The 72,089-nt window shown below is 45.3% G+C and overlaps 1 protein-coding gene across 1 annotated transcript; it reads right to left on the reverse strand.

Moving 5' to 3' along the window:
* Positions 1-393: 393 nt before the first annotated feature.
* Positions 394-26,513, reverse strand: HRH3 (histamine receptor H3). Its single transcript, XM_082226281.1, has 3 exons — positions 25,587-26,513; positions 10,772-10,938; positions 394-1,577 (listed from the first exon to the last, which is right to left on the reverse strand). The coding sequence occupies exons 1-3, from the start codon at positions 25,831-25,833 to the stop codon at positions 690-692; spliced, it is 1,302 nt and encodes a 433-aa protein (XP_082082407.1). The 5' UTR covers positions 25,834-26,513; the 3' UTR covers positions 394-689.
* Between the last annotated feature and the right edge of the window lie 45,576 nt (positions 26,514-72,089).

Genomic DNA, 72,089 nt, shown 5'->3' on the forward strand with positions numbered 1-72,089 from the left:
GTAGTCAGTAGCAGGAGGGCTAAACCATCACTGCCTTTGTGTATGGGGGTGGAGAAGCTTTCTAACGTGATTTTCCCATGTGCTGTCTGAAGTGGTGTGGTCCAGCAAGTGATGGGTCTGCTTCTTGTTTGGTTCATTCTGCAGTGGCAAATGCTCCTGAAGAGAGGGCCAGCCTAAAATATTCAGCTTGGCCCCTAGGCATTGGCTCCTAGAGCTGCAGAAATCTGCTCATGGTCCGGCTACTGTATGTTTAGTTTATCTTGTGTTGTTTGCTGTTTGCACGATGTCTCTGTAGTAGGAGTATGGCACGGCTGATTTAAATGGTTTTAAATCATGTTTCGCTTGTCGCCCTTCATAAGCCTTTATTATTATTATTACATGTGACTTGGCCAGAGAACTGTCATTTGCAGAAGTGAATTTCAAATGGTGGCTGTGTTTCAGTTCTCCTATTGCTTTGGAAAGTGTGAATTCGGTTTGCCTTTAAATGTAACCGGAATCAAATTTCCTCCCCATCCTTAGGTGCCACAGGTTACGCATCCCTGTCCTACAGGCTATATAACCCTGGTAGGTTCCTAGCCCTGGACAGCAGCTCAACACCTCTCAAAAGCAACACCTCTCAAAAGAAGCAAACTCCTGCAGAGCAATAGGGCAGAAAGTATCCTTTCTAGCCTACAATGAATTGAAACTAGTTACTTCCAGCATTTCTGGAGGGAACTGTGAGGCTGGATCTTGAGTTTCTTGGGGCACAAGAGTTTAACAAAAGCTCTCCGGAAGCTGTGGTGGCAGAGAGGGTAAAGGACAGGGTTGATGGCAGAATTGACCCACAGAAGCCAGAAGGAGGTCTCATACCAGTACTCGGGGACACAGTGACCATGACATGCAGCTCGAATAATCATGAGAAGTGTGTACGGTGCCCAGCAGAGGCCAAAAATCCCCACTATAACGGCCAGAGATTTGGCTACCTTCTTGTCTCTGGTGAGCCTAAAACGTTGGCTCATGTTCTGGGAAGCCACCTTCATCCGTTTCTCTAGAGAGAGAGTAGATGTTGAGTGTTTGTAGTTCTTTTTGATGAAAAGCTTTGCTTTGCTGCCGGTAAACCCAGAGCTCTCTGTGCTCGAATACTTGACATTCGTACTCTCTTTGCTGCTTTCTTCTTGGGTGTCCCATTTTGGGACACTCAGAGTTTCTGCCAGATCTCTCTGCTCCCACTTGCAGCATTTCATGGAGAGCTGGGCTTCAGGGCTCATTTCGATCTCCTCCACAAAGTTCTGGTTCTGAGCCTCATGCACCACATCCAAGCGGGCTTTGGTGCGTCTCTGGATGTTCAGGTAAATGCTCAAGTTGAAAAAGGCCACGCTGATGAATGGGGTGAAAAACTCGATGGTGGAGGCTGTGATGAGGAAATACCAGTTGTAGAAAAACTCAGCGTAGCATTCCCCGTCGGGTATGATGCTTCGGCCGGATATGTACTCCCAGCTGATAATCGCAGGTCCATAGAGCAGGAAGGCTAATACCCACACCATCGCCATCTTGAACACGGCTTGCTTGGTGTCTCCTTGCTGAGCTCTGTAGGACACCTGTAAAGGGAGAACATGCAGTTGTTTTCTTTAGATCACCAACCTTTTCAGGCACATGGGCGCACTTGGATTTTGGAACAAGGCACAGCAAGTGGAAGCAAGCAGGTACACACTTCACTTTCCCAAGTGATCTGTATAAAAGTCAGACCCAGTAGTAGAAGTCTGAACCTTGAAAAGCACATAGAGCCAAAAGAGGAAGTGGGACAGAGTGTCTCTCTCTCCCAATTTCCTCCTTCAGCAATATGTACTTCTCAAGGGAGAAAAGGGTAACTTCTTATAGAATCATAGAATCATAGAATAGAATCATAGAATCATAGAGTTGGAAGAGACCACAAGGGCCATCGAGTCCAACCCCCTGCCAAGCAGGAAACACCATCAGAGCACTCCTGACATATGGTTGTCAAGCCTCTGCTTAAAGACCTCCAAAGTAGGAGACTCCACCACACTCCTTGGCAGCAAATTCCACTGATCAGCAGCCTCACCTGTCCTGGGGACAGTCTATGGGATATCTAACAATCCGGGATAGCAGCGGGAAGCAGCGGGAAACAGTGCTGGAATAAGGGAATTTCCCACAAAAAAGGGGAAGGTTGACAGCTATGCTGTTACTCAGAGGCAGCACCGCATTTATTGTGGTGCAGTAATCTAAGCTAGAGGTTACCAGAGCATAGATGACAGAAGTTAGGCTATCCCTGCCCAGATGGGGGCACATCTGGGCCAGCAGCTGTAGGTGATTGAAGGTACTCTGCACTACTGAGGCCACCTGAACCTCAACCGACAGCAAAGGACCCAGAAGTTCCCTCCAAGCTACATACCCACTCCTTCAGAGGGAGTGTAAACCTATCAAGAGCATCTGGGGCATATTAGCACTGGAGGTTTGCACGATCATCAGGACAGAACAAATGGCTTAAAAGAAGAGCTGTTTTAGTCTGCTTTGCAGTATTCTCAGAATTTCTGGAACATGTTCTGTACTTAAAAAAAGAAAGAAATGTTCAATTCATTTGCATAAAAGCAATGCTAGTTATATCATTAGTGTGAAAAGCATAAAAAGGCTTTTAGTCTCTCAACCTGCTACATATCATGTATTAATATTTGAAGGTGGGTTTTGCTTTTTTTGACGCTCCATCAATTTGTTCATTATCTCATGTGCTGAAATGCATCGTGCTAAATGAAATGAATATTAGTGCTGCCATATGAGTTTATCTTGGGCCATGATGATCCTTACCATCACAGGTCCTCAAAGAGATTTTGCAGTTAAAAATAAGGAAATGCTTGGCTTTTCCTGCCCTGTCTTGCCTCCAGAATGCACCCCTTTTGGGGAACTTATGTGGGTGTAAATTCAATTGGCTTAAATTCTACCAGCATAGCCCAGGTTAAGCCAGGATGAGGGAGTTATGTTGGCATAAACATCTATAGTTAAAAATGTACAATAAAACAATCCCATGAAAATAGAAAAGCAAGTAAAACAGGGGAGTGGCTAGATCAAGGGAACGCCTGTGTAAACAGGTGTGTTTTCAGAAGCCTACAGAATGCCAATACAGATGGCGGTCTCTTGTATTTCAGCAGGGAGTGCATTCCACATATATATCTGCAGCTCAGGAAAACACATTGTGCATCTGATGAAGAGAACTGTAATCCACAAAAGCTTTCACCATAATACATAATACCGTATTTTTCTCTCTATAACACGCACATTTTTTCTCCTAAAAAGTAAGGGGAAATGTCTGTGCGTGTTATTGAGCGAATGTATGGTCCCTGGAGCCTACTGGCCCAAGTGCAGAGGCAAAAATCGGATCGCGTGGAGGAGGGAAGGCTGCAGAGAGGAAGCTGCTCAGGGTCTGCCTCAGGGTCTTACTGCCCACCCTCTTCTGTTTTTGGTTGCTGTGTTTGCTCAAACGCAACAAAGAACAGGGAAATCCCCTGCCCTCCTGGCAAGCAGAGGGGAAAGGAAAGGATCACATCCTTCCTTCTAATTCCTTCCTAGTCACACTGCGCGCAGGCTCCAGCCCACCCGGCTCAGGTTCCGTCGGCTAGGAGCACAACCGACAGCTACCACCTCCTCCTCCTCTCCGTGCTCTGGTGCTGCTGCTGCTGCGTCCAGCATTCTAGGGACTCGCAGGCAGCGGAAAACATGCAGGTGGGAGAGAGAGAGAGAGAGAGAGAGAGAGAGAGAGAGAGCTGGCTTGGGTGAGTGGGGGGAAACCTTTGCCTTCCTTTCCTCCCTCCCGTTAAACCCCTCTCCTGCATTGTTAGCCAGCTGCTTCTCCGCACACCCCTCTCGTGCTCCTTGTCCCTTCTGTGTTTTTCCTTCCCTCCCCACTTAAAATGTGGTTACTAAGCATGGATCCACATGGATCCTCAGGATCTTTGCATTGGGTCACCCCAAATTCACCATCAAATCACATAGCATGTTCATGGCTGCAGCCTGCACCAAAAAAATCATGCACCCACTGTTGCCTGGGGCCGCAATGGTGCAAAAATGTGGTTACAAAGCACAGATCCACATGGATTCTCAGGATTTTTGCATTGGGCTACCCCAAACTCACCGTCAAATCACATGTCTGTGGCCACAGCATGAAGCACAAAAATGATACATCCACTGTTTCATTCAGAATTTCCCCCCCTTGTTTTCCTCCTCTAAAAACTATGTGTGTGTTATGGTCAGGTGCGTGTTATAGAGCAAAAAATACGGTACATATTGTTGGTTTTTAAGGTTCCATAGGACTCTCTGGGTGGTATTAACCTAGTGAGCCCCATCAGCAAAAGCCCTGAGTGGGAACTTCCACTTACACAATGGGACTTTCCCTCTCTCATTTCCTCCCCATGCCCCCTGAAGTTGGCTCGCTGTGTGTGTGTTGGGAGAAGCCCCAGAACACCAGGTGGGACAAGGGACGGGAGGTGAGGAGGGATCCTTTCACCTGGCACCATGTTGAATTCCACCCACCACAATTCTTTTTGCTGCATAAGACTAACACGCAATTTTCACTTGTGTTATGTGATCTAAGGCAAACAAAAGAAACAGGCGAGGACACATTCTTTTCAGTGCATCTGCTGATGTTTCCCCACCAAACTTTCCTATTAAAAGCCTTGTTGTTACGTGCAGATTAGCTACTTATGTTAATGGCCAGCTTTATCTATCTGCTTTTCCCAGACTTACCGCTGTGAGCAGCAATGAAAGGGGATGAGCGAAAGGTAGGAGAGACTTGGGCTAATGGAAGTGATTTCTTTGGCCTTAGACAACCACGCGCTAATGGATTGAGATGGACATTTTAAAAGTGAATGCTTCCTTCCACTAGGCTAGCAACTGAAAAATAGCATATTTTTTGGTTGATAGAACCTGGGCAGGAGAAGGATAGAGTGGATTTTTGTGTGCAGGGAGGCTCTTTAGCCTCGTTTTCATCCCCAAAATTGGTATGCCAGGAGGGGCGCAGCTTCCGGTCTAGTGCTCCAGCAGTCGGCAGCAGGATCGCACCAGAACCCCTTCTTTCTCAGCACTCTGACCTGACCCTGATGACTTGCACCAGAGTGAGCATCTTCTGTTTCACCGGACCCCAAAAATGGGACATTCCAGGATACAATGAGTCTTCTGTGATTCAGCATGTCTCACTTATAACGGGACACTTGTGCGGTATGTGATAGAGCTCCTGTCTTGCATGCAGACGGTCCCAGATTCTATCCTCCACATCTCCAGATAGAAGTATTGAATTTTAGAGTTGTAAGGGTCCATGAGGATCATCTAGTCCAACCCCCTGCAATGCAAGAATCTTTCACCCAACGTGGCATTTGAACCTGCGGCCCTGGGATTAAGAGCCTTGTGTTCTACTGACTGAGCTCTCTAGGGAAATGTCCCTTGCCAGAAACCCTGGAGAGTTTCTCCCAGTCAGTGCCAACAATATTGAACTGGATGGGCCAATGGTTTAACTCACTACAAGGCAACTCCCCAAGCTCCTGAGTGTGCAGGAAAATGATGGCGGGCTCTGCCCTGACTTCGCAGGGATTTCTTCTCACTGCAAATGCTAGCGTGGCATGAATGTTCTTGCCTAGAACCATAAGATGGTTCAATTTCCCCTCTGTGCTTGCTGCAGTCCTGATGCTGCTCAGCTTCCCAATCCCTGGATAAAGCAATTTGCATGTTTAATAAGCTTGCATTCTAGATGCAAAGCTTAATTAAAGTCAGGAGTAGTTTCCCCTAATATAAATACATGTCTGTAAACATGTCATATATAAGTATGCCCTGATTGACTGGGCCTGTTGGGGGGAACACTTGGAGGTTTGCTTCAGCATAATACCTGAACTGGCATTTAGGGGAAGAAGGGTGATAGCTCTGTGGAAGAGCAATTGCTTCGCGAGCAGAAGGTTCCAGGTTCAATCCCCGACGTCTCCAGGTACGACTGGGAAAGATTCCCTGCTTGAGAGCTGCTGAGGGTCAGTGTAGGGACAATAGTGACCTAGATAGACCAATGGTTTGATTTGCCAATGGGGTGCAGTGATTTAAATGCCAGCCTTGGATGGAGGAAACCCAAATCTGAACCACACACGTTTTTGTTCATGGGCTAAAACACACTTTCTCAGGCTAACCAACTGCCTAAAATTTCTAATTAGCCCAGAGAAGCATATCATAAATGAAAAACATGGAATGATGATATGAGTTTGGTGTGTTAAACTATGGTTACTATAGGCAACTGATCTGGGGAGGCTTGGGAGTTGTGGACAGGCTGCCGTTGCCCTTTTTTTTTAAAAGAACTGTGCATTTATGTTTCACAGGGTGCGAAAGAAGGGCTTTGCACCTTGCCTGGGAGAGAAACCGCATGCCTTGCACCCCTCCTGGGCAACAGCTGTCCGCCCGCGACTCCCGAGCCTCCCCTGATCTGTCAAAACAAAGGGGGAAGGGGGCAGGAGATCTGTACTGCCGGACATCCCCGGTTCCCCTTCAGCAGTGGCAGTGGCAGCGAGCAGCTCCTGAAGCCAGCCAGAGCCAACTGCGCTACCAGGCTGGCTCCGGGCTGCTGAGGCTGCCACTGCCACGTTTCCCAGGGACAGATTTGCAAATCTGGGGGCATTCTGGGAACACAATTTGTCCGGGGACAGATTTGCAAATCTGGGGACTGTCCCTAGGAACCGGGGATGTCTGGTAACCCTATGTTAAACTGTATGCCAGACCCCTCTAATCTCTGGATCCAGCAAGACTTCTAATTCCTGGAATAGCCAAGACAGCTTCCTGGTGAGGTGATGGGGGATTAAGGGGTTCAGTGCGAGACGGCAAATGGATGGGGACTCCTCTCCCTCCACAGACAGGGCAGTGAATTGTAGTGATGTGAGCTACGCAGAGGCAAAGCAGCAAACTAGAGAGACATGGAGCAATATCTGATTTCTGTTTGAACCCAAGGCTGCAACTATGGGAGAAACAAAGTGTTCCTAGGGTGTTGACGCTGTGCACCCCTCCGTTGTAGGGTCAGGTTGTATATATGTGTAAATAAACCACATATCTTAAAAAGACCACAGTCTCCGTTCTCCCTCATTCCAAGGAAACCAAAACCTGGGGAAGTGCCTGGAAACCCCTGGGATCTCATGCAGCTCGGAGGTTAATAATAATATATATAATAATAATTTATTATTTATACCCCTCCCATCTGGCTGGGTTTCCCCAGCCACTCTGGGCGGTTTCCAACAAAGTATTAAAATACAGTAGTCTGTTAAACATTAAAAGCTTCCCTAAACAGGGCTGCCTTCAGATGTCTTCCAAAAGTCTCTTTGACATCTGAAGGGAGGGCGTTCCACAGGGCGGGTGCCACTACTGAAAAGGCCCTCTGCCTGGTTCCCTGTAACCTCACGTCTCGTGTAGAGGGAACCGGCAGTAGGCCCTTGGCGCTGGACGATGGGGGTGGAGACGCTCCTTCAGGTTGGGATGGCATGCAACCATAACAATAACAACTAGTGAAAGGCAGGCAACTGATCACATATTTCACTGCTGCATAGCCAGGGACGGAGGAAGGGGGGTGCAGTAGGGGTGGGCCGCCCCGGGTGTCACCACTGAGGGGGGTGACAAAATGCCGGGTGGCACTTACTGCAGGGCCTGCAGCATGCCCGTGCCACGCATCTCTTCTGTCTCAAAGGGTCCGTCCCTGCCTGACCCTCTGCTGTAGGGAGGAGGCAAGCAGACTCCTCGGAGGCCCCACAGAGCATCCTGCCCATAACTGTCAACGTTTCCCTTTTTTAAACGGAAATTCTCTTATTCCGAATAGGATTCCTCGCAAGAAAAGGGAAAAGTTGACAGCTATGGTCCTGCCCCGGCTGGCAGGCACCTGACTGGCTTGCTCTGCTTCTGTGCGCATAGTGCACATAGTTTTATATGTGGTTTATCTCTGCTTGTCACCTGGTGGGAAAATGGAGTTGGCAACATGTACACAGCAATCCTTCGCAAATGCCATTTTTAGTATTTTAAATCTTCCATCCTCTTTCGCTCCATCACAGCTCTGATAACCTATTACAAAGAAATGTTTCAGCTACACCACTCTCCTATTTTCCTCCTTCTTCTTTTTAGTTTTATTTTGACATGCTACCTACCCACTTAGCTATCAGTGCCATTGAAAGGTTTTTCTGCAGCAAAAGGATGAAATCTGGGTTCTTGAGCAAAATCCGGTTCTCTCCCTCTGGTAATACTGCTGTTGCTAGCTTTTGGGAGTTTTAAGAGTAACTTTCTAGTCCTAGTGACTGTGTTGAAAATTTTGAAAACAGGAAGATAGCTTGTAGAGAATGCAACAATGGCTTTCAAACGAAAGGCAGCCATGACGGAAGGTTTGTGATCAGGGGGTAGGACTTTCTCTATGGTTCTATGCATACAAAGTCCAATTTCATTATTTGTCACTCTCAGGTGTGCTCCCCCCCCGCCCCACCACCCAGCTGTCTGCATTTTTGTGTGTGTAAATACATGTACCAAAAAAGAGGGGGAAATACAAACATTTATAATCGGTCACAAAACTTTGCACTTTAAGTACAGAGCTGTATATTGATTGATTGATTGATTGATTGATTGATTGATTGATTGCATTTCCAGAAAGGTAGCTATGCTAGTCTGTTGTAAGAAGATAGCAGAAAGTCTTGCGGCACTTTTAAGATGAACACAGTTTATGGCATTACGTTTCCATGGACTACAGTCCATTTCATCATATCCATGATGTATTGTCCTGAGTTGTAGGTGTATTTAAACATGGGGTTGGGGAGCAGGAATGGTAAGCAGTGAGGTCAGGAGGAAATGAGATGCAGAAAAGTATAGACAGTGATAATTATGCATCATTACCATTGACCAGTCACTTGTTTTGCTGCTGCTAGCTTTAATCAAATGTCGGGTAGCAAGAATTCAGAATTCTGTGCACACAAGTGGGCAGACGACATCAAGCAAATATTTCTGAAAGTGATCTTCCTACAGTCTCGCCCACACCACATATTTAAAGTGCATTTATAGTATCTGAATAGCTATAGCCTCCCCCAAAGAATTTTGGTGACTGTAATTTACTCTTCACAGAGCTACAATTCCCAGCGCACTTAGCAAACTGCAATTCCCAGTTTGCTTTAAATGCATGGTATGCTTGGAATAGGAAAGAAAGTTACAGCATTGATGCGTAGGACACTTTCTGCTCTGTTCCAACAATTGTCCTTTAAACAGATGTCCTCTGACTGCAAGGGGGGGGGAAATAGGTATAAATACAAAGGAGAATTTCTGGGTGCCAAGATCCAAGCCTGGGCCACATTCTCTTTGGTGAGAGAACTCCAGCAGAGATTTACAATCACAAAATATACAGCAAAGCAAAGCATGGAAATATAGGCTATTAGAACCTTCAAATATGCCCTTGTCAGTTCCAAAACTTTCCTCATCTCCCAGAATAGGAAAAACACCACACGTTTGGTAAGATAAAAATAGTTTCCTTACAAATGCTTCAAAGGTCAGTTTCATGTGCTTTTCCACACACCAATCAGAAAAGCTGCATAAGCAGTAAAACTTGACTTTATTACAAAGCAGTGGAAATCCCTAATTATTGCTATAGGAACTCAAGAGTGGCTTGTGAGAGCCATGCGGTCTGAGCTTGGAGCAACCAGTTCAGACGTCCTCATACATTGAGCTTCTCTGGTAGTCTGAGGGGAACGAAGGCTTGATTATCTAGTCCCTCAAGATGAGCTAAGCCTGGCATGACAGCTTATTCTATAGTTTTAACCCCTTTGTGCATTAAGTAAGCTTAAGCATGTTGATTATATGAAGCTGCTTATCCTACAGTCAGAAGGGGCTAGAATCGCAAGGTCCTTTTAAAGGAATTCTAGATGCCTCCAAAAGGCACCAGCTGCTCCTGATATTGGCCCCTACACTCCCTAGCAGTTGCCACCTTCTTTAGCTGTGCCAGTTTCAGACCCTGGCTTGGAATGGCTTCTGGCTTCCTGAATATCTGTCCCTGTGCTCCACCCTGCTGTGGCTCAGGCCTCAACTTTCTTTGTGCTGAGCTGCCTCTGGTCAGCGGCTAGCCGCACCTGTGAGTTTGGTTCTAGCATGATACAGCATTGGGAAGGGCCACAGCTCAGTGGCAGAGCATCTGCTTTGCTCTCCGAAGGTCCCAGGTTCAATCCCTGGCGTCTCCAGGTAACTCTGGGAGACGCCAGGTAACTCTGCCTAAAACTCTGGAGAGCCACTGACTGTCAGTGTAGACAATAATAAAGTAGATGGACCATTGGCCTGATAGCTCAGTTGGTTAGAGTGTGGTGCTGATGAAGCCTAGATCGCAAGTTCGATGCTACATACTCTTCCATTGCAGAGGGTCGGACTAGATCAGGCACAGGCAAACTCGGTCCTCCATATGTTTTGGGACTACAACTTCCATCATCCCTGACCACTGGTCCTGTTAGCTAGGGATGATGGGAGTTGTAGTTCCAAAACATCTGGAGGGCCGAGTTTGCCTATGCCTGGACTAGATGATCCGCAAAGCCCCTTCCAACTCAACAATTCCATGATTCAGTATAAGTCAGCTTCCTGTGTTCCTATGCTGTGAAACCTAAATCTTCCTAGTCTTGCATTTTCTTTTCTTTTACACAGGATTTCAGAGAAGCAGGTGATAAGGCTAGAGGATCAGGGGCAAAATTTAAGAGGGGAATAGGCAAACAAACAGCAGCAATCCATCAGAGACAATCAACTCTTTTGCACAGTCACTACTCACCGCTCTTGTTACCGAGAGGAATCTGTCATAGCTAATCAGCACAATGTTGAAGACCGACGTGGTGCACAGCAGATAATCAACCACCAGCCAGAGCTTGCAAAAGCTTCTTCCGAAAGTCCACCTGCCAGTTAGCACGTAGGGCACATAAAGTGGAATGCAAAAGGCACCTGAAATGAGAGAGTTCATTTTATGTTTCCTTTGGACCACATCAACAAGGCCAAGAAGGGAGTTGTGTCATCTGGGCGGCTCAGGACCTCCATACACACTGCCCGGGCTTGTGCTATTGCACCAGTTTCACTTCACCCCCAGAGGTGCACTCCATTGTCTCTCGAGACAGACGGACACCAACAACAGCTTTGTGTTCCTCTTCTGCATTCTGGCCTCACGAACAGGGCACTGACTGTGTACAGCTCAAAGTGTATGCAGTGTACAACACGAACTTCCACTGCCTGCTGCCTGTCTCACCAATCAGATTCTTAACCCTTCCATGAGTTGCTGCGATATTACAAATGTTGATTGGGATGGATCAGTCACAAACTGTTGACCGTCTCCAAAACTGCTGTCAGGAAAGTGGATGCTCGTTTGCAGCAGAGAGGGAAATGCATAGAGTTTAGAGAACGACGTGCAGTCGTACTATTTGGGGGCAGGAGTTGATGGCTACGGAAGAAAGATAAGACTGTCTCAAGAATTAGGAGGTTACAGAAGATCATCATCCAGGGACTAGGGACCAGAGAGTCTATGTATTTGTGGCAGCATTAAAAATAGCAGCAGCAGCAGGAGGAGGAGGAGGAACAGCTACTACTGATTACAAATTTCCCATTTCACAGAATACCAATACATCTTGCTAAATCTCATTCTAATTATTTCCACAGAGCCAGTGTGGTGTAGTGGTTAAGAGCGGTAGTCTTGCAATCTGGGGAACCGGGTTCGCATCTCCGCTCCTCCACATGCAGCTGCTGGGTGACCTTGGGCCAGTCACACTTCTCTGAAGTCTCTCAGCCCCACTCACCTCACAGAGTGTTTGTTGTGGGGGAGAAAGGGAAAGGAGATTGTGAGCCGTTTTGAGACTCCTTCGGGTAGTGATAAAGCGGGATATCAAATCCAAACTCTTCTTCTTCTTCTCTTCTTCCATACAGACTGAACCACAGAAAGCAAACAGCAGCATGCAGGCACCCATTATTTTGCCTGGCTCACTTGTGGGCAGAACTAATGAATAATTAGCAAACTGAACACAGGAGCAAACTACCTTTTACCAAACCAGACCGTTGGTTCATCTAGCTCACAAATGCCTACTCTGAACAGGCAGCCACTTTCCAGGGTTTCAGGCAGCGGTCTTCACCAGATGCTGTGGATTGAATCTGACTATCTGAATGCAAAGCATGTGCTACACCACTGTGCGATAATCTCTGCTGAAATGTGCCGGTGCAGCGAGAACGAGAAATGAAGGTGAGTGGGGCACAGCTAAAAATACATTTGGAGTCGTCGCTTTGGGGAATAAGCCCAGGATTTTGTAACGGACTGGCGAGAAAAACTGTGTATAGCATTTGCTGGGCTATTCTTTGCACACACCCCACCCCCTGCCACACAAGGTTTTCCCCCACTGCCTTTCTGTCTATTAATAGCCCTGTGCTATGGGACAGAGGGATGCGGGTGGCGCTGTGGGTTAAACCACAGAGCTTGGACTTGCTGATCAGAAGGTTGGCGGTTCGAATCCCCGCGACAGGGCGAGCTCCCGTTGCTCGGTCCCTACTCCTGCCAACCTAGCAGTTCAAAGTCCAAGTGCAAGTAGATAAATAGGTATCGCTCTGGCGGGAAGGTAAACGGTGTTTCCATGTGCTGCTCTGGTTCGCCAGAAGCGGCTTATTCATGCTGGCCACATGGACCGGAAGCTGTACGCCAGCTCCCTCGGCCAATAAAGCGAGATGAGCACCGCAACCCCAGAGTCAGCCACGACTGGACCTAATGGTCAGGGGTCCCTTTACCTTTACCTATGGGACAGGGATGGGACTAGAACAGACTCAGGCTGTGCAAAGCTGGTTATAGACCCAGGCCAGGTGGGAAATGTAGTTGTTTCACCAATCTTGGCCAAAGGGACCCTCTTTGCCTCTACCAGGGAGACTTGCAGTAAAGGCAAAGGTACCCCTGACCATTAGGTCCAGTCGCAGACAACTCTGGGGCTGCGGTGCTCATCTCACTCTATAGGCCAAGGGAGCAGGGGTTTGTCCGCAGACAGCTTCTGGGTCATGTGGCCAGCATGGCTAAGCTGCTTCTGGCAAACCAGAGCAGTGCACGGAAATGCCGTGAATTATGGTGCTGGAGGAGACTCTTGGGAGTCCCATGGACTGCAAGAAGATCAGACCTATCCATTCTGAAGGAAATGAGCCCTGAGTGCTCACTAGAAGGACAGATCCTGAAGCTGAGGCTCCAATACTTTGGCCACCTCATGAGAAGAGGAGACTCCCTAGAAAAGACCCTGATGCTGGGAAAGATGGAGGGCACAAGGAGAAGGGGACGTCAGAGGACGAGATGGTTGGGATGGTTGGACAGTGTTCTCGAAGCTACCAGCATGAGTTTGACCAAACTGCGGGAGGCAGTGGAAGACAGGAGTGCCTGGCGTGCTCTGGTCCATGGGGTCATGGAGAGTCGGACACAACTAAATGACTAAACAGCAACAAAAACAATAGAGCAATGAAGGTGGAACAAAAACGAACCAGAACATTTGTGATATAAAATGTTGCAGGAATTCAGCAGGAAGTTACAGGATAGGCACTGATTGGAAATGAAGCAATGTGACCACTCTAAAACTTTTGCAGGCTATAGCACCATGAGCATTATTTCACGACATGTCTTGAGGCGCCATTACTTTCCCAACCTTGGTACAAATTGGTTTGGGGAATAGGCCTCATCCCAAAAAGCCCTTCTAGACTTTTAAAAAGGGTCAGCAAGACAAACAATATGTACTGTGCCAATCTCACAGTTTATAGTATAAATAATTTGAAAAGTCGCAAGACACACTCATTCCAATGCAACGTTTATAAGCCAATACATAAATAACGAGAGCAATTAATGGGTAGTTATGTACGGTCAGAAGCCTAATTATAACTGAATCAATTAATAAGTCAATCATGTTGTGATCCTAACAACAAAGCAAAAGCCAAACCGCTTTGCCAGGAAAATTGTATCAATTCCCCGTGTTTGTTCCAGTTTTTAATGTTAATTATGTACCGTATTTTTCGCTCTATAACCATAACACGCACGTAGTTTTTAGAGGAGGAAAATCCGTAGGCATGCCACCCATAGGCATTTCCTCCTTAACACGCACAGACATTTCCCCTTACTTTCTAGGAGGGAAAAAGTGAGTGTTATGGTGCAAAAAATACGGTAACTGATGTTTTGGAATGTTATTAATTTCATCTCTTCAAGAGAAATTATTACACTCTTGCTACATGCTGATAAGATTCTATGTATCCTGTGGAGTCCAAAAGGTGTTATGGTATTATTGTCCAACACGGGCAAATACTGCAGTAAAGAGTACTTCAGATTATAGGCTGCAATCCAGATATACCTGAAGGAACGTCTCCACCCCGTTCGTTCAGCCCAGACATTGAGGTCCATTTCTGAGGGCCTTCTGGTGGTTCCCTCACTGCGAGAAGTAAGGTTACAGGGAACCAGGCAGAGGGCCTTCTCGGTAGTGGCGTCTGCCCTGTGGAACGCCCTCCCATCAGAGCTCAAAGAAATAAACAATTATCTGAGTTTTAGAAGACATCTGAAGGCAGCCCATTAATTTAGGGAAGTTTTTAATGTTTGATGTTTTATTGTGCTTTTAATTCTGATGGGAGAGTGGTTGGGGAAACCCAGCCAGATGGGTGGGTTATAAATATTATTATTATTATTATTATTATTATTATTATTATTATTACCCATAACTGGGTGAGGTCCCATTGTTTTCACAGGAACTTACATTGTTCAGTGGGGCTTCTTCCCAGTGAGTGTACATATTGAGAGCATACCCTCAAGTGTACAAATTCAATGGCATGTACTTTTGAGTCAGTTATGCCTAACTTTGGTTGGATTGGAGTCATGCCAATAGTACATATGAACAGAAGCCAGAAGGAAAACTGATAAGACAAGTTCCTAGCTTTTCTTGGGAGCCACCGTTTTAAATATTGTGTGCAGGTCATTCATCTTGCTGACAAAGCAGCCGCAGCCACAGCAAGAATAAGACAAGTTTTCAGCTTTTCTTAGGAGCTACCATTATAAATGGTGTGTGTGCAGATCATTCATATTGCTGATAAGATTAAAGAAGCAGCAGCAATAATTAGTGCATTCACCAATCAATAGGGGGTCAAATTAGTGTCTCCAACCATTACAGAGGCACAGGCGTGGAGCTGTGACAAAAGGAACTTATGGTTGAGGCTGACAAAAAAATGATTTTTTAAAAAGCTGCAGATCTTCCAAATGTTACCTTTGGAGATCTAGTGAGAATAGAAGCTGTGCTTTCTTCCTAAGAAGTACAATGGGTGGTGGTGGTGTGGGGTGGGGATATGGAGCATATATGCAAATGCTTGACAACCTTGGTTTTATGCAAGAAACATTGCTTTATTAAAGATTTGTAGTATGAAAGGTGTTAGCTCATTGTTAAAGTGAATCTCTCTCTCTTCGGAGAGACCTCCTGCCTGGGACCCAGAGCCCATCTAAAAAAGCATTCTGTTTCCATAGCCAGCCAGATGCTTCTACAAAGCCCCACTAGCAGGGATGAAAAACATATCTAATCATTTGATTCAGCAATACATTTTAGATAGAGTTCTCAGAAATATATTGCCTTGATATTACCTTTAAAGGGCTTCTTGTGTATCCTGTACTCTGGGAACTTCAAGCTGAGTTAGGACTGCAAAGGATATAGCAGTTCTCTCTCTCTCTCTCTCTCTCTCTCTCTCTCTCTCTCTCTCTCTCTCACACACACACACACACACACACACACAATGTTGCAATGTTGTGCCCTCCAAACACCTTGGACTACAACTCCTATCATCCTAAAAAGGTAAAAGGACCCCTGACCATTAGGCCCAGTCTTGGCTGACTCTGGGGTTGCGGCGCTCATCTCACTTTATTGGCTGAGGGAGCCGGCGTACAGCTTCCGGGTCATGTATCCAGCATGACTAGAAAGTATCCCTTAGTAATTAGCTGGGACCAAGCTATTTAGCAATTATTTTGATTAACAACCAATACTTCGGATTGAGGCTGAAGCCTAGTTCACAGCCAGTGCAGTCATCAAAGAGCTGACTGAATCTGCCTGTGTTTTTATACCTTGGTGGAAGATGAGCTACTGCCAACTTCATTTTCTTATCCATCTTCAAAGAGAGCCCCACACAGAGTATACTGTCTTGAAGTATGCCCAGATTATACCTTGAAGTTACATAGACGACTCCTGCTAAATCCCCTTCCATCATCATAAATTAATTCTTGTTGCTGCTGATCTTGCCTCTTATCCCTTCCACTGTTTTACAGGAGTGGAGATCATCAGGCCAGGAGAGCAAATGTGGCCCTCTGCCTGGCCCTTGTCATCCCAGCCGAACAAGTCTCTGAAGGAAGAGGGACAGAAAGCAAGGCCTCATGATAGAAGTAGTGGGTGGGCAGGCTGATAAGTGCATACACAGTCCTTCAGAGAGCCTGGCCCCAACTGATACAGTCATACCTTGGAAGCAAAACGCCTTGACACTCGAACGTTTTGGCTTCCGAACACAGCAAACCCGGAAGTGAGTGTTCCTGTTTGCAAACGTTCTTTTGGAACCTGAACGTCCAGCATGGCTTCCAATTGTGCAGGAGCTTCCTGCAGCCAATCGGAAGCTGCACCTTGGTTTCTGAACGTTTTGGAAGTCGAACGGACTTCCGGAACAGATTCCATTCAGCTTCCAAGGTACAATTGTATATTGAATTGTGCCTGGAAAAGAACTGGAAGTCAATACAAGTCGCGTTAAATCAAAGCAGTGTGTTCTGCAAAGGCTAACCCAAGTAACACTCTGCTGAAATTTGTCTACATTCTCACGGGCACCCCCATATAGAATGCATTACATTCATTTAATCTGGACATGTCCAAGCAGGCCTGTATAATTGTGGCCAGGTCTGCCTTCTTCAGGAAAGAGCACAGCTGGTGAAACTGTGCAAAGACACTGCTTGCCACAGCGGTTACCTGAGTATACCTGGAAATATACCAGATAAGTAAGCACCTTCAAGCTATGAGCCTGTTCCTTTAAAAGAAGTGAAGCACCATCTAGAACAGGCTACAAACCTAAACATGTACAGCCTGGGTTCCAGATACCTTAAGGCAGAGCTTTCCGAACTTTTCATATTGGTGACACCCTTTTTAGACATGCATCATTTCATGACACAGTAATTCAGTTTTACTAGCAAACCAGAGCTTAAACTAACCCCTTTCCTCCTGAAGAAACCAGAGGCCTTTCTCCTGGGCATAGTTGACCAATCGGTGTTAAAGAAGGATAGAACTTTCTTTATGTATGCTACAGCAGCGGCAAGAATCCTTATCGCAAAGCACTGGAAGACACAAGATTTACCCACTCTGGAAGAATGGCAAATGCAATTAATGGACTACATGGAAATGGTGGAAATGACTGGCAGAATCCGAGACCAGGGAGTAGAGTCGGTAGAAGAAGATTGGAGGAAATTTAAAATCTATTTACAGAAACATTGTAAAATTTTTGAATGCTGATGACGTTGAAATGAATTGAAGGGGTTCTAGCAACAAGGTAAAATGTAACATGGGACTGATAATAGATAAATTAAATTGGATATGAATTTGCTGAACCAACTTTAAAAAAGGGATAGGTTGGCATTCAAGTAATTTTGATTGAAATGAATGAACGTGACTAAGTTAGATCCATTAATTTCAGTGGATCTACTCTGAGTAAAACTTAGTTGGATACCACCTGTAAGAACAGGAGGAATGAGACTTCCGGGTTGGCGCCTCTGGCAATGGCGGATTTCCTCCGATCGGGAGGAATCCGCTCCGTGGAAAACAGGGTCTGAACCGCCACGGCGAGGCGGAGACCCATCAAAAACCACAGGCGGGAGAAGCCTGTGGATGTGGGATTCAGCTGGCACCTTTGCGCCCCCCTACTTGCGGGGAAACACGGTTTCGGGGATCCGGAGCGACATGGGGTGAGTGGTGTGGTGCTTTGAATCGACTGCTTCTTTCACGGAGTGAAGCCGCATTGCTGTTGCCGGAGAGCACTGACTTTTTCCTGTGGGCAATTGGATTTTAAATAACTGCCCGTGAGTAGAACGGAAAATTGGATTAAGAAATTTCTTTTAATTTGGCACTGAAGCGGGAAGGTCTAAACAGGAAGTCCGCCTTCCGCTTTTGTAGATAGATTGAAGCAAAGACACGGCAAGCTAGAGTTTAGAAAGTCGTCTGTAAAGGATCAAATTTTCATCATTTAAAATTACTGAACCCCCCTTGGAAGCAGGAGAAGAGGGGCAAACTTTTTTTAGACTGTTTAAACCTGCAGAAGAGAGAGTAAAGAAAAGCAATTTTCCACCGTCTTGAACCTGGGAGCGGGGTGTCAGGACAGACGTTCTTGGGAAGTTCATTGACTATAGACAAACGTTTTTGACAGATAGTTAAAAGAAGAGAAACATATTGATTCCATTGTTCCCCTTCGCATTTAAAAGGAACAAAATATTGACAAAATATCTGAAAAAGGAAACTTTGTTGTTAGATCTGCTTTAAAAAAAAGAGAGAGAGATGGATACAAATAGAAACTTTTTCCCCTAGAGGGATCTTGTGAAACTGTTATTAAATCCGAACTGGGGAGCTTTGCAGCTGCAATAGATTAAGATTGTGGGACCAGACTTTGACCTTGAACAAGAATGTACTCGGAGGCTCTGGTGCTTGCCTTTTGCAAGACAAGTGCTCTATTGGAACAGTTACATGAGAAGATGGATTTGATGACTGTTGTTATCGGAAATTTTGGACAGGCAGTGGGTACCTATATAGAACCCACTCAGGAATTAATCCAGGAGTGTGCTCTGACAGATCAGATGAGGGAGGAGGTTGTTGCTGGACCTCGGGAGGCAGAGATGGAGGGAACTGTGGCCCAGCAGGAACATGAGTTGTTGGATTTGATGAATGAACCTGGAAAAAACCAGATTTGGAGAGATAGAGTTCTGTTTGGCTTGGAGATGGGGGGCTGGATAGACCTCCCTATGCAGGGATGTTTTGACTTTTCAAGTCTGGCTTTGGGCTGGGGGGAGCTCGGAGTTGTGGGGGCCCTTAACTTTGGAGGGACCTTGAAACATGCTTTTAAATACTACATGGAGTTCAGTGTTGACTATGGAAAAAGGGCTGATTTGTCGAGAAGGGACAAAAATATTGTCAAGCTGGAGTCTCTCCGAGTGAAAGGAGCAGAAGACAAAGTAAAGTACAGGTATAAATATGAAGAAGACCTGCGGAAGGGACATGGAAGAGATTTAAGAGCCTCGGACATAAGGTTACCAGGCTGATGGACTAGATGGATGCGATAGAAAGGACTGACAAAACCCGAGACCAGGAGGAAGAGACGATGGATGAAGATTGGAAGAAAGTTTTTAAAAAATTATTTAGAAAAGTTTTGTAAAATTAATGAGTATTAGAAAAATGTTGGAACAAAATTATTTGGCTTTAGCAGAAATGTTAAAAAGAATTATGTAAGAATATGTTATGGTTAAGAGAATTTGGTATAAATAAGATTTAAGTTTTAAGTTTTAGGGTTTTTATGGTAAGATAAGGTTAAAATAGATTAAGGTAATTTAATGACAGAATATTATGAAAGATGGAAAGGATTTGCTGAGATAATTAACAACTAGAATACAAAAAAGGGAGGTGCGAGGAGGTCGATGAAATAAGGTAATGACAGTTAAGGATTTGGGAATATTGGATCTGTTTTTAAATTTTTTGTTTATTTTTGCTTTTTGATTTTGATGTATTGTGTGTTTTGTTTTTTCTTTTTGACTTTGATTTTTATTGATTTTTATTGTTTAATTGTTACTTGTTTTTTCCTTCTTTTTTTCTTTGTTTCTTTGTAATCTTAAAATTCTCAATAAATATCATTTAAAAAAAAAAAAGAACAGGAGGAATGTTCTGCTGGATCAGACCGATGACCCATCTACCCTGAACCCAATATCCTGTTCCCACAGTGGCCAGCCATGCTATGTGAAGGCTGTAAGCAGTTCCTAAGTGCAATAGCATTATACCCATTTGTGAGTCCAATAAAATGGTGTTCAGGGACATACTGCCTCTGGCAGTGCAAACAGAGTCCAGCTATCATGGCTAGTTGTGCCTCATGTCTCCAAAGCCTGACTAGCCTCAGCTAGAAGCTGGACTTTTTGTGTCGCCAGTCCCCATGCTATTGAATTCTATTCAGTGCTAGGCCTACCCACCATTAGACCCCCTAATGCTAATGAACACGATTACCTTAGGTTCAGTCATTTTAATGCATCAGCTGGCTTGCTCAGTTGGTTGGAGCATGGTGCTGATAACACCAAGGTTGCAGGTTCGATTCCCGTAAGGGACAGCTGCATATTTCTGCATTGCAGGGAGTTGGACTAGAACGATCCTCAGGGTCCCTTCCAACACTATGATTTCACGATTCTATTCTAATGGGTGCACACTGATCACAGCTAGCAATGGATACAACTCACAGGCTCGGATTGAACAAAACAGTTGCTCAGGCAGGAACCAGCGCAACAAGTCCTGCTAGTGCAATGGAGCTTCCCTCTCTTCATCCTGTGTGTCCTGTGCACCCCTCAACTCAACTCAACTCAACTCAACTCAACTCAGGAGGGTCAGGAGAACCTCCAGAACAGCACGCAGGAAGGGGAGAAGGGAAGTAGTTCCATCTGGCAAGCTGAAACATTAGAGTTCATAGGTGCCAACTCCCTGGGGCCCTGGGTGCCCAAGCACCCACAAAATTCTTCATGATGGGGCAGGGCATCAACAAATTTTGTTGCTGGTCCTGGGCAACCACAATCGTGGTGCCAAGTTGGCACTCCTGTTAGAGTTGATGAAATGATCATAACAGCATGATGTTGAATTCCTCCCTATGGAATAGTCTTCCAGCAGAAATTTGGCTGGCACCCTCATGGCTAGTCTTGTTTCCTTGAGAACTTTTTAATATATATATATGCTTTTTGTGCATTAAATTCTGTTGTGCACCACCCTGGTATTTTATGTGGTGGGGGGGTGTCTCTCAACGTTTAGATCTATAAATAAATAAACCAACCCTTTCCTAGAAACTGACAGCTGCTTTGTTTTGTCTGGATTGAGTCTTACTTCATTTGCCCATGTTTGCAAAGCCATTTGCAAAAAGGAACAGTGGAAAGTTGGCAGACTTGAAGACTGCGTTTGCAAAAGGCTACGGATATTTAAGGATTAGAGTCCTACTTTCAAGGAGAAATGATAGCAATATTTTTTATTAATAATCCCCTGTGCTCCTAAATCACCCAAGTATGTCAGAACATTTTGCCAGGCAGGCACTTCTGGTCATTCTCAGGAGCAACAAATGCTCAGGTAGCACCAGATTTGGAGAGAAAGAGCAGTGCTATCAGACACAAGCTTTTCTTATCTAAAACGAAGAGGAGAAAAAATGAGTGCCCTGTGAAAGATGTTGTATTGGATGAAGTTCTGCTACAATCAGGTCTATCAGTAAACACAAAGCTGGCTTGATATTTTCAAAGGAAAGTGTACACATAAAGTGATTTTTTTAAAAAACAAACAAAACAGGTAAAACCAGGAGCTTGTCTCTGGTGAGATGCAGTGCTATGATGTTTCAAACTATTGTATTTCTAGTCTGCTCACTACACATCCAGCGACTTTTCCTATATGCAGTTAAATGGGACTGTCTTTGTATTAGGTAGACATGCCAATGGTAACGGGCGGAGGACACTTTTGCTTAAAAAAAATGAAATGCATGTTGATAACACCTCTATAGAGATAATAGGTGGAATCCATGCTCCAGCAATGCCCTTATTTGACTACTGCAGTGCATTATTCATTGAGTTGCTCTTGGAGACCAATCCAACACTTCAGTTGATTTATAACATGGGTCAGCAAACATTTTCAGCAGAGGGCCGGTCCACTGTCCCTCAGACCTTGTGGGGGGCTGGACTATATTTTTTGGGGGGGAATTCCTATGCTCCACAAATAACCCACACATGCATTTTAATAATAATAATAATAATAATAATAATAATAATAATAATAATAATAATAATAATTTATTATTTATACCCCGCCCATCTGGCTGAGTTTCCCCAGCCATTCTGGGCGGCTTCCAATCAAGTGTTAAAAACAATACAGCAATAAATATTAAAAACTTCCCTAAACAGGGGTGCCTTCAGATGTCTTTTAAAAAGAAGATAGCTGCTTATTTCTTTCACATCTGAAGGGAGGGTGTTCCACAGGGCGGGTGCCACTACCGAGAAGGCCCTCTGTCTGGTTCCCTGTAACCTCACTTCTCGCAATGAGGGAACCGCCAGAAGGCCCTCGGCGCTGGATCTCAGGGCTGAACGATGGGGGTGGAGACGCTCCTTCAGGTTTACAGGACCGAGGCCATTTAGGGCTTTAAAGTAGACGATTGGGCCGGATCTGGCCCCTGGGCCTTAGTTTGCCTACCCATGGATTATAACATGGGAGTTAGATGGAAGGCTGCTCAAAACATTTCTCTCTAGTATTTAAGGGGGGGGGGGACACCCTTCATTCACTTTCATTCTGTAGCATCAAATATAACCTAAGACACATTTCTCTTGGGATTAATATATCTAAAGGATCACCCGCTCTGATGTGAACCTGCCCATTAATTTGGACCTACATCAGAGACTCTTACTTTACCCCTGCCTTTGAAAAAAAGTGAGTTTTGGCCCGTGGTAGGGCCATTTCAGTAGTGTCACCCAAAGTTGTAGAATAATCTCTCAAGAACAGGCGCTTGGCAGCTACAATGTTGGCTTTCTTTTCCCTAGCTTTTAGTAGATGGTGGCTTTAATTTCAGTCTTAATGTTGTATTCCTGCATTTTTGAAGATACTGTTGTTATGTGCTATTCTTTGCTGTTGGTTGCCTGAAAGGTTTTCCTGAAAAAGGGAATAAAAATATGAAAGTAAAGATAGTTATTTTGGTTGTTGTTTTAACACACACATTCTTAAAATAAAGTGTGTGTGTGTCTGTGTGTTTGAATTTTGCTGGCTCTCTCTGTCCACTCTGCAGCATGCAACTGAACTTTGAAATGGCACCTTGATTCCTATTTTCCCTCAAGGGGATTTGTGAAGCCGAGTTTGCACAGGGTTGCGGCCAAAACCAATTATTTACTTTGCCGTCTAACTCCAACAGCTGTTTTCACACATTATATACTTGCATGTGCACAGCAGTCACACAAGGAAAACGTTTTATGTGATTTAGGAATAGACGTGTGTGGATGGAAAATTCCGACAAATTCTTGAAGCAGTCCTGACGTTTCATGAAGTGAAAATAATGTTCCTGCTATGTAGAAACAGAATCCTGTTTTTGTATCTGTTAACATCATACTCCGCAGTGCAAAAAAGAAAAAAGGGGGGGGAAGGGTTAGGTTTATTGTTCTGGAGGGATAATCTCAGAGTTTATTTCTGCTTGCAAATCATTTGGCAAGGGACTAGCCCACCTTGTATCCTTTTGGAAAGCATTTAATCCATATTGGCACATCATCTACCTAGTCTGGCATCAGTAGGAAATCTACACTGACATCCACTTTGCTTAATCCCCCTTGCCCCCAGGCTGCCTGGCATATCCATCAATTTGCATTTCAGAGGTTTTGCATCTAGAGAATGATCACAGCCATATGGAACTGTGCCTCAACGCCCAGAAAGATTCCCCTTTGCTCTTAGCCACTGTAAGGTGAAATCCAGGATTTGACCCCAAAAAAAACTGGAGAGATGAGTGCTGTTGGAGGACAGATATTACTCTTTGTTGGCAAAAGGGGGTGATACATGGTCAACCAACATCTGGAAATACTGGAAGTCACCCCAGGAATGAGTCACAATCTTGGGTTGACTGTCAAGGATATCTGCATAATTTCATCAGCCATCTGTAGAATTATATATCCAGTCTACCAGTATCTTCATTTTCTGTAAGATAACCATGCCTGCCCCCATTCCCTGAAAAACGAGCCCACAAAAGTTAACATCCCTGCTCCTCTGGAAACAGTAGTCCCCGCTGAGATTTTGTTCTGAGCAGTATTGATAGATACATAGATAGAGGTCTGAGTAAGGGAAGCCATGGTAACAGGTAGTCAACAGCACCCAACAAGTAAACCACTATGCGAGGAAGCAGCTACGGTACCTCTCTAAAGCTGGATGCTGTCCATGTGTGCCTGTCCTTGGGAACCTACGCTTTAAGGGTAGAGAAAGGGGAATCCTTTGTACTTAGAGAAAAATAGGAGTAGCCCAGAGTGATTCGTGCTTTATCCTCACAAAAACTGGCAGGGCCCAGGAGCTGTGTGCACACAGAAAACAGGTACAAACCTCCAGTCATCCATGGCTGGAAGTCTGATGTGCTGAATGAAAGCAAGTAGTTTATGGCATGCTTCTCTACAGCACAGAGGGACATAAGAAGGTGGCTTAGACTGGGTCAGACCAATGGTCCATCTAGCTTAGTATTGTCTATACTGGCCGGCAGTGGCTCTCCAGGGTTTCAGGCAAGACTAGTCTTTTGCAGCAGCACCTGGGGACTGAACCCGGGACCTTCTGCTACACCCTTCCTGGAGCATAAGGTGGGAGGGAATTGGGAATTGGGAAGTTACCAATGGTCTATCCATCTCAGTATTGTCTACACTGGCCGGCAGTGGCTCTCAATGGTTTCAGGCAAGACTAGTCTTTTGCAGCAGCACCTGGGGACTGAACCCGGGACCTTCTGCTACACCCTTCCTGGAGCATAAGGTGGGAGGGAATTGGGAATTGGGAAGTTACATGGTCTGTGGTGCATATCCTCTGAGCCCTGGTTCCCCTCCATGGCTCCTTTGAATCCAATCCACACCTTAGGACCCCTTCTATGGCAGTGGTTGACCCCTCCCAATGTATTCATGGGTGATTAATTTTCAGTGTAAATTTAATACGTTCTCAGGCATACATACAGGTACATGTTATATTCTTGGAAGTGCCATCTGCAACACAGTGAATCCAAAGTTTTTGAACCTAAGCAGATCCCCCTTACTTGGAAATGAGTCCCCTTGATCTCAGATAAGGCTACCTTTATGTCATTTCATGGGATTTTGTACCAAAAACAATGCTACAATAGTCTTAGTTCCAAGCAACAGGGCAGACATCAGTTATGAAAGGGAGAAAAAGTGTCATTTTTCTACGCAGTGGTTCCACAGTGGAAAGAAAACATTAGTTATATAAAACTGGCTTGATAACCAGAGTAGTTCTTAACCCTGCCCACCTTTTGTCGTTACATATAGTTGCATTTGACTCTCTGCTGTTTGAAATGCTTTAGCCTGGGAAAATTACTTCCTGGCTCTAAAAGGCATAAGCAGACGAGTTAATCTTTCTAAGAACAATCTTTAACAACTTGAAATTGTGCCCCAATGGGAGGGGGACAGGCGAAAGTCTCCCTTAGGCCCCCTTTCCCCTCTAATTCCTCCTGAGAAGCGATCTACAGAATAAAACTAAGCGTCTTCTCCACGGCATCCTGCCCAGACCTTCACCGCGCCATCCCTTTTCCTAATGGGGTTAGACTAGCGTACGAAAGCATGAGCCACGGAGGAAGAGAGGTGAAGCCGAGGTGTGGTACTTTACCTACTAGGAAATCGGAGATGGCCAGGTTCAGAAGGAAGTAATTGTTTTGCGTCCTCAGACTGGAGTCCACCACAAAAGCCAGCATCACCAAGGCATTGCCAACGACCGTAGCCACGATCAACAAAGCCATGAGGACGGCCAGGACGATGGTCCACATGGTGGAGAAGCGCCCGGAGAGCTGGTCCCCAGCGGCCTTCTCCTGGCTCCCGGAGCCATTCAGGGGCAAAGCCACCGAGGAGCTGTCCATTTCAGCACCACGCGGCTCAGCGGCTCAGGCTGCGGGTGGGAACTGTCCGAGCCACCTCCAGCCGGGACCGGGACGGCACACCTGCTGCCGGGGCTTGGCTCCTGCCGGGCAGACTCAACAACAACTGCCCCTGCATTGTAGACCCACACCCAGCACCCCACAAGTCTCAGCAGCACCCCTAAAGATGACTCGACCCCATCCCACCAGCGGTTCGTTTCCTAAAGAGCTCTCGTGGAGATGATAAAACACAGAGATTCTGTTCCTTCGGTCTTGTGGTCTCCAGTTCTTTCCCCCGGTGGGGAGGCGGGTCTTTTTCCTTTCCCTCTCTGCCTCTGCTTTCTTCTTGCTGCGTTTTTATTTCCCTGAGAGGCAGAACCACGAAGGGAGAGTAAGTGAGAAGAACTCCGCTGGATTTGGGGCTGCAGGTTCTCGCGCAACGTGCGAAGCGTCTGGCTAGCCTCTGGGCGAAAGCGGAGCTTTGCCTCCGAAAGGTGGAGCCAAGCATCTAACCCTGGAGCTGGATGTGAGTCCGAGCAGGAGCAGCTCCTCTGTGGACAGTTCCATGCTGGACAGCCATTGGCTAGCAGCCTCAAGAAACCTGCAAGCCGCTCGTCTCACTTGCCGCTTGCTTTCTTGTTTCTGCCTTTAAGACGCCGCTTTGTAAAATCCACACACGGGTCGAAATACAATTAGCCCAGCCAACGAGGCAGCACTGTTGACTTTGGGACAATTAGCGAAGACTGCATGAATAATCAATATGTCTACGTTTGCAAGATTTCCTAGGCAAATCTCTCTCTCACACACACACTGTGTTTGGTAGAGAGAGAGAGATTTCCGTCGAAGGAAAGTAAAATAACGAGTGCTACAGGTATGCGTTACGATCGCCAGCTAGTTTTTATTTATTTATATGGCATGTAATCTGCCAAATTCATTACAAACGTCATTGCATGCGACTTTACAGCATCTTTGTCAGGTGCTTGTTGGTTTGTTCCCATTTTACAGGTGGAGGACTGAGAATGAGAATAAATGCCTTGTCTCTAATCCGGAAACGCACAACAGATCTGGGATCTGAACCGCTGTCTTTCAGACTTAAGTCTGATTCATCGGAGCACACTTGCCATCAATATCCATGGAGACTCCTACTTCAGAGAAATGGTATCCAAAGTAGCTCAAGTGACGTTTTATTGGTGCAACTGTGTGTGGATGAGAGAACACACTTCCGAGCTACTCAGGTCTCTGGTGCAGCAAGGGAAGTAGGGTTCCGTTTGTTCATGGTGCTATTGGTAACTATGTTTGGCACGCAAGTACGGGTTACCAACAACAGGCAAGGGATAATAAGACCAAGACAGGCTGGCACTGATTTCAGAGCACCAGGTGAGGATCATCACAGAACTAAAGCAACAAAAGGTGTTCACAGGAAAGTGCAGCTTATGGTTGCAATGGCTCAGATGATTTCCTCCCGCTTTTGCAATAGCTGAGAGCCAAGGCAATAAACCACAGTGAGTCATTAGTCCAGGTCAGATACCAAGAGGCACAGCAACAGAATGATTGAACCAACATTGCCTGATACCAACTGATGCAATCTTGTGAGCTCCAGTGGCCCTTTAAACTTTAAGGAATGAAGCCCTTTGGGATTCAATCGGGGCTCTTTTGTGCTAAGTGACTGATGGGCATGGCTTGCCTTGCTCTATGTACTTAGGATCCTGCCTTCTGGGTCCTATAACCCCGTCTTAGACTCTCTCCAACTCCATAGCTCAGTGGGTAGAGCATGAGACTCTTAATCTCAGGGTTCGAGCCCCACACTGGGCAAAAGATTCCTGCATTGCAAGGGGTTCCAACTCTACAATGCTATGATTCCCTCCACAACAAGAATTTTTAGCTTTAGCTTTTCCTCCATCATTTGGAGGAAAACCTTCATTTACTTTGCTCAGGGCACTTGAAAGGCATACATCAGTGATGCTAGACACATGACTTGCGTCCTGCCCCCCCCACCTCAGGTACATATAAATGGTACATAGAATTTAAGAGAATTCGCTATTCAAAAGTTTCAGATCCAACCATAGTTAGGAGTGACAGTCATGGGTTTTCAGCTTGGTTTCCTCTCCTCGCCCCTCCCCAAAAAGTTAATAGTGGTGACAGTGATGGATTGTTCAGCTTTGTTGAATTTCTCACCCCAAAAAAACATTGCTTAAAGTGACAGAGATGGATTCCTTGTTTCTCTATCCCACCCCAACCCCCACTTCAAAAACTGAACGCTCTTTTTCCCAACAGGGAAAGTCTGGACACACATAGGAACACGGAAAGCGGTATTCTACTGGGTTGTAGATTAACAGAGTCATAGAATTGTAGATAGCTGGAAGGGACCATGAGGGTCATCTAGTCCAACCCCCTGCAATGCAGGAAACTTTTGCCCAGTGTGGGGCTCGAACCCATGACTCTGAGATTAAGAGTCTCCGCTCTACCGACTGAGGACTCAGCTATGCAGCTGCAAATGAAATGTTTTGTGTTGCAAAGTGCAATACACAAAGGTGACACTAGATGGCGATGGTAAGCTATGGGAAATTCAATATATTTTTCAAAATATATATTTTTTTAAGAAAGCATTTTCACAGCGGTTTTTTTTTATATGTGTGTTGACTCCACCTGAGCTATAGCAATGGATCAGGCCATCAATCCATCTAGCTCACTGTTGTCTACACAGACTGTCAGTGGCTCTGTGGGGTTTCAGACAGAGTTATTCCCAGCACGAATAACTCCTTGTATAAATTAAGAGTCCTTGTATAAGTTAAGAGTCGCTCACCTTTTTGTGGAGTTCACGAGAGCAGTTGCCACTCAGCAGCTGAGTGCATGCTGTACATACAAAAGGTTAACTCCCTGGCATCACCTTTGAAGAGAATCTCAGGGAGCAGGTGATGGCTAAGACCCCTGCCTGAGACCTTGGACTGCTGACGCCAGCACTGGGTTAGTTGACACAATGGCTTGATTCACTATAAGGCAACTTCGCGTATCGCAGGCAGACTATAATATGCTCTATGTGGGGCTGCCTTTTCCCCCTGATCTGGAAGCTCTAGTGCAGAATTCAGTAGCCAGCCTGCTGAAGGGGGCAGACAGCTGACAGCTCTGCTAAAACAAATGCCTTGGTTGTCCATATGCTTAGAGGCCAGGTTAAAAGTTCTTGTATTAATACAGAAACTTCAGTCCAGGATACCTTAAGGACTGCATGAACCCCTGCACCTGCGATTCCCAGAAACTGAAATTCAGAGGCTCATCACCTCAGACAGTGGAAACAGAACATAAACATTGGGGCTAGCAGCCACATTTTTTAAATTCTTTAATATGATTTTTATTAAAATTTTCTGTTTTACCATTTCAGATAAACATTTTACATACTTAAGATATCAATGACCTCCATTCTTCTCTTTCCATGGTTTATTTTACTTAGCTTATATCCCTGCCTATTTTACAAAAACTATACCAATGGGTTTTCTATTATTATACCCATCAAAACTTATTCACACTGTTGAATTTATCTTTATGCTGCCAGCATTTTCAGCTGCACACAATTATTTTCCATATATTCAATAAACATTTTCCAATCTTCTTTAAATGTATGTTCTTCTTGTTCTCTTATTCTATACATTAAGTTTGCAAGTTGTAGCAGCCACATTCTAATTACTGTGTAGTTTTACTTAATATTTTAATTATGAATTTTATCATTTTAATTGGATTGTTTTGTTGCGTAGTTTAATTGTGTATTTTAATTATTTTTCTTTTTTTAATGCTTGTGTAATTGGTTCTTATACTTGTAGGCCACTTACCTGAAGCCTATTTTGGCATTAAGCAGTATATAATTTAATGTTGTTATTGTCCTTTAGTCGTGTCCAACTCTTCTTGAGATTAATAACTTCGTGAGATTAATTAGAAATTAATAACTAATAATAATTCTACTCTCTCTGTAAAACTATCAATTTTGAATTATTTAGCTTCTGTACCCCTGTGTTCTTTCAAGCTGTTTTTTTTTTAAATGAATGTTTTTTTTTTTCATTTCTTGAATAGTGTAGGAATCCTTCAGGGACAGGAAACTGTGATATTTGAAAAAGATAAATAAAGCTCTGAAACCTGCTCTGAGCCCATAGCATAAGGCAGCCCATCAGCCCAAATAAATATCTGAAGAAGCAGTAACTCAAGTCTGCACTAGCAGTGGGAAAGCTCAAAACATCTGCAGTCATGTTACTGTTTGAACGGTGGGTGTCACTGTCTCCTTTCCACTATAGCAGTTCAGGGAGATAAGGCATTTAAAATGCCTGGGGGAGAGTAGACTTATGTAAATGTGCAGGAGACAACAAACCTTGCAAGAAGTCCATTGCTGCTGGTGAATAAAGTTGCATGTTTATAAGTCAAAAGTTCCCATGTGCTGATAAACTAGGAAAGGAATTTTATTTAATTATTCTTTGGATTTAAGGATCCCCTCCCCCATAACACAGCTGGGAATCTGTTTAGTAGCTGCATTTCCAGTTCTAAAAATCTGTGTGCCACTGGTCAAGTGTGGTGCTGCATGGGTGTAGAATTAGGCATGTATTGGTTTGAGGAAAGGGTCAGCAAACTTTTTCAGCTGGGGGCCGGTCCACTGTCCCTCAGACTTTGTGGGAAGCTGGACTATATTTTGGAGAGAAAAAAAGAACCAATTCCTATGCCCCACAAATAACCCAGAGATGCATTTTAAATAAAAGCACACACTCTACTCATGTAAAAACACGCTGGTTCCCGGACCGTCATCAGGACGGATTTAGAAGGTGATTGGGCCGGAGCCAGCCCCTGGGGCTTAGTTTGCCTAACCATGGTTTAAGGAGACATTTGTTGAATGGAATGCATCACCTTGCCAACAAAGGTCCGTATAGTTAAAGCTATGGTTTTCCCAGTAGTGATGTATGGAAGTGAGAGCTGGACCATAAAGAAGGCTGATCGCTGAAGAACTGATGCTTTTGAATTATGGTGCTGGAGGAGACTCTTGGACTGCATGAACATCAAACCGATCCATTCTGAAGGAAATCAGCCCTGAGTGCTCACTGGAAGGACAGATCCTGAAGCTGAGACTCCAATACTTTGGCCACCTCATGAGAAGAGAAGACTCCCTGGAAAAGACCCTGATGTTGGGAAAGATGGGGGGCACAAGGAGAAGGGGACAATAGAGAACGAGATGGTTGGACAGCGTTCTCGAAGCTACCAGCATGAGTTTGTCCAAACTGCGGGAGGTAGTGGAAGACAGGAGTGCCTGGCATGCTCTGGTCCATGGGGTCACGAAGAGTTGGACACGACTAAACGACTAAACAGCAACAACAACAACTGGCCTTCCTGGAGGGAGGACGTGAAACAAAAGTAAACACAGCAGATTTCTAGATTGCAGAGATGTATTTAAACATGCTAGCACTTTCTTGTATTCCTAGGGAGAAGTTATTGGCATGGCATGGCTACCTGTCCTTCCACACAAGCTCTCTGCTCATAATCGCCCACCCTCTTCTGCATCCCTGCTGTGGGAAAAGTACTAGCTTTCCCTTACTTGTGCAGTTCTTAGTGCCATTATATCACTCCCTGTCAATTCTTCAGCAACAGAAAACACTGGGTTCAGCAAACTGAGCAAATGTGCTGCTTCCCCCTCTCTGCTTCTCCAAGTAATGGGAAATCAGCTTTTCAGGGTCAGTTTCCTATCACTCTGAGTGCTGTCTTCAAGGGCCTTTCATAATGCACATTTTATTTATAATTCAGAAGTTTTGCAGGTTGAGCAACTGGAAAGTAAGCACACTTAAACGGGCAGTGATGTGAGTCCAGTAGGTGCTGCCCACTCTTAAACTTGTCCACTTTCCCCCATAAAAATCAATACAGTGGTACCTTGGTTCTCAAATGCCTTGGTTCCCAAACACCAAAACCTGGAAGTAAGTGTTCCAGTTTTCAAACATTTTTCGGAAGCCGAACACCCAATGTGGTTGTTTCTGGGGCACCTGCACCAATCAGAAGCTGCACCTTGGTTTTTGAACATTTTGACAGTGAAAAGGTCTTCCGGTATGGATTAAATTTGGTGTTTTGTTTTTGCTATTTATTTTGCATTTTTGTTTTTGAGGCTTTTTTGGTTATTTTGTTTTTGTGACTGTGTGGAACCCAGTTCAGCTATTGATTGGTTGGTTGGTTGGTTGGTTGATTGATTGATTGACTGCAGAAATGGATAAAAGCAGGGACTATCATCAGTGCAGGTAAGATTTTTTAATTTTTTTTAAAATCATCTACAATACTGTCTTATTTATTTTATAGTACAGTACATTAATTATTGCTTTCATTTTATGGATCAATGGTCTCATTAGACAGTAAAATTCATGTTAAATTGCTGTTTTAGGGGATGTTTTTAAAAGTCTGGAACAGATTAATCCATTTTGCATTACTTTCTATGGGAAATCGCGCTTTGGTTTTGGAAAGCTTTGGTTTTGGTAACCAAAGCGTTAATGTTGTACCATAAATTTCACATGAACAATGGCTGAATTACAGGCGATGTATTTACCACCTTAAAAGCCACATTTCTTTCTACTGAGATGGTGTACCTGATACCACCACCCTGTGTCATTTTGATGTTGAATGCAAATAAATTTGCAAGAAATTTCCATCTCTTAAAGGAGAATAGAGTCATGTTTAAGGTACAGCATTGAAAGGAAGTGTGGGTCTATTTCCTAAAAGCCTATTTCCTAAAAGGTGCCCTACATGCTTGGCTTTGCTACACCGCTAAAGCTTGAAGACAAGGACTTACAGACTAGATAACTACTGGGAGAGGCTGTTGAGCAGTTGTGAAACCTGGAAGAGCTGGAATCAGGCAGTGGACACTGCAAGATTTAAAAAAATGGCTTTGTTAGGCTTGAGACCTGAGTGAAGCCAGAAGCTAACATCCCTGGCCAGAGCTGAGAAAGGCTTGGGGGATAACTTTGTGCTGCTGCTTCAGTCCTCAATGTTTCCTGTTAAAAGATGCTAATAACCTGGAACAGATCTGTCTCAGATTCTAGAGAGCCTGACTCGCTTCAAAAAAATATTCATCGGTATCACACTGTCTTCAGTTTTGTTTCCCCCCACTCATCTATTTCTCCTTCCCTCTCATATTTGGTGCAAGAAACCATGCAGTTCTGCATATGCAATGGAAAGCCTTCAAGCCTACACCAAGCATTCACCCACACTTCGGCTTGTCCCATCACATTCCCCTGGGGAAACCTATTTATTTATTGCCAAATCGGAACAAACATCAGTCAGCTGCACTTTTTCCTGGGGAAATAAATAAATAAATAAATAATAATAATAATACTACCCCACCCAAGTGGAAAGCCTCTTGGATCTGAGCTTTCAAGGCCCAGAAGAATCCGAAGTGTGGACGAACCCTATGTGAGTGAGCCTTCTCCATTCTTGAGCACTCTAAAGATTTTCGACTACAATTCCCATCAGCCATGCTGGCTGGGGCTGATAGAAATTGCAGTCTAAAATGGCTGGAGGGCACTAGGTTGGGGGTGACTATTTTTTCACTTGATCAGGTACTGAGTTCCCTCTGCTGTCCTTCCAGTTCTTCTTTCCCACAGGGGTTTCATTTGTACGGATAATCCCCTTCTAAGCATGACTTGATTTAGTGGTCACTCCTGTGACTCACACACAGATTTATTTGTTCCTTCCTGCAAGCTCAGAGATGAGTCTTACAGCTTAATATGATTTCTGCTCGCTGAACAAAGTTTGGCTGAAGGCTTATATTTCCCCCCCTCAGGCTAACCCCAGGGCCAGATGGGTGTAGCTCATCATTCCTTCCACGTGCCCTTCCTCTTCTAGAATAAAATATCCTCTCTTTTTCTGGTTTAGAAGAACTGAAATGCAAAGGGGAGGGGAATCTCTTTTAGCTCAGAGAGTTGAGCAGAAAAGGAATTTTACTAGGTAAATGTGATGTCGCACAGGGGTAAGGAAAGCTGCCCTTTAGCAGTCTCTCTCCCACTTATCTGATCAGAACGTATTTATACCAGGCTTAGTGTTGGCTTAGGACCTGGGATTCCAGGGTTCAAATCCCTGCTCAGCTGTGCAATTCACTGGGTGACCTTAAGCCAATCTCAGTACCTTAGCCTAACCTACTTCGCAGGGTTGTTGTGATGATAAAATTGTGGGAATGTTCAGGGATGCAGGAGAGGATATATTGCTTGATTATAGCCTTTCCAACTTGTGTAAACAAGTTCACAATTTAGCAGAGTGACATTTCCCTTTTTAAACTTGCAGCAGATGCGTTTGCTCAGGCTCGCTAAAGCCTCTATAATAACTGTTCTGGTATTTCCCCCTTATTCCCTCATAAAAGATAAGGCACGACACAGTCTTCTATAAAAGTATAAAAAGAGTTTACTCACATTCTGTTCACAATCGGATCCCAGAAGGCAGACTTAGCTTAGAAAAGTAACATACACTTGGAAACTATCTCATAAGGAGACAGTCCCTTTGTCCTCTCTTGGCTAGAAGCCAAGAGAGCATCTTTGGCTAAGCAGATGTTGCTTCTTCGATAAATGTAGTCAAAGAGAGAGATGGCTGCCCTGCCCTGTGCTTTTGTCATTACCTGCACAGGTGAGGCCACACCCACCACTATTCACATGCAGAGAAAGTCTGTCCCAGCCCAGAAGTAAACAGGAAGTTTATCTGCTAGCTGGACAAACATTCCTCCCCATGTGTAAACATGCTCACTCTAGGAATGTTGTACTTGACTGCTCTTGTGTTTCACATCCCACACAAATGGGAAGGAAGAGAACCATGTATCCCACCTTGAGCTCGGAGGGATATAAATAACAAACAAAGGAATGTGTCCCTCAGGCTAAAAAATCTTCCTCACACCTGGAGTAGATCTCAGGAGGTTCCTCCAACTGACTGCAACCCCTCTTCTGATACAGGTACCTCCAGTATGGCTTACCTCCTGTTCTTCAAGGTATCAACATGCCCATTGTCCTCTAGAAACATATAAATTGATGGATGGGTAGATGGATGGACAGACAGACAGCTTTTTCTTCTTATGACATCTCAAGTCAGAAAGGGATGAGAGAAATATGCCTCCCCCGTGTATTTCAATATCCCTGCTTGCTGTTATCCTCTTGCCACTCCACCCCCAAGTGCTTCTCCCCACGATTCCTTCCCGACCAATAATTTGACCTGGCTTAGATGGAACTTGTTTGGAGCAAAGTCTTTTCCAGGCCGAGTAGCATGCCTGTGGATGTTTGGCTCATCATTTCGGAGGCAGCCTTGAAGAAATCTGCTCAGAGCAAGCGGATGAGTGGGGAAATGGAAAGCGTGAACAGAATTTGTTCTGCCACTTTTCAAACACATACACACACGAAACCTCAAAGAAAGGTTAATGCCAGTTCTTGACTCTTGTGGTTATTACTGCTTTGGGGGAAGTGGGCTTGTGCTTCGAGGGATAACTAGTGAGATACCCAACAAATGGAACAGCAGGGCTGAGCCAAATATTCAGTAATAAAATATTATACAGTTTGGTGGTGCTCTTTGGTGTGTGTGTGTGTGTGTGCATAGGTTTCACAGTCTCTGCTTATATTCCATCACCCCCTATAAAAACACCCATTTGTGATCTTAGTGCAGTGATGACAACCGCAATGATCCATTGCTCGATACCATTATTTCTTTCTTGGAACTAATTTCGGACTTCTACACAGCATGACATTCAAGCATTCGCTTCACTCTGACTTAACTATGTGGCGTCATCATGAAGCTAAACCCGAGTTGGGGCAATACTCCCTAACACCCTATATCCTTTTAAATGTGTTTGTGGGAAGGGAAGTTGCAAGGAGGGAGGGTTATTGTTTTGTTTTGTTTTTCTTATGTATTTTGTGTTTTCATCTTGTATTCTCATGCTGTGAGCTTCCCTGAAGGGAGGTGTACAAATTTAATAAATAAATAAGTAATACTCCAAGCCCTCACTTTGCACTGGCTTAGTGAAATCACCGTGAAGCCATCAGAGTGAAGGCAATGCTTCTAACCCCTCCTGGCTTTAGTGGAGGTGGGTGGGAATGGTGCCAAGAAGGAGTAGGCAGTGCAGTCATCACTGCTGGTACGCTGGACAAGCACTTTTTGGCTTTGGTCCACAGGAAGAATTGCCCAAAGGGAAGAGCACACAAACAAGGCAGTGAAAGTGCATTTTGACTGAGTCACTCTTCGTTCATACAAAGAGATTCTGAAGCGCTGGCAGGCTGTCAGCTTTCTATGAAAGTGCTGTGGATGGCTATTAAGCACCGGTGAGGGAACGTGGAGGATTTTAGTATGGGAGCTCTGCACCAGATTGGCCTGAGGAGATGAATAGTGTCATTCATTTTTGAAGAGAGACATGGTGAAAGAAAAAGGAAATGTTGACTTAGATTGTGCTGTGGCTTACACTGGGCATAACGGCAAGTACTGCTATGGGAATTGGAGAAAGGAACGAAGGGGGAGGGAGGGAGAGTCCTCCCCAGAGAGCAAGTCAGAACCTGAAGCTGCATGGATACCAACTAAGCAGCTGGAGCAGCTGCAGGGCTTTCAGGCTACTGCTAGAGATCAGAAGACCATTGAACTTGACACTGACAGGCAAGAACTCACAGAACAATCTCCCACAGAACCATAGCCTGTGAAGCCAGAGCCAGAAGCCTGATGGGTGACTTTCTCTGAGTTGGAGGAAGCCAAGACCTCCTGCAACACCTCACTGATCCAGCAGCACAGGGAGAAAACCAGACACGAGGCCATGGGGTGTCAGAGAAGTACCCATCTCCAGGTCAGAAGGTTTGCTCTTTAAGGATCAAAGTTCTTCATGTGGTGGCAGAGCCTGGGAGAGGTGGTCTGGGGGCAGAAGCTTCAAAAGTCTCAGTTTGCTTTCAGACTTTGTTGGAGCAAGTTGCTCACTTGGAGCTATCTGTGGTACTGAAACCCCTGACCTACCTTGTCCCGTGGGACCTGGCATAAAAACAGGACAGGACACACAGCCTTGCTGGAACGCTAGGCTTTGGTCCAAGTATCTGTGTCTTTGAATTCCTACAGAAAGGACTGAAGCACATGCTTGAGATGAGCAAGGAACCAAGAGCCAGGAATTGCACACCAGGAAATCAGAGCCAGAAGTCACAGCACAACCCAAAGGCAAGACCAGAGAACAACCAAGGACACAGCGGTGTGCTGGAACCCAGGACAACATTGTTGCTCAACTGGAACAGGAAGCTCTCTTTATACTCCTTCCTGCCCTCTCCAAGAAAGTTCAATTGCCAATCTGAGTGGGTTGTGTGAGCCTAGGCTTGAGGGTACTTTGCTGAATGCTGCAACCTACATAAAGATCATAGAATTGTAGAATTGGAAGGCACTCTGAAGACTATCCAGTCCAACTCCCTGCAATGCAGGACAAGGCAGCTGTCCACACGGGGATTGAACCAGCAACCTTGGTGTTATCAGCACCACACTTTAACCAACTAAGCTATTCTGACCTGTCTGATCAATGCCTGTATTGCCTTTCCTGTGTCTTGGGGAGCTTCTATATGGCAGGGCAGAACCTTGACATCAGTATGAGATGAGCCACGAGACAAGTCAGTGACCAGCACCAATAAGCAGGTCAGAAGGATGAAACAGGACCAAGAATGCAGGAACACTAAGGCTTAGCTGAAAGAGAAAGTCCTTTATACACCTTTCTGCCAGAAAAATCCTGGAGTGGAGTCAATCAAGAGGGTTCTTCACTGAGAAGTCTGCTACCTGCAGTTCAGCACATGGGGCAGCCACACACAGGTCCTACTAAGTTCCTGGCATTATGGTTTTTTTGGGGGGAATCTGATATCCATTGCCAAGTGGCACTGGATAGCTCCAGCTGAGTCCCCTTCAAGCCCTGCAGAATTCTCTCCAAGGCTGTAAAGGACAGCTTGCAAGCTTGCTAGGGGCAGCTGGCTGGCAATTATTGGAAATGGGAGTATTAGACTCAATGGATCCTCCTCGATCTGACCCAGCCAAACAGTTCATATCTTCTGGAACAGCATGCTACTTGTAAAGTTGCCATGAACTGGTTTGACTGGTATCACTGGGGTGGGAAGCCAGCTCTAATTTTTTCCTATGATTTACTGAACCTGCTCTTTAAAAAAAACCCATATGGCAATAACATAAAACAAATCTTAGTGGCATTATTCTAAACCCTTTTGATTTGAAATTCAAACTCCAGTGTTCCAGTAAAAAGGACTCAAGTGGCTTGTAATTTGTCAGGCTCGAGAGTGGATAAAATTATCCTAGGAGCCTGGTTCTGCATCCACCAAAGAAATAGGACAGGCAATATTGCTTCCACATCACAGGTCCATCTATATTCAAACATGGGTTTGACTGGCAAGAACACACAATATATTGGGGTCATTTCAGATGTGCATCACTCTCCTTGGGATGGTACAGGGCTGGGGCACATCCATATTCATATGGATGAAATATGGTATGAAAGGGGAAGTACTTCCGTAGACTAGAACATAGGATTGCAACAACCACCCACAATTATGGTAACTCCAAACAATTATTCTGCAGTCATGGAATTGCTGAAGTCATATGCAACAGTGAACTTGGTCCACTTGCAGATTGTTGCTATTTTGCATGTGGGAATTCAATAACATACTGGCAAACTGAGGTGGTACAATTAAAGTGGAAGTGGTCCTCTTGGGCTATATCCAACATTTTCTGTTGTTAGTGCAAGGACACTAGCGGATGGGAGAGTTTTAATGTTGTGCAACAGAGAAATGCAATGATTGCATTAGCAGAAACTTATTATGCAACTGAGTTCACAATCTATTGTGCAACAATGTTGCCCACAAACTGTTAATGCACTCTCTTGTGCAATAGCATTCGGCCTGTGCACAGATTTCACCAGCATAATAAGTAAACGGTGAAGTGACTTTAACTTAGCACTACATTGAATACAGCCCCTTGTCTTCTTGCTCAACAAGACGACTTCCAAAAAGAGAGGATTTTTTGTGGCAAGGAGAGTGACCGGGAAATGCACAGAATGGGTGGAATTGCAACTGCTTGATGCTATGTTGTATTACCTCCATGAAGCCAAATCACCCTGAATGCTCAGTGCACAAAAAACATCCTATTACCTCCCAACTTTGTGTAAGCAAATCCAGATGAATGCTCAATAAACAGGTCACCTGGAAGAGCTCGTGGATATTCCTAGTTTACCTAGCTGTTGTTTAGTCATGTCCCACTCTTCGTGACCCCATGGACCAGAGCACGCCAGGCCCTCCTGTCTTCCACTGCCTCCTGCAGTTTGGTCAAACTCTTGTTAGTAGCTTTGAGAACACTATCCTGTAGCCTTATGAGGCTTTGCCCTCGGGTGGGAAAAATATTGCGCCCGGGAAAGGGAAGTGGGAGTCAACAGACACTCAAGGAATAGTTTCGGAGAAAAGGCTTTTATTTCTACCATCCATGAACTGGTAGAAGGAGCAAGTGTGATAGTTCACAAGAAGCATGCACGAAGTTCACAATCATGTGCACAAGCATATACACCCCTTTCCAGTTCCCTCCTCCTTTCTCCTCCCTCAGGAGTCCTGCCCATGAGTTCCTCTGAGCGTGAACAGAAAGCTGCCTTGGGACTATCGTGGACTCTTGGCACCCTTCCCAGGAAAGGGGTTTCAGAGTGTTCAGATATGTTTCATTCTTGTGCTTTGGCATGGTTCCCGGACAGAAAGCAAGTTGCAATGTGGTTCTTTAGCAAGGCCAAAAGCCTGAGAAACAATGGACTGTGTTCCCTACCTTTGTTGCAATCTTTTTAGTTACAGCAAGCGGAATGTTTCTGATGCTTAGCTAATGCCTTTTAGCTGCTGAGAAAAATGATTTTGAAAAGCTTTGAGAAGCTTTGAGCCTGCTTTGGGGGGGGGTGACTTCGAGCCTAGGTGGGGTCACCTGTCCTCACCTTCCTTCAATCCAACCATCCTGTCCTCTGTCGTCCCCTTCTCCTTGTGCCCTCCATCTTTCCCAACATCAGGGTCTTTTCCAGGGAGTCTTCTCATGAGGTGGCCAAAGTATTGGAGCCTCAGCTTCAGGATCTGTCCCTCCAGTGAGCACTCAGGGCTGATTTCCTTCAGAATGGAGAGGTTTGATCTTCTTGCAGTCCATGGGACTCTCAAGAGTCTCCTCCAGCACCATAATTCAAAAGCATCCATTCTTTGGCGATCAGCCTTCTTTATGGTCCAGCTCTCACTTCCATACATCACTACTGGGGAAACCATAGCTTTAACTATAGGGACCTTTGTCGGAAAGGTGATGTCTCTGCTTTTTACCTAGTACTTTCCCCCAAACGATCATAGGTATGTTTGAGTCTCACATTACTGCAAGGAGGAAAAACACACATCTGAACGGGCCCTTTTAGAACATGTTAAGTCTTCCTTAGCAAGAATGTCGCTTACGGTATATCTTCACAGTTAATCCAAAACTTGGAGTAACTTGTAAAACTAGAACTCTGAGAGTTGAAACTTCACCCATTTTATCTACTCGGCAGCTGATAATGAGAGGAAAGAACATATAGGAAACATAATGTAAAGGTCAGTTGCCTTCTCCTCAGATCCATTACCCTAGGAATCCCTGGCAACCTGAACCTAATCACTGTCTTTATAAAATATTTAAGAGACTTCCTGAACCAATTAAGCAAATGATTTTCTATAGTATCTCATCTCTCCCTTCCGCGTATCAGAATTTAATTGTGAGTAATTTCCTGCCGCCACTCAAAACCGTGGGCCAAATCCTCAGAGCTGTTACTCTTGCCATACTGCCCTGAAGAAATTTAATTTGATGTGTATTGGCGGAAGGATTTATTTTTGCCAGAGTAAATGAGAAAATAACCTAATTTGAGGATTAACACTTTGCCCTCGTGTAAATCGGGGTGAATATAATTAAGAATCTAATTCTATACTTGAGACCTGCTGGCTGAGGGGATTTAAGAAGAAGAAGAAGAAGAGTTTGGATTTGATATCCCGCCTTTCACTCCCCTTCAGGAGTCTCAAAGCGGCTAACATTCTCCTTTCCCTTCCTCCCCCACAACAAACACTCTGTGAGGTGAGTGGGGCTGAGAGACTTCACAGAAGTGTGACTGGCCCAAGGTCACCCAGCAGTTGCATGTGGAGGAGCGGAGACGCGAACCCGGTTTCCCAGATTACGTGATTACGTGACTACCGCTCTTAACCACTACACCACACTGGCTCTAAGGTGGAAAACCTGTGATGCCAGCAAACCCTGAGATGTGCCACTTGTGTGAAAGATACTCCAGGAGAACACTCCGATGCCCCAGTGGGATACACTGACAAGAGAGTTGCTCAGCTGGAAAAGATGCCCCAGGCCAGGCCAGCCTGGATAGCTCAGTTGGTTAGAGTGTGGTGCTGATAGTGCCAAGGTCACAGGTTTGATCCCCATATGGGACAACTGCATTTTCCTGGATTGCAGTAATTGGGCTATGAGATGGTGCTTAGGTCCCTTCCAACTATGATTCTAAGGGTCATGGGCCGGATATGGGTGGGTGGTATGGCAGAGGTTTGTGATACTGGCTGCTTGACAGCTCATAATGAAAAATTACCATGAATTTTCTACATGAGCTAGACAGGCAATTTAAAAAAAAAAAACCGCACACACAAAATATATTTATAGATCTACAGCAGCGGCTTCCTCCTTTGTCTGTAGCAGTGGTTTCATATTAAGGCTTCTATCACATAATGGTTGGCTGTTGAGTCTTAAATCTGAGATTGCAGTCATTGCAGAAGAGTTCATTGTTTCGGATCCGGACTTCAGTCACCAACTTCTGCTTCCCAGACTGGAACTCAGCAACACAGCAGTGGAAAGTGAGTGTGCACATACTGTAGAAACGTTCTGGGCAAAGGAGCAGCCATGATCACCGAATCTCTTGGTCTTTGCTATCATTTACGTTGTTTTAAGTGCAATGTTTGCGAGGGTGACCTTGGGGGCTCTCAGGCTGGAACTGAAGCCTGGATCTGAAACAATGGATGAATTTTAACAGGGAGAAATGTAAAGTATTGCACTTGGGCAAAAAAAATGAGAGGCACAAATACAAGATGGGGGACACCTGGCTTGAGAGCAGTACATGTGAAAAGGATCTAGGAGTCTTGGTTGACCACAAACTTGACATGAGCCAACAGTGTGACGCGGCAGCTAAAAAAGCCAATGCAATTCTGGGCTGCATCCATAGGAGTATAGCATCTAGATCAAGGGAAGTAATAGTGCCACTGTATTCTGCTCTGGTCAGACCTCACCTGGAGTACTGTGTCCAGTTCTGGGCACCACAGTTCAAGAAGGACACTGACAAACTGGAACGTGTCCAGAGGAGGGCAACCAAAATGGTCAAAGGCCTGGAAATGATGCCTTATGAGGAACGGCTAAGGGAGCTGGGCATGTTTAGCCTGGAGAAGAGGAGGTTAAGGGGTGATATGATAGCCATGTTCAAATATATAAAAGGATGTCACATAGAGGAGGGAGAAAGGTTGTTTCCTGCTGCTCCAGAGAAGCGGACACGGAGCAATGGATCCAAACTACAAGAAAGAAGATTCCACCTAAACATTAGGAAGAACTTCCTGACAGTAAGAGCTGTTCGACAGTGGAATTTGCTGCCAAGGAGTGTGGTGGAGTCTCCTACTTTGGAGGTCTTTAAGCAGAGGCTTGACAACCATATGTCAGGAGTGCTCTGATGGTGTTTCCTGCTTGGCAGGGGGTTGGACTTGATGGCCCTTGTGGTCTCTTCCAACTCTATGATTCTATGATTCTATGATTCTGCAAGGACTGAATCTCAGATTTAAGACTGGGCAGCCAACCATTATGTGATAGAAGCCTTAATATGATACCACTGCTACAGACAGAGAAGGAAGCTGCTATTGTAGATCTATAAATCTATTTTGTGTGTGTGGTTTTTAAAAAATATTTTTAAAAAACATAATGAAAAATTGGCAGGTGGCTGGCTGCTTAAGCCTGGCTCACTGATATCATCTGGAATTATGGCAAAGTAGCAGTTGATGGAAAATTGACACTCAAGATCTACACTGTGAAGGGAGTAGTGTTGTTGTTGTTTAGTCGTTTAGTTGTGTCCGACTCTTCATGACCCCATGGACCAGAGCACGCCAGGCACTCCTGTCTTCCACTGCCTCCCGTAGTTTGGTCAAACTCATGCTGGTAGCTTCGAGAACACTTTTCCAACCATCTCGTCCTCTGTCATCCCCTTCTCCTTGTGCCCTCCATCTTTCCCAGCATCAGGGTCTTTTCTAAGGAGTCTTCTCATGAGGTGGCCAAAGTATTGGAGCCTCAGCTTCAGGATCTGTCCTTCCAGTGAGCACTCAGGGCTGGTTTCCTTAAGAATAGATAGGTTTGTTCTTCTTGCAGTCCATGGGACTCTCAAGAGTCTCCTCCAGCACCATAATTCAAAAGGGAGTAGTAGCATCAGCTAATATAGATGTCTGTGCTGTATGGCTTGACTTCATAACCTACACAAATGAAAAGAAGGACAATCGATGTCTTTCTAAACCCTTTCCTTCGACTGTGGAAGAAAGACTAATTTAGGGATCGTGCTGGTCATCAGTCTTGAAGATTAACCACCAATCTGCGCACTGCAGACATGCTGTACAGAGGTGATGCTGTACAGAGATGAGGCCAGGGCAAACTCAGGATGGGGAAGGGAAATAAATACCATCACGGAATTTAAGATGATTGCCTTGCAAGCCTCAGGAGCAAGGGTTTGCAGCTCCTCTTGGGCTGGCCGATCGAGTCCGTGCGATGGGGTGAGCTTCCATTGCTCTGTCCCAGCTCTTGCCAACCTAGCAGTTGACTGGACTTAACCATCCATGGGTCCTTTACCTTTACCTTTTATCTTTAGTATGTATGTTGGATATGGCAACATCCCTCTGGCCTTTTGTTGTGTACACTAAGATCCACTCCCTACATTTAAAACACATTCAAGGCATACGGTATATAGAGCACATGACTTCCCCAAAAGAGTCATGGGAATCATAGTTTGTCAAGAAATTGTAGCTCTGTGGGAAGGAAACTACAGTTTCTAGGATTCTTTGGTGGAGAGAATGCTTTAAATGTGCACTTAATTTGCTTGAAATATATGGTATAAGGACCCCTGACCATTAGGTCTAGTCATGACCGACTCTGGGGTTGCGGCGCTCATCTTGCTTTATTGGCCGAGGGAGCCGGCGTACAGCTTCCAGGTCATGTGGCCAGCATGACTAAGCCACTTCTGGCGAACCAGAGTAGTGCATGGAAACACCGTTTACATTCCCACCGGAGCGGTACCTATTTATCTACTTGCCCTTTGATGTGCTTTCAAACTGCTAGGTTGGCAGGAGCAGGGACCGAGCAACGGGAGCTCACCCCGTCACGGGGATTTGAACCGCCAACCTTCAGATCAGCAAGTCCTAGGCTCTGTGGTTTAACCCACAGCGCCACCCGTGTCCCTTTTTAATACAGTGGTGCCCCGCAAGCCGAACGCCTCGCGAGACGAAAAACTCGCAAGACGAAAGGTTTTTTCATTTTCGAGTTGCTTCGCAAGACGAATTTCCCTATGGGCTTGCTTCGCACAACGAAGCTTGCCCCGCAAGCTCCGGGGATAGCGGGGAAGCGCAGCGTGTCTTCCCTGCTGTCCCTGGACCTCTTTTGAAGCAAGGGGCGGCGGGGAGAAGATCGCTTCTCCCCGTTCCCAGCCCCGCAATCTCCATGGACAGAGGGGAAGGCGCACGCGCCTTCCCCTCTCTCCCCGGACCCCTTTTGAACCAAGGGGCGGCAACGGGGAGAAGCGATCTTCTCCCCTCCACCCCTTGCTTCAAAAGAGGGGACAGAGCGGCGCTTCCCCTCTGTCCCCGGACGGTCTCCATAGGAACGCATTGATTGATTTTCAGTGCATTCCTATGGGAAACCGTGCTTTGCAAGACGAAAAACTCGCAAGAAGAAAAAACTTGCGGAACGAATTAATTTCGTCTTGCGAGGCACCACTGCATATGGTATAGATCTCCCTAAACGTCACAAGGAGAAACTTTGGTGATGGGAAACAAGGAGAGTTATCTTGAGCTGCAGAATGTAACGTCCCTCTCCCCTCCTCTCTCTGCACACCCTTTAAATCTGTTCCAGGGCTTTCTCCAACTCTCTCCACTATTATTTTTATGTCTCTCAATATATTGCATGACGGCTGATGCTCAGTTTGTAAACCTACCCAGCCAGGCTGCACCCAGGGCTGTGTGTTGCAATGCTGAGGCACTGTTATCAGTTTGACTCAGATGCAAACTCTGTCCTTACAGGAAACTTGGGAGACAGGAAACTTGAGAGCTGCAGAAGGGTGAAATACAAGCTGTTAGTGTTAAATCACTCGAGAGTCTGGTTTAGAATCCATCTTCTCCTTTCAACTCTCTGGGACTGCAGACCTTTGATATGTCATTAGAGAAGATCTCACGAAGGGTCACCACTCCCGGGGGTAGTGGCTAAACTTAGTTTGCTGGCTAAATTTAGAAAGGACATTGTGGACAGAGACACAGCAGAGGTTGGGTTGGTGACCAGGTTATCCAACCTGCAGAATAATAATTATAATTATAAATGTATCAAGGCTGTGGGAGATGGAGTGAAGGAGGCCAAGGGGGCTGTTTTTACAGAAAGGCTGCAGGCATCTTTATGCTGACCAAGTGTTTGGCATAAAGCGATAAACTATTTTGTAGTGCGCTTTTATTGACATTATTTGTGGCTGAATTGTTTCTGTTATGACTTTGTGCTTTAGACGAATGCTTTATTTTGTATCATTGTTTAATTGTTGCCCTGAGCTCCAAATCGGAGGAAAGCTGAGATATAAGAATCTTAAATTAATAAATATAAGCATCATTAACTCATCCATGCTTAGTACCATCAGTGTACACAATGCAAAGTACAAGGGAACAGGTCCCTGCCCCAAGAGGCTTACATTTATTCTTTCCCCTCCTTTTCCCACCTCTCTTTTGTTTTTAGGCCTAATCTGCCTTTCTTTAACATAATGTACATCTTTATATGTATGGGTAGGCAAACTTAGGCCTGGGGGCCGGATCTGGCTCAATCGCCTTCTAAATCTGGCCCGCAGATGGTCTGGGTATCAGTGTGTTTTTACATGAGTAGACTGTGCTTTTATTTAAAATGCATCTCTGGGTTATTTGTGGGGCCTGCCTGGTGTTTTCACATGAGTAGAATGTGTGCTTTTATTTAAAATGCATCTCTGGGTTATTTGTGGGGCATAGGAATTCATTCCCCTCCCCCCCAAAAAATATAGTCCGGTCCCCCACAAGGTCTGAGGGACAGTGGACTGGCCCCCTGCTGAAAAAGTTTGCTGACCACTGTTTATATGGTTTGCACTATATTGTGAAGGCTTATTCAGCATACAATAAATTTGCAACAGACTAATATGACATCAGGGATGTGGGTGGTGCTGTGGGTTAAACCACAGAGCCTAGGGCTTGCTGATCTGAAGGTTTGAATCCCCGTGACAGGGTGAGCTCCCGTTGCTCAGTCCCAGCTCCTGCCAACCTAGCAGTTCGAAAGCACGTCAAAGTGCAAGTAGATAAATAGGTACCGCTCTGGCAGGAAGGTAAATGGCGTTTCCGTGTGCTGCTCTGGTTCGCCAGAAGCGGCTTAGTCATGCTGGCCACATGACCCGGAAGCTGTACGCCGACTTCCTCGGCCAGTAAAGTGAGATGAACAGCGCAACCCCAGAGTCGTCCGCGACTGGACCTAATGGTCAGGGGTCCCTTTACCTTTAATATGACATCTGTTTGTGCCTTCAGGTCCAAGTCTGTGCTGCAACAGAGGTTGGATAAGAGGAAAAATGCATCTCAGAAAGCCCAGCCTTATTTCGATGTGTGTGCATGTGAGATGGTGCTCTGTCAGTGCAGAGTCAGCCATGCTGTTTGTGCATCTGTATTTCTTTACCTTGGGAGATTTTCTTGTTCATCAGCTGCTTTAATGAAGTCCCTTTCAAATCCAATTCACTCCCGGCTAATGGCAGCATGCAGCTCAGCTTTAGATCCATCTATCTAACAAATTGAGGGTGTGTGTGTGTGGAATGGATAATTATATTGCATCCAGCCTCTGTGGGTTTTTTTTTCTTTGCTAATGCAAGTTTTTGTTTTTGTTTCCGCTATTATCTATTGCTTTGGGTTGCGATCTTTGATTCCTCATCCATTTAGATTCCCCCTTTGATGTTTTGCCTGGGGCCTGCTGGGCCGAGACTGAGAGCAAAGGAGAGTGATGCACATCTTGGAAGCAGAAAGGAAAGAATTGAGGGGAATGAAAGGGATGCAGACAACAGAGCATAAGCGGGCACTTTGCAAAGGGAAGAGGACTTCAAGCAGAATCATAGAATCATAGAGTTGGAAGAGACCACAAGGGCCATTGAGTCCAACCCCCGAAGTCAGAGCAGATTTATTCAGCTGACCACTCTTTCCCATTTTGACAAACGCCTACAAGCAAGCACGCAAGCAAGCAAGCAAGCAAGCAAGCAAGCAAGCAAGCAAACAAACAAACAAACAAACAAACAAACAAACAGCAATGTAATGGTTCTCAGCCCTTCCCCAACTCAATCCCCCTTTTCTTTTTTGACAAACCAAACCAGAGCTTTTATTTCTCTGCCTGTCAGGAGGGGGTGCTCTTGTGATGAGCAATCTTTGCTGTTGGCATCCATTTGTCTCGAGAGACAGTGGAGTCAGTAGCATAGCTAGGGGGGCAGGGCACTCTGGGTGGCACTTACCCTGGGGATGGCACGCCAGAGCCCAAGGAGATACACACCTCTAGGCACCCCACAGCCCAGCACACCACTCCCCAAAGCAGCACAGCCCGGGGCTGGGCTTGCAGCGCACTGAGGTGCTGCGTCCCTCCCAGCCACCAGAGGGCACCAGAGAAGGTTGCAACTGGCACACGTTGGCCCCGCAAGCCTCAGAGGGCCTGCAGTGCACCTGAGCCACGGCACCTGCCTAGCACTGCCTGCAAAAGCAGCGCTGGGGTGGCATCTGCCCACTGTCTCCCCCTCAGCCGCCCTCCAGGTGGAGGGCGTTAAGAAGGGCACAGTTCCAGCAGTTCCAACATGGGCAACTTGTCCCAGGTGCCCCAGCTGCTTGCTACACCACTGAATGCAGTGCGCCTTCAGGGATGAAATCAAACCACTACATTGGCAGTGATCCTCCCAGGGCACACACCTGGGAAGTGTGTACGGAGGTCTTGGGCTGCCCAGATGACAAGACCCCCCCCCCGACTGATGTGGTCCAAAGGAAAGCAGAGCAATATGTCTGGCACCAGCTTGGCTGCAGGAGTTGCTGGAAGGAGGCGTACAAGACACCATCCAACTGTCTTAGGGACAGTCCTCAGGGTTTACCGGTACTTCATAGCCTTTTCTTCTCCTGAAGATGTCCCACAAGGCAGCAGAGGTTTAGGATCAAGAGTTTTCCTTCTCCAAGTCGGCTACTTTCCATGCTGTTGAGCCCTATCAGCCCTTCACTTCCCTCTGCAGCACGGGCAGAAACCGCCTTCTTGACCGTTGGACCACTGGACCATTGGTCTCGTTCACTCCATCTGCCAGAGCCCGTCTTTGCACACAGGGGAAGTCCCCAACTCACCAAGGGTTTGAGAGCCATTGGCTACCCTCACTTGGTTTATCCGGCCAGTTGAAGCTAATCCTGGCATGTGACCACTGTTGCATGCTGACAACTTCTAGGAGCCACAGGTGAGAGCTGAGTGCAGGGCGCGGACCCACGGTGGACAAACATCTGCTGGGAGGGCGTTCCACAGGGCAGGCGCCACTACCGAGAAGGCCCTCTGCCTGGTTCCCTGTAACCTCACTTCTCGCAGTGAGGGAACCGCCAGAAGGCCCTCAGTGCTGGACCTCAGCGTCTGGGCTGGATGGTGGGGATGGAGACACTCCTTCAGGTATACTGGACCGAGGCCGTTTAGGGCTTTAAAGGTCAGCACCAACACTTTGAAGTGTGCTTGGAAATGTACTGGGAGCCAATGAAGATCTTTCAGGACTGGTGTTATGTGATCTCAGGGTTTAGTGAGCTGGAAGAATCTGTGACAGAGAGCAGTCCAGAATCAGAGGCAGAAACTGAAGCAGGAGGGTGGGAGGAGAGAGGCCAAGAAGCAGAGATGAGTCCGGTTGGTGAAGAGTCGCAGGTGTCTCCCCCTCCTGCTGTGACAAGCCCCTTCCCCCCCGTCCTGTGACACTTATGGGTTTGCATGTGATGTGGTGTTGTGCAGCTGTTTCCCACACCTGATGTAATGCAGTATTCTCTACTAGTCAGGTGGTCAGGGGCTCTTTAGACCTCAGGCAGACGTATTTCCTATCACCAGCTGCCTGCGGATCTTACAGCTGGGGATGTTTGGGATTGACCCTGGGACCTGTTGTGTCAAAAGTGGGTACTCCACTGCTGATGCCTTGGCTTAATAATAATAATAATAATTTATTATTTATACCCCGCCCATCTGGCTGGGTTTCCCCAGCCACTCTGGGCGGCTTTCAACAGAATATTAAAATACAATAGTCTATTAAACATTAAAAGCTTCCCTAAACAGGGCTGCCTTCAGATGTCTTCTAAAGTCTGGTAGCTGTTTTTCTCATTGACATCTGGTGGCAGGGCGTTCCACACGGAGGGTGCCACTACCGAGAAGGCTCTCTGCCTGGTTCCCTGTAACTTGGCTTCTTGCAGTGAGGGAACCGCCAGAAGGCCCTCGGCGCTGGACCTCAGTGTCCAGGTTGAATGATGGGGGTGGAGACGCTCCTTCAGGCTCCTTCCTGCGTGAACATGCAGTGGTGTGTGCCTCCACCAGCAGCACATCACAATCACAAATTTCTTTGAATTAGTCTATATGAAAAGAATACATTTGTGATTATTACCTGTTCCATTCCCAGGCAACGGGGAAGTGCAACCACTTAGCTACAGACACAACTAGCCATAACCTCCGACCAGGACCTCCGAAAACAAGCCACACTTATTTTGTCATTTCCTTTATGTCTCACTTCAATCAGTGCTGCAGAACATTGCCTATTAGGCCAGAGTAGTGCTGGCAGATATAATTTCAACCCTCCTTGTCTCTTTCGTTCTCTTTTCCTCTCTCGCACAGGACACATGAGATGGGGCATGCTTGGAATTAATATCCGAAGGACAACGTCAGCTCAAGTGTACAATGCGCAAGGACAGCTCTAGGCAAGTGAAAAGGAAAAGTTCCTTGGTTTGATAGGCTGTTGGAAGAAATGGAGCAAAATGATTCATAGCTACTGAAACAATAAAGGAACTGAATCACAGCCGTCCTTCGAAATTCACAGTTCTCAGAATCCTTCAGTGAATACACCAGAGAAAATAGCATATAATGATGTTGCATTGTAAAACACTTGGAGACCTTGGGATTACTATCAGCTAGCAAGTTCAATCAACAGCAGCAGCAGCAACAACAACAACAACAACAACATTATACCGTATTTTTTGCTCTATAAGACTCACTTTTTCCCTCCTAAAAAGTAAGGGGAAATCTGTGCGCGTCTTATGGAGCAAATGCAGGCTGCGCAGCTATCTGGGAAGCCAGAACAGCAAGAGGGGTTGCTGCTTTCACTGCACAGTGATCCCTCTTGCTGTTCTGGCTTCTGAGATTCAGATATTTTTTTTCTTGTTTTCCTCCTCCAAAAACTAGGTGTGTCTTGTGGTCTGGTGTATCTTAGAGAGCGAAAAATACGGTATATGTATTAGTTTGGTGAAACTGCATACAAAAATGTATATATTCGGAGAAATTTGCATTAAATGCTGATGGATTTTCATGAGGACTTTAAGAATAAATAAATGCGCAAACTGACTGATGTTGAAATGTGAAGAATTGGCCTTAAGATTGGAAAAATGAGAAATTGAAAGAAGCTGAAATCGACCAATTCGACCATCCCTACCTGGGACTAGGATTGGAAAGCAAGCTTCCATTTTCATCTCTTTGCCATTTTAAATGGGTGTGGCATATTCCCATGGGAAACACTGAACATTTGCTTGGGCAATGAAGTTTCTGTTGTTGTTACTGTGGACTCTTGGGGGATGGAAGGATTTCTCTTCTCCCACCCCTGAGTTTTCCTTATGCTACCTGTGGTGAAACAAGGTGGAAAAGTACTGGTTATTAAAGAGCAATAAAGGAGCTTCATTTTATGGCTCAGACTAAAGCAGAGCTTGAAGTGGGGATGGGAGTCCTTCACGAAATCCACAAGCTCCTAGTTTTAACCAAATTATGCCACCATACTTTTAAGAAAATAGTAGCTAAGGAGGTTGTAACAAAAAGCATGGAGGCTGAGTCCCCTTTTGTCCCCACAATTCCCAGTAATACAAACACTTGACCAAAAACGGCAAACCAGTACGTTTCCAAGCACAATTCAAAGTGTTGGTGCTGACCTTTAAAGCCCTAAACAGCCTCGGCCCAGTATACCTGAAGGAGCGTCTCCACCCCCATCGTTCAGCCCGGACACTGAGGTCCAGATCCGAGGGCCTTCTGGCGGTTTCCTCATTGCGAGAAGTGAGGTTACAGGGAACCAGACAGAGGGCCTTCTTGGTAGTGGCGCCCACCCTGTGGAACACCCTCCCTTCAGATGTGAAGGAAATAAGCAGCTATCCTATCTTTAAAAGCCATCTGAAGGCAGCCCTGTTCAGGGAAGTTCTTAATATTTAACGCTGTACTGTTTTTAACACTTGATTGGGAGCCGCCCAGAGTGGCTGGGGAAACTCAGCCAGATGGGCAGGGTATAAATAATAAATTTATTATTATTATTATTATTATTATTATTATTATTATTATTAACCAGAATCCCCTAGCAAGTTCATGAGGAGGGAATGGCAAAGAGCTTTCCTTTGTTGTTTCTGCCCCAAAGCCTCTGCTACTTGTTAGAAGAGGCACTGAAATAACACAGTCCAGAGAGAAAATAAACTAATAATACTTTACTGCGGGACACTGAATAAAAACAGCACACCATATGAGGAAAAATAATACAGAAGGGTTTCGTCTCATTTACAGGCCTTGTTCTTGGCTTCCTCATAACTCCTGATGTAGCCACTCAGAGCTCGAGTTATCTCAGCAAGGATCATGCCATGCTGCCTGGTTGCTAGGCAACACTCCGCCACCACCCCTTGGATGGCTAGTTACAAGCAGAATTAACCCTGGGGTTCCTAGGCGAATGATCCCTGCTTTTGTACTTCCAACTCTATGGGTCGTGAAGGTTGAGTTTGGGGCTGTTTTCCATTTCTTTCTGCACTGCTCACAGTGTTTTATTCTTTGCACCAGTGGTTTTCAACCAGTGTGTCATGGCACCCTGGGGTGCCTTGAATGATGGTTGGGGTGCCACAGGCAACACTGGCCCACATCCCTTTTTCCTTCCCTTCCTCCTCTCGCGTCTCTGCCTCCCAAAGGCTTGTGCAGCTGTTTGTTGTAACAGCCCTGGCTACAAGCTCTGCAGGCGAATGTCACCTCTTGGACTGGCCAGGGGTTTTTCCCCAGGCCCCTGTGGGACAGTGGGAGGAGGCACCTGTCTTTGGGGTGGGGTGGGCAGCTGAGAGTTCAGGGGTGGCAGCTGCAGCTGCCCAGAGGACTCCCAAGGAGAGGGGAGAAGAGAGGAGACTGAGGGAACACTCAGGCAGGCAAAGGTTGACCCAACTGGACTCCTGAGCCCTACAGGGGTGCCGCAGAAAGAATGTAGTTGGTCAAGGGAGCAGTGGACCCAAAAAGGTTGAAAACGTCTGCAGTACAGTGGTACCTCAGTTTAAAAACTTAATTCGTTCTGGAGGTCCGTTCTTAACCTGAAACTGTTCTTAACCTGACGCACCACTTTAGCTAATGGGGCCTCCCGCTGCCGCCACACCGCCGGAGCACGATTTCTGTTCTCATCCTGAAGCAAAGTTCTTAACCCGAGGTACTATTTCTGGGATAGTGGAGTCTGTAACCTGAAGCATCTGTAACCTGAAGCGTCTGTAACCCGAGGTACCACTGTACACACTTTTGCTAATGTGTTGCAACTGAGTAACATCAACATGCATGGGCAGGAGAGCTGGTTAATGTTTTAGCAACTTGCATGACAGATTCATTTGCTAGGCTGCTATTATTATTTCTTTTGCCAAAGGGTGGAAGTTTACAACAGCCTTTGTGTCTGCAGGTGCTTCTTCACCTGCCATTAAATTGCTTCTCTCCTTATCCTGCACTTCAACCTTTATCTCAAGGTAGGGTGATCTGATAATAAAACTTTATAGCTGGGATCTAGAGAAGCTTCTGTTGACATTGAGGATTGGCGTGTGTGTTGATTTTTCCTTCCCGCGCTAACCCTTTTACCCCAAACGAGGTGCTGCTCCAAAGAATTGCAGACCCTCCAAGTGTCCCTATTTTCCAGGGACAGTACCAGATTTACAGAAGCTGTCCTGGTTTCTGATTTGCTCCTGGAATGTCTCACTTTCCCTTAGTATGATTGAGGGTATTAAGGTCAAAAACTTCTTTTTTTGAGATTTTGCGAAAAAACCTCAGCAACCTTGGACAAAACTAAATGTTGGATAGAAACGTTGGAGGGTATGGAGTTATCTGACCCCGGAGCCATCTGAAGACAGCCCTGCATACAGAAATTTTATAATGTTTAATATTTTATTGTGTTTTCATATGTGTTGGAAGCCGCCCAGCATGGCAGGGGCAACAGAGTCAAATGAATGGGGTATAAATAGTAAAATTATTGTTGTTGTTGTTATTATTATGGAATAGGATGTTCCTGTTTTCATCAGAGAAATGTTGGAGGGTATGGAATTATAATGAAATGGCTACAACCAGTGCTTCACACAGCTATGCGATACTGCCCACCATTCTAACCACTACTCCATGCTGCCTATGGAATAGGGACTGTCTAGCTCAGGGGTCAGCAAACTTTTTCAGCAGGGGGCCGGTCCACTGTCCCTCAGACCTTGTGGGGGGCCGGACTATATTTTGGAAAAAAATACTGAACGAATTCCTATGCCCCACAAATAACCCAGAGATGCATTTTAAATAAAAAGGCACATTCTATTCATGTAAAAACACACTGATTCCTGGACAGCCCGTGGGCCAGATTTAGAAGGCGATTGGGCCGGATCTGGCCCCCAGGCCTTAGTTTGGCTACCCATGGTCTAGCTGCACCCTTAAATTCCCCTGAGTTTTGAGCAGAATATTCATTTTCTGCATATGTCTGCGGGACAGAGATTTTCTGTTGCCATTGATTTTCAGGGGTAAGCAACATCTCTCTGCCCAAGGGCCACATTTCTTTCTGGGCAATGTCCCAGGGGCCGCAGGCCAGAGATGGGTGCGGCCAGAGGCAAAAGTAGGCAGAGCACTGGACGCAAGTTTTCCAGGCTCATTTCTATGCACCCTCTCAAACTTCCCTCTGTATTGTCTACACACTGACTGGCAGCAGCTCTCCAGTACAGTGGTACCTCGGGTTAAGTACTTAATTCGTTCCGGAGGTCCGTACTTAACCTGAAACTGTTCTTAACCTGAAGCACCACTTTAGCTAATGGGGCCTCCTGCTGCTGCCGCGACGCCGGAGCACGATTTCTGTCCTCATCTTGAAGCAAAGTTCTTAACCTGAAGCACTATTTCTGGCTTAGCGGAGTCTGTAACCTGAAGCGTATGTAACCCGAGGTACCACTGTACTTCGACAGAGGTTGTTCCCAACCCTACCTGGATCTGCGAGAGATTGAGCCTTGCGCCTTCTGTATTCAAAGCAGATGTTCTACAGAGCTGCCGCCCTTTCCCTGCAAAGCTGGGCATTCGGCCTCCTTCAGAGAGTGAGCAGACCATCACTCTCCTTCCTGTCTCTTCATCTCATAAGCTCCTGTCTCCCATTCACAGCAGCTTTTTCTTACGCTTGCTTATCTCCGGCAGAAGGCTCTCATAATATTATTCCGAACACCTAGGATAGCGGCAAACTTTTCAGATCTTGTGGGTGAATAGAGCGATAAGCCTTCTCCATTCTCCCCCATTGCCCAAGCATAACTGCACTAGATAATAGTTTCCACTGTGTATTACATCACTATAGAGCACTGAGGCAAAAAAGAGAATATTTGTAGCATCAAATCCAACGCATTACTGTTTTGTTCCAGTGGAAGCTGCCTTGCCAAATTGAAATTGCGAAGCTGTCACTCTTCGAACTATACTGCCATCTACTATACTGTGTTTGTTTCATCCTTTGACCTATAATGCCATCTGCTGATAATGAATTATGCAAGGAGGCTTCCAGAATAACAATGTCTGAAACTGGGGGCGTCGGTCATCGCAGGCAGGCAGGCAAAGAAAAAAGGGAACACAGCCAACTGGAATTAATCGCTGTATCTTACATGTAGTTTAGGATATCTGGCGAACACTGAACCTTAACGGCACTTAACATTATAAGGTGAAAAACCTGTAATCGCAAACAGGATTTTGATAACTAGTCCTGAATTATTGTGTTAAGCATTTTGTATAATAGGACATCAATGGAAAGGGAAGGGGAAGCACTGTTGTGGTGTAATAATCTGGCAATTTAAGAACGTAAGAGCCCTGTAGAGCCAAGGATCATATACCGTATGTTTCGCTCTATAAGACGCACCAGACCACAAGACGCACCTAGTTTTTGGAGGAGGAAAACAAGAAAAAAAAATTATTCTGAATCTCAGAAGCCAGAACAGCAAGAGGGATCGCTGCGCAGCGGGATGAAGGCCCTGAAGAGGCTTTGCACGGCTAAGCCAGAAGCTAGAACAGCAAGAGGGAGTGCTGTGCAGCGATCCCTCTTGCTGTTCTGGCTTCTGGGATAGCTGCACAGCTTGCATTCGCTCCCTAAGATGCACACACATTTCCCCTTACTTTTTAGGAGGGAAAAAGTGAGTCTTATAGAGCAAAAAATATGGTAGTTCAGCATTCTTTTCCTGCATGGCTGTTCATGGGAAGCACACAAGCAGATTTGAGGGCAGTAGCACTCTCCTGCTTGTGACCTGCTAGCAGTTGGCATTGAAAGGCATAGTGCCTCTGCTATTGGAAGCAATGAAGCTATTATGACTGGTAGCCATTGGTAGGTTTGTCTTCCATGAATTTTCCTAATCCCATTTTAAAGCCATTCGCATTGGTGGCCAATACTACTACTTGTGGGAGCAATTTCAATTGATTAACTATGTCCTCTGTGAAAAAGAAGTTCTTCCTTTTGCCTGTACTGAATCTCTCAAAATAAAAAAAAAAATTTAAAAAATAGTCTAGTAGCACCTTAGAGACCAACTAAGTTTGCTCTGGGTATAAGCTTTCGTGTGCATGCACACTTCTTCAGATACCTTAGTTGGTCTCTAAGGTGCTACTGGGCAATTATTTATTTATTTGTTTGTTTGTTTGTTTGTTTGTTTGTTTGTTTGTTTTGGCTGCGTCAGGCCAACACGGCTACCTACCTGAATCTTGAATCTCTCAAAATTCACCTTCTTTGGAGTCTACAATGGCTTTCAGGTTAGGAAGCAAAATGGGAAAGTGTAAGGGAGAGAATCTCTCTGAACTCATTCGTGAGACATCAGGAGGATGTACATCAATTGGAGCAGAGTTAAGCCCTGTTGCTTTCCATACTTAGGGTTCATTATCTTGAAAATGGGCTTAGATTTGGCAGCCCATCAAATAGATGAAGGCTGGGCCTCTTGTCTAGTTTAACCTCAGTTGGCCTCTCTGTGTTGTATCCAATGTCACACTAAGCACTGCATTCTGTGAATGCAAGGATTCATGTTTGCACAATAGAACCCACCCCCATTACCCCCTGAATCTGTTTGAGGGGTTCCCCCAACCCTCCAGAGCAGATCTGGGGAGGGCACAGAGTGCATATGGAGGGGAGGAAGTTTCATTGCACAAGTGTAAATCCTTTCACTAGCAGACCAAGTGCTTTGGATACCCTCCTGTAATGATGTGTGTGAAAAGAGGACTGAAACTTCAGGTCCTCCAAGCATTACATCTTAAATGTCCCAGCAAGGATCTTTGTTGTTGTTGTTGTTTAGTCGTGTCCGACTCTTCGTGACCCCATGGGCCAGAGCACGCCAGGCACTTCTGTCTTCCACTGCCTCCCGCAGTTTGGTCAAACTCATGCTGGTAGCTTCGCGAACACTATCCAACCATCTCGTCCTCTGTCGTCCCCTTCTCCTTGTGCCCCCAATCTTTCCCAACATCAGGGTCTTTTCCAGGGAGTCTTCTCTTCTCATGAGGTGGCCAAAGTACTGGAGCCTCAGCTTCACGATCTGTCCTTCCAGTGAGCACTCAGGGCTGATTTCCTTCAGAATGGAGAGGTTTGATCTTCTTGCAGTCCATGGGACTCTCAAGAGTCTCCTCCAGCACCATAATTCAAAAGCATCAATTCTTTGGCGATCAGCCTTCTTTATAGTCCAGCTTTCACTTCCATACATCACTACTGGGAAAAGCATAGCTTTTACTATATGAACCTTAGCAAGGATCTTTACTGGGTGCCTGTTCATCACTGCTGCTCCAGTTAACATTTCACAGTCCAGATCAGCAGGAAAAAAGCAATATTGACTTTCTGGATTTGGCATGTTATCTCCAAACATCAAACTTCTCGCTGGCCTGTGATGCCACCTGCTTCCTCGCTGTCATACCGAACACATTTGTGTTCCCTGACAGCATTTCTGGAAGCCTGCTGCCTGCAATTGAAAGATCAGCAGAGATAATTAAAGGCTGGCAGTGTGCCAGAGTCCTTGAAACAGAGGTGGCAGTGCCATTTTCCTGGGGACCAGCTTTTGAAATGGATGGCAAAGCTCACAGCCATTCTCACAGGAGAAATGTGCCAGAGTAAACCAGGTATCTGCGCAGCTAAGGTCTAATTGTGTGACTGTTCTAGGTAGGCGAGATTTGTCGCTGCTGGGTTAACGAAATGCACAGCTGCCGGGTTAACGAAAAAGGTCTAGCTTCTTATTGAACTTTTAGCTGAGTGAAGGTGCCGTATCTGACTGGTGCTTAAAATGGGGAAAATGGGCTGTCTCTTATCATTAGGACTGCTAGAACAATAGGGCCATGGGCATTATACAGCTCTACAATCGTTTCACTTGAGAGCTAAAATGGATTTATTGTGCGTCTGCAGGGAGGGGTAGACTGTATAGTCGTACCTTGGTTCTCACATTTAATCCATTCCGGGAGTCTGTTTGACTCCTGAAATGGTTCAAAAACCAAGGCACGGCTTCCGATTGGCTGCAGGAGGTTCCTGTAGCCAATCGGAAGCTGCGTCGGACGTTCGGCTTCCAAAAAACGTTTGCAAACTGGAACACTCACTTCTGGGTTTGCAACATTTGGGAGCCGATTTGTTTGACAACTAAGGCGTTCGACTACCAAGGTATGACTGTATCATTCCTGAGTCCCATCTAATTCCTGGACCCAGCAAGGTTTAAAATCCCATTGTTGAATTAGCCTGACAAGGGCCATAACGTTCCTAAGTCTGGGTCATTAGTATAAGAAAGGAAGTATAAGAAAGGAAGGTCCCCTCCCTCACCTAGCTGGCAGTGAGGAAAGACAAAGACCAAAGTTGTGTGTGGAAAAGAATTGGGCCAGAAGCAGGCAAGAAGCCTGGGAGTGAGAGAAACGCTTGATTTCCGCTTGAATCCAAGGTTCTGGCTGTGGGAGAAACAAGACCTTCTGGGGAACCCATCCAATGTAGGCTCAGATTGTATATGTGTGTAAATAAACCTAATAATAATAATAATAATAATAATAATAATAATAATAATAATAATAATAATTTATTATTTATACCCTGCCCATCTGGCTGGGTTTCCCCAGCCACTCTGGGCGGCTTCCAACAAAATATTAAAATACAGTGGTCTGTTAAACATTAATAGCTTCCCTAAACAGGGCTGCCTTCAGGTGTCTTCTAAAAGTCTAGTAGTTGTTCTTCTCTTTGACATCTGATGGGATGGCACTCCACAGGGCAGGTGCCACTACCGAGAAGGCCCTCTGCTTGGTTCCCTGTAACTTGGCTTCTCACAGCGAGGGAATCACCAGAAGGCCCTCAGCACTGGACCTCAGTGTCCGGGCAGAATGATGGGGGTGGAGACGCTCCTTCAGGTATACTGGGCCGAGGCTGTTTAGGGCTTTAAAGGTCAGCACCAACACTTTGAATTGTGCTCGGAAACGTACTGGGAGCCAATGTAGGTCTTTCAAGACCATTGTTGTGTGGTCTCGGCAGCCGCTCCCAGTCACCAGCCTAGCTGCCGCATTCTGGATTAGTTGTAATAATAATAATAATAATAATAATAATAATAATAATAATAACAACAACAACAACAACAACAACAACAACAACCCAGCCAGATGGGCGGGGTACAAATAATAAATTATTATTATTGTTGTTGTTGTTATTATTATTATTATTATTATTATTATTATTATTATTATTATTCCTTGACATCTAATGGGAGGGCATTCCACAGGGCAGGCGCCGCTACCGAGAGGGCCCTCTGCCGGGTTCCCTGTAACCTCACTTCTCGCAGGGAGGGAACCACCACAAGGCCCTCGGACCTGAACCTCAGTGTCTGGGCTGAATGACGGGGGTGGAGACGCTCCTTCAGATATACTGGACCGAGACCGTTTAGGGCATTAAAGGTCAGCACTAACACTTTGAATTGTGCTCGGAAACATACTGGGTGCCAATGTGGGTCTTTTAGGACTGGTGTTGTATGGTTTCGGCGGCCGCTTCCAGTCACCAGTCTAGCTGCCGCAGTTCTATGTTTCTGTGATCTAGTCCATGTTGGGAATCAAGCCTTTATCAGGAGAAACTGGCCACTCTCCAGGCACCCGGCTTGATCTCCAGTTGACCTCCCTGTCTGCATTCCCCGGCAGGATACAGGCTAGGTTGCGATAGGCGATCCTTCTCGGCGTGAGAAGAACACCCCCCCTCTTTCCTGCCCCCCCGGGCATGGGAAAGAGATAGACAGAAACGTATTTACATGCCTTTATTTCTGTCTTTGCAGCGTTACAGAAAACACGACTGCTCTCTTCAAGCTCCAACAGCCGAGAGACAAACTCCTCCTCCTGTACTTCCTGTACAGCTCATATTACACTCTGAGCTAATTCCGGTGCTTCGCACTGTGAATAGACTGTCCCTCTGTTTCCCACGGAACAGTCCCAACATTCCCATTATGTTTTGCTTTCAAGCTAGCAGCTCGTGGCCGCATTGCTTCTATATCATAACAGTCCAACCCCCTGCAATGCAGGAATCTTAGATGGTACATACATGATCATGACACCTACATGATTGCATCAAGAATATATATGGACATCAGACAAGTGTAATGGATCAGGTCAATGGCCTATCTAGTCCAGCATCCTGTACTCAGAGTGGCCAACCAGATGCTTGTGGGAAGCCCCCAAGCTGAATATGAGAGCAATAGCACTCTGCCCACCTGTGATTCCCAAGAATTGGTACCCAGTGGCATATTGCCTCTGACAGTGGAGGTAGAACACAGTCATGTTAGGATATCAGTGCTTGTCATACCGGTAATTCCCCCCCCTTTTTTTTACGAAACAGAATAAACTATGAAAAAATATGCAAACAACATGCATCTTGTTTAATATGCATAGTTTATGCAAGCAGCCGAATCTGGCTTCCCTGAGTGCAGAATTCGGGTTACAGTGGGCTTTTCCAAATGATTGCTATTTTCGTATGGAATTCAGCAAAGCCAGGCTGCTCAGTTAAAGCAGATTTGGAACTCTTGCACAACAAACCTGCTTTCCCAGAAATAACAGACTTGTGATAAGGTGGGGAAAATGGGGAAATGCCCTGTAAAGCATGGGATACTGACTGCTTGGTGCAACGTCATCTAACCTCCCTGCAAATGTATCAAATTGAATCCTGAACAAATAGCTGGCATCGTCTAACCTCCCCAGAAACTGTGTGCAAACAAATCATCATGACTTCTCAATAAACAGGTCGTCTAGAAGCAGCCTATGGCACTAAATTCTGCTGATGGACTAAATTTGCTGAACTTAGGTCCCACTGAAATCAACTTAGGACTAACTTTTCCCATTAGGTCCCACTGGTTAACAATTCTTCTTTCTATTATATTTTCCCATGGCTGTGTTACCTTTTTAAGTAATGTATTTCTATTGTGGCTGGTTGTGCTATTCTTTCTGCTTTGCAATTGGATTTTCTTGATCCGCCTAACTTTGCTGTATCTGTGTCCATGGACTAAAAGGCAGGTTTAAAATACCCAAATAAATTGGTTTGCCATCTAACAAGATCATTGTTTTGGGGGGAATGAATGGTGAACAAAGATAAGCATGGATCAGTTCCATATTGATCATATTGACTATGTGAATTCACCTTTTATTATACTGTATTGTGTGGAAAATAATGCACAGCTTGTTCTTCTGTTTCCCTGCACTCCCCCAAGATGTGTTGATACAGAACACCTCATCTCCAGCAACCACAAAAGATGTAAAAGATTGTCAACAGACCTGATTGATTCCCTTGAGGGAAACAGATTGTCCTAAGACCAAGTTATTCATGGGCACAAACTGACCTTGAATTCCCAGGATGATACGCAAGCAGTTGCAATCATTCTGAAACCAGAGAAATCTTGATACCAGAAAATCCCCATGGATTGTATATCCTCCACTCCTACGGAACAGACAAAGCATTTCCCTCCTTTTGCATGTGCAATTTGCAACTGTGACATCTGGATGAAAGCGAGACGGTGAAAGAAACCAACAAAAAGAGAATGAAGATGGAACTCCTTTGGTGCCTATGCACAAGCGGCCAGTTCTTGGTGGCTCATGTGTCTAGGCAGCCCTGATCAGATAACAGACAATGGCACTGATGATTAGGACAAGCCTTACCATTGTATGGGCTTTGCAAATCAGACTATACAAAAAAACTGTGTCCAGAATTATTATGAAGCAAGCTAGGATGGCAGAACTTTCTGTACACTTGTCCAGACTCTGAACTTGAAGTTGGACCACACAATGGGAAAAGACCAGGTTCCTAAACAGGAGATTAAGCTTTAGTAACATATTCCGCTGGGTTCCCCCACCCTCCAACAGGGGCTTTAGATGCAAGATCAATTGTTGGCCATGAAAGGCTCTTTGCAAAGACCCCAGAACTCCCTCTAGCTAGATAGTAAGCTGGGCTAACATTGCATCATTAGTTTCAGTTTGGCTATTACAGGAGGAAGTTATATTGAAACAAAGGCAATTTTATTTATTGTGGAATTACTCAGCCTTTTCTGTTCTGGTGCTTTTTTGGATTGTTGATATTTTTTTTTGCAATGCTCTCATAAGTCAACCTTCCGTTGCCTTGCCTTTCATCTTCTTCAAGTTACGTTTCATTTTGCTGCTGGGTGGAAATTAGGACCTTGGATTTAATTGCATTTATGTTCTCATTCATCTTTCTCCCTCCACCCTGCCCTTTGTACAGCTGAAGCCTGGCAACATCGGGAGATGCAGAAGATGCCATTGGAATTGCTGGGAAATTCAATCCAGTACGCTGCTTGAATCATGAGAGGAAAGATAGAGAGTTCACCAGTGAAATACACAAGTACCACCACTGACTCCTCCCAGTTCTACCCAAACCACCCTCTGATCCTTCTAAAAACTGTACCTAAGAAGGCCATCACAAAAACTGCTGGAGGCTCCTTCTGCCCTGCTCCCCTTTAATTCAAGCACTGAATATGGGTGGATCTGGGTCGAAAGCCTGAGTAACATTGAAATGCAGAGCGGGAAGTCCAACTGTCCTCCTCTGCTGTGGGGGACCTACATTTTGGGGGCCCTGAGGCTTGAACTGTCATGGGGGCCCCTTTGCAACGAGGTCTGGGTAGCCACTGTTATCTCCTTCAATGGGGTAATCTACAACAACCTTTACAACATCTGTGCTACTGATTCGCAGACTGTTGGAGTTGTTGCAATATATACAGCCAAAAAAAAAATTTAAAATAAAAATTGATCATTTTGAGTCATGCAAACTCAAATTGGGTCTACTAGACCCATTTTTTTTAAAAAAAGCAGTGTGGACTAAAGTTGCTTCTGGGGCCAACCCCAGGATTAGGATCCCTGAAGCTGAAGCGTCATGAGTTTCATAGTAGAACTGCCCCTGGGGAGGCATGGTAGGCAGATACGAACAAGCTGCTGTGCAGGGTTTGAATGGAGTTGGTGCGACCATGGCATGCTTTCTGACACCATCTGAAGCAGCAGTTATAGAAAAGGCTAGTGGGTGTAATCTGATACAGTGGTACCTCGGGTTAACTACTTAATTCGTTCCGGAGGTCTGTTCTTAACCTAAAACTGTTCTTAACCTGAAGCACCACTTTAGCTAATGGGGCCTCCCGCTGCTGCCACGCCGCCAGAACACGATTTCTGTTCTCATCCTGAAGCAAAGTTCTTAACCTGAAGCACTATTTCTGGGTTAGCGGAGTCTGTAACCTGAAGCGTATGTAACCTGAGGTACCACTGTAACTGGTTTCTGAATGATGGGGGGGGGATTTGCACAATATTTGTAGCTTGCAGCTTTGTTCTGTTTTGAGCAATGACCTCAGCAGTACAGAAGTTTGACTTGGCTTATGTAGCTTCCCTGGATAGCTCCATACAGGACCCAGGCTTGTCACACCACAGAAGCAGAGCTCAGATGTTGTTGAGATTTCTGCATTGCAGGGGGTTGGAGGAAATGGCCTGTAGCTTCCAACTCTACAATTCTATGATTCTATCTCATTTGCTGGATCTGCCTTCGGTGAGAGGAGAGTCTTCATTTAAAGGAGCCTGGTCTACTTTAGCAGTCATGGATTCCATTGGAGCAGAGGAGACTGTGGTCCCTTCAAGACTTCTGAACCAGGGTCCTCAGAGGGGAAAGCAAAATCTTCGGGCTACAGAGGCGCTGGCACAATGGACTTCTCATAGAATCATAGAATTGCAGAGCTGGAAGGGACCTCAAGGGACATCTAGTCCAACCCTCTGCAATGCAGGAATCTCAACTAAAGCATCCATGACAGGTGGCCTCTCCAACTTGGAAACCCTGGCTTCACCCCTTGAAGGAGGAGAGCCCAACCCCAGGATCAGAAGAGGGGTTTTTTTGTAGCTGCAGTGCAATAGGAGGCTGTTTTCAAGCCTAATTGATACACAATTGATACACAGGGTAGGGGTGGATAGGGTTGAGGGCAGGCAAGGAGGCAAGGCCATGGGGCAGGTGCCACAGACTACATCTGGCCCAGAATGCAGAGGCTTCACAACCTTGACTTAGAGGTAGCAAGAAGCAACATTTGCTGTTAGTTCTGAGTATGAAAGCGAGGAAACGGGGGAGAAGAAATGAATTCTCAGATGCACAAAGATGTCATTTATTACGCCCAACACATTTTGATAAAGGTCTTCAGGGGCACAGTGACAACTCTATTTCCAACTACGGCTCCTGCTTGAAAATAAGTGATTGCAGAAAGCATTGTGGTGTTGCTGCTGCTGTGTCTACAATTTTCTTTGGCAGTGCCCCTAGAGAAGACCTTTGATGAAACGCATTGGGCCTAATAAATCACTTCCTCCTCCGTTTTTCCTGCATTGATACTCTCCCTCCACCTATATATTATTATTATTTTTGACGGAGAGACACAGAACACACAGAGAGAAAGTTGAAGGAACTGAAGCAACTAAACCGCACCAGATACTGAGCCACATTGGAGAGTGAGTCCTCATTGGAGGAAAGAGCCATAGCTAAGGAGCACCTGGTGGCAATGAAGGAGAAGTGGAGTTACCAACAGAGACAAGAGAAGACAGGTTCCTTCCCATGCCACACCTGTGGTAGTAGCTCTTTCCTTGGATACCTATTGCGCATGTGTAGCAGGGCAGCAATGCCCACACGTCTCAGACAAATCTGGTAGTGGCCTTAGAGGAGCAGAGGGCATCACTGCAGCAATAAATCCCTAGCTACATGTGATGTCAATGGAAGAAGTCTCAGCCTTAGTCCAAACAGCAGATGAGGATGCGTTGATCAAATCATTCACTTGAATGTAAAGCACGGGGAAGCTGTTAATTCAGAAAGCAAAGGGGACACATACCGTATTTTCCGCTCTATAAGACGCACCAGACCATAAGACGCACGTAGTTTTTGGAGGAGGAAAACAAGAAAAAAAATATTCTGAATCTCAGAAGCCAGAACAACAAGAGGGATCACTGTGCAGTGAAAGCAGCAATCCCTCTTGCTGTTCTGGCTTCTGGGATAGCTGCGCAGCCTGCATTCGCTCCATAAGACGCACACACATTTCCCCTTACTTTTTAGGAGGGAAAAAGTGAGTCTTATAGACCAAAAAATATGGTATTTCCCCCCCCCCATTTTTTTATTATTAATGTTGCAATACATATATGAAATCTTTACAAAATGGTAAAGGTAAAGGGACCCCTGACCATTAGGTCCAGTCATGGCTGACTCTTGGGTTGCGGCGCTCATCTCGCTTTATTGGCCGAGGGAGCTGGCATACAGCTTCCGGGTCATGTGGCCAGCATGACTAAGCTGCTTCTGGCGAACCAGAGCAGCGCACGGAAACACCGTTTACCTTCCTGCTGGAGCGGTATCTATTTATCTACTTGCACTTTGACGTGTTTTCGAACTGCTAGGTTGGCAGGAGCAGGGACCGAGCAACGGGAGCTCACCCTGTTGCGGGGATTCGAACCACCAACCTTCTGATCGGCAAGTCCTAGGCTCTGTGGTTTAACCCACAGCACCCTACACAATGATACATATACATTATATTCGTAAATTCACATATTCACATTTCATTATGTACCAACATTTATCCATTTCTTATTTCTTGCCCTGTGTCTTCCCTCCACCTATGCGTGAATTCCTTGTTACTATTTTGTAACTTTATTATTGAGATTGTAATTTTGTGTCTTAATAATTAAACATTCAATCTTATGTATCTGCTTAGCTTAACTTAACTTTGTGAAATCAGTCTGTACCTATCAAGAATGAGGGGACACTTACTTTTACGCTAGTTAATGTTTGAGCTAGTTAATAGCTCAAAAATATTAAGAGTGACTTTGTAAAGGTAAAGGTAAAGGTACCCCTGCCCGTACGGGCCAGTCTTGCCAGACTCTAGGGTTGTGCGCCCATCTCACTCAAGAGGCCGTGGGCCAGCGCTGTCCGAAGACACTTCCGGGTCACGTGGCCAGCGTGACATCGCTGCTCTGGCAAACCAGAGCCGCACACGGAAACGCCGTTTACCTTCCCGCTGGTAAGCGGTCCCTATTTATCTACTTGCACCCGGAGGTGCTTTCGAACTGCTAGGTTGGCAGGCGCTGGGACCGAACGACGGGAGCGCACCCCGCCACAGGGATTCGAACCGCCGACCTTTCGATCGGCAAGCCCTAGGCGCTGAGGCTTTTACCCCCCCCCAAAAAAGAGTGACTTTGTACACCTGTGCAAACTTTTGATCCCTTCTTCAAGTTTTTTCACTAATTACTTCTCATGGTCTGGCTAGATGACCCGGAGAGTACCTTCCAACTCTGGAATTCTATGATTCTAAGAATCCAGACCAGTCTTCCCATGAAGTTATCTTTGCTGCTTACTTATGTAAGTGTGGTGTAGTGGTTAAGAGCGGTAGACTTGTAATCTGGTGAACCGGGTTCGTGTCTCCGCTCCTTCACATGCAGCTGCTGGGTGACCTTGGGCCAGTCACACTTCTCTGAAGTCTCTCATCCCCACTCACTTCACAGAGTGTTTGTTGTGGGGAAGGAAGGGAAAGGAGAATGTTAGCCACTTTGAGACTCCTTCAGGTAGTGATAAAGTGGGATATCAAATCCAAACCACCTCCTCCTTCTCCTGAATAAACCAGAAATGAATAAACCTAAGCTAGGATTGGTCCAGTTTTAGAGCCACATTGCTCTGGTTTATTTTGTGTCCCGTTTTGACCGTCTGCCTCCTTTTCCTCTACTTGTTGTTTTGTACAAAGTTTCATAACTTGACCGCTGAGGTGTGAGTGATTGCCAGCGTCAGGGTTTTAGAATCCCCATATGCCTTGACACTTGGCATTCACGCTACTGAAAGTTTAGGGAGGGTTGCCAGGGCAATGAGCAGGCTGCTTTGATCTTGGACTGGGATAAAACAACTGGCAGCTTCCCCAGCAATCTTTGTGTAGGCTGGACTGCAGAGTGCTAGGTGCACCGACTCAGAACCTTTAAAAAAATAATTGCTTTGGTGCATCCCAGGTCCCCTCCCATCTGGGCTGCAAGAGGAAGTGTGAAGGTGTTGGCAGCAACTACTGGAGAGTGAGATGCCACTGGCAACACTGCAAGACTGTTGTGTTGCAGTTGAGCAAGGATGAGAGGCTCTCTTTGGAGTCTCTCCTTGTCACACTGTCCAATAATTTCTGTATTTTCCTTAAATTCTGGAACTTATGCTTTTGTTAAAAGGAACAGGGGTAGGGCAGTTTTTTTAAAAAATACTGAAAAATAAAGAGTATGGAATAATTAGAATGTTGTTGTTTAGTTGTGTCCGACTCTTCGTGACCCCATGGACCAGAGTACGCCAGGCACTCCTGTCTTCCACTGCCTCCCGCAGTTTGGTCAGACTCATGTTTGTAGCTTCGAGAACACTGTCCAACCATCTTGTCCTCTGTCATCCCCTTCTCCTTGTGCCCTCCATCTTTCCCAACATCAGGGTCTTTCCCAGGGAGTCTTCTCTTCTCATGAGGTGGCCAAAGTATTGGAGCCTCAGCTTCACAATCTGTCCCTCCAGTGAGCACTCAGGGCTGATTTCCTTAAGAATAATTAGAATATGCAGCAGCAAAGGATAACTAGCTTGTACAGATAGTTCCTCTCTCTCCAGTCTCCATGTGAAATTAAACTCCAGCTTACAAAATAAATATGCTGTTGCCTGAGATATATGCAAGAGGCCCTTCCTGAAAAGATGGAGTGTGGAGCCCTCTCTCCACAGATTTGCACCCTGAGTGCAGTTTACTTACTGACTCTTTAAAGTCAAAGTGCTGGAGCAGAAAGTGAAGAGCTTTCAGCATTCAAAGGCTATAATTTAGAGGCCTAAAAATACACCGTTCTTAATGGGAATAAACTAGTCCAGCATTTGCAGTAACAGTTGTGCTGAGTATCACTTTTAATAATTTACCTAGCACTGAATTGGTATATAATTACCCTGCTGGGAGTTGGCCAGTTTTTGTGGCAAGCACATGAAATAATGGCTGTGCTTGTAAATGAGGGAGTCAAAACTCACTCTTGGCTGCCCTTACATACCCCACAAGTGTCCGGGGAAAACCTGGACATGCCGTGTTTTCCCACGAGGGCACAGTGCCCATTGGGTTGCTGTGATCTCACACGATTTTGTACTAAGATCTTGCTCTGAAGAAGCACTTATTTCGGGGCAGCGATCTCATGCGGCACCCCAAAACACATGTTGTTGTGCTCCGTAGAAGCACGGCTGTGGAAAAAAAACGCATCTTTGGGGCTCCGTGATCTCATGCGTGTCACATGACCCACGCAGGAGCATAGACAGGAAGACACATGTCCTGGATTTGGGACTCAACATGTTAGAGGGCATGCCCTTACAGTAGTAAGAAGTGTGTGGTGTTTAAATCATGAAGCTGGGGGGTGGCTTAGGGGAAAATCGTTTGGAAGCACAGGGCAAGTGGAACTGTGCATGAATCCTCAGTTTCTAAGTCCAGACCTTCTATAGCTGTAGGGTTGTAATGCCAAATGGTCTGGGTTCTGCTTCACTGACTCCACCTGTTCCTCCATGCTGTGCCCCTCAGAATGGGTATGCATGCCAGACCCTCCTCTGAAGGTATTTCCTCAAGCCAGGGTATGATGATGTAGCACCCTGCTTGTGGTTAACGCTTAGCTGGAATGAAATACTCAACGCAGCAATAGAGAAATTAAAATAATAATTTATTTGTCAGACAAATAAATGAGAGACACAGTGGTATATGGATACCAAAGCTCTGCTCTTTTAACCTTCTGAAAATGTGGCTCAAGTTTAATGGGAGGCACAATAATTCTTGCTATTTACCATCTCTTAATTGTGTTTTTGCAGCTTGATTGTATTCTGTAATTTGTATGGTCAGTGTGACCTTTTGCTCCCAGCCTGTAATTTCCTTTTACAACCCTGAAGCGCTGCTTATAGATCAGTGGGGCCCTTAAACAGGAAGATAAACAGCTGCCAGAGTATTCAGCTGGTTTCTGCCTGGCATGAGAGATACAAAACATTTACAAATATATATTTTTAAAGCTCATTTTAAAAATGCAGGTCTTCATCAGATGCCTCAATGACTTTGTTGGAATTTTTTTGGTTAAAGAATATGGGAAAATAAAAGAAGAATTCCCTGGGCAAGTATTCTTTCATGAGAGCACCCCAGCAGAGATTTAAAATCACAATGAAGGGTCATTAAAATATTGTTCTATATATATTGTCCCAAAAACAATTTAAGGCATTTTCTTCTCTCTCATGTGTTATCCCAAAGGGGGGAGGTTTTTCACCAGCCAGAAGAACAAGGCTTTTTCTTCTAGGCAAGATGTTACAGTGAAAATAGGCCTATCTCAGGAATGTCTGGCTTGGGCGGGTAAAGAGCAAGGTTGAATGGAGGTTATTGTAACCCCAGATGAGAGGGGGGCTCAAAAAGGAGGAAAGGAGGGACTGGACATACGTGAAACAAGGAAGTCCAAATATGGAGAAACGAAAGCTAAATTCTATACCATTTCCTGTAAATCACATGTTTTCTGGGAAATCAGATGATAGGCTGTCCCAGGGGGTATAAAAAGGCTGGCAAGTCCAGAGGGGTATGTGTGTGTCTTTTTTATGGCTGGGCAGGCAATGAGCATTAGCATGTCTGTACCATTTTTGTCATGACAAAATAAAAGATTCTGTTACTGCTGTCATTTTGACTCTTTCAAGCGTCTCTGTTGCTCCAAGGATCTCATCAGATAAGGAGGTCATAAAGCATGTCCTTCAACAAAACATGGAAATATAAACTGTTAGACCTTTAAAATACCCCCTTCCAAGTTTCTTCCAAAATTGTCCACTTTCCTTTTAGCATAGAAAGAGACCATATGTTTGGAAAGTTAAAAATGGTTTACTTACAAACTCTTCAAAGGTCAGGTTCATGTGTGCTTACATACACAGCAGCAAGAAAACACAGGCAGTGCAACTTACCTTCAAAAATGGTAGGAGTTTCTAAATTATTTGTATAGAAACACAAAGATGGCTTGCTTAAGCCACACGGTCTGGGCTTGGAGAATCTAGCTCAGACATTCTTACTGGAAGAGTTCACATGGTGGAAAGATGTGGAAAGTGGGAGAACAGAGTTTGGTAGCCCTTCCTTCCAAGATGAGGGTGTGGGACCTAGCTAAGCCTGGCAGGACTGCTTACTCTATGGTCTTAACCCCTTCATGCATTAGGGTTAACAATGTTGGTTATATGAGGCTTATTTATCCCACAAACACTCCATTCCCTCACCTTCTTCTGACTCTCAAAGCACTTTTATGTGTGTCAAGTTACATTCTGCATCACCACAGCTCTTTTTCCAAGGCAGATTTAGCAGAATGAAGTTTATGCTTTGAATACTCTGTCAACTAACACTCCAAAAAGAGCCAATCCCTGCCTATCAAGCCTTGCCCATGGAACTTGTTCCTCAGTCTACACAACTGGTCTCTTGCGTTAGCACATAGCTTAAGCTCTGCTTCTGGCCCCTCCCAGTTGCCGAGGAACAGAAGCGGTAGCAGAGAAAACTGCCCTCAGGCCCTGTTTGGGCTTCTGTAGGCATCTAGTTGGGCATTGTGGAAAGCAGGATGTGGAGCACAGTAAGCCTTTGGTCTGATCCAGCAGGGCTCATCTTAGGTAGGTAATATGAAACAGAATTTTGAAACAACATCAACTCAAACCTATATTATCCAAAAAGGCATATGCCTGGTGCATTTTGAGATTCACTTCTTTCCCAGTTAAAAAGTTCCCCGAATAACTAATGAGACTGAATTGAATATTTTCAAAGAACTCCTGTGTGACTCTGGAGGAAGAGTTCTGTGTCGGAATGGGCTGGAGTGATTCTGCTCCTTCTAGAATTATAAAAACATTTCTGTGAGCTGTTTCTTTCTTCCTTTCGGCATTTCTCCATCAGTTGTTGTTATTGCTGGTTTGGCCCTCTTCCTTCTCTCACACGCATTGTGCCCTTTTGGTGGCTCTCTCATCTCCCTGCAAAAAGAAAAAAGCATGTACCTCTGCTTTGTACCTTAAAGCAGACCTCCCAGCAATAAGTTGAGTAGTAGGCTATGCATTGTGCGTTCTCGTGAATGAACTTTTCTGAACATGTTCCCAAAGCTCTTTTATTCAGGCTTAGAAGATGTTCAGAGAGGTTTTACTCCTGAATGCAACAGATGTATATTCCCTTTAGTTCCTTTCTTCCTTTTTAGATAATCAACATTTCTGAGTTTCTCCATATTGTTTATGTTTAAAGCAACTGCCTTAAAAGAACGTACTCTGGGACATGCAAACGTGCAGGACATGCTCTAGCTTCAGGAATTTTGAGTTGTCTTCAACTAAAACTTATTAAGACTAGACCAATTTACATTAATTAACCTAAGTTGGTCATGTCCACAGCTTCAGTGGGTCTACTTTGAGTATGCCTAGTATTAAATACCAGCCAACTAGAGTACTACAATTCAAATGAAAAAATATGCCATAGACAAGAGTGTGACCAGGTGATCTACAGGCCTGATCATCTGCTGTCCGGGAGCTAACAACATATGCACAACTTCTGTTGAAGTATTTGGACATGAGAAGGGGTCAATTTCCTTCATGAGCATAAATCACCCCAGGGATGAACTAATCACAGGCACAAGGTCAGCCAAGCCAGTTGCGATGGTAATGGCCCAGTGCCGCGACTATATCTGTGATTAATGCATGTCAGCTCAGTGTGTCAGTCTGTTAGTCTGCAGTTAGCCTGTCTGTTAGTCGGTGTTACTTGTCCAGTATTACATCCTGAATTGCTGAACTTATTTAGAGCAATAGAGATATTTGTATGTATTTGTATATATCTGTATCCGCAAAAGCCTACAAGTTGTGCATATGTATGTCCAGAACTGCTTTACTGAGCCTTATCTTCTGCAACAGTAAAATATCTGAACCTTTTTCTTTCCATGTGGTGACTGGTATTGGGATCAACTTACGCTGCATGGGTATCTCACCTGAGATTCTCAACCAGTTTAAGACACCTGGTCTTTTGCCTGATGTAATGGGA

This window comes from Podarcis vaucheri (assembly GCF_965113315.1).
Source record: "Podarcis vaucheri genome assembly, chromosome: 6".
NCBI classification, from domain to species: Eukaryota; Metazoa; Chordata; class Lepidosauria; order Squamata; family Lacertidae; genus Podarcis; species Podarcis vaucheri.

What these genes read in the sequence shown, in the direction of transcription:
- HRH3 (XM_082226281.1), bottom strand. Translation starts at nt 25,833, where the DNA reads ATGGACAGCTCCTCGGTGGCTTTGCCCCTGAATGGCTCCGGGAGCCAG. An exon ending in CATCTCCGATTTCCTAGTAG is followed by an intron (nt 10,939 to 25,586) that starts GTAAAGTACCAC and finishes CTCTCATTTCAG; the next exon opens with GTGCCTTTTGCATTCCACTT. An exon ending in TCCTCTCGGTAACAAGAGCG is followed by an intron (nt 1,578 to 10,771) that starts GTGAGTAGTGAC and finishes CTCCCTTTACAG; the next exon opens with GTGTCCTACAGAGCTCAGCA.